At 39.2% G+C, this 51,363-nt stretch overlaps 1 protein-coding gene across 5 annotated transcripts; it reads right to left on the bottom strand.

Moving 5' to 3' along the window:
* Positions 1 to 7,391: 7,391 nt before the first annotated feature.
* Positions 7,392 to 43,853, bottom strand: LOC309858108 (sex comb on midleg-like protein 2). 5 transcript variants are annotated; one of them, XM_082750792.1, is made up of 9 exons: positions 43,707 to 43,853; positions 28,876 to 29,084; positions 24,152 to 24,275; positions 21,775 to 21,978; positions 20,878 to 21,057; positions 14,607 to 14,717; positions 13,697 to 13,948; positions 10,215 to 10,366; positions 7,392 to 9,123 (listed from the first exon to the last, which is right to left on the bottom strand). In XM_082750792.1, the coding sequence occupies exons 2-9, from the start codon at positions 29,020 to 29,022 to the stop codon at positions 8,995 to 8,997; spliced, it is 1,299 nt and encodes a 432-aa protein (XP_082606918.1). In that variant the 5' UTR covers positions 29,023 to 29,084; positions 43,707 to 43,853; the 3' UTR covers positions 7,392 to 8,994. The 5 variants fall into 5 exon arrangements, with proteins under 5 accessions (XP_082606918.1, XP_082606921.1, XP_082606919.1 ...); XM_082750795.1 differs by lacking the exon at positions 43,707 to 43,853 and adding an exon at positions 34,445 to 34,466; XM_082750793.1 differs by lacking the exon at positions 43,707 to 43,853 and adding an exon at positions 32,946 to 32,988.
* Positions 43,854 to 51,363: the final 7,510 nt, after the last annotated feature.

Here is a 51,363-nt window from a genome sequence, read left to right as displayed (position 1 = left end):
GTATTATTGTCCCATTTTAAAGATACAGGAACAGATGCTTAGAGAGTTTAACTTGCTCAAAACCACAAGGCTAGTAACCGAGTTATGATTTGAACACACTGCCCGCCCCCCCAAGCACATGCTCACATCCCCGTACGTTATTCTCCCTCTTACTCGGTTGCTTCTGGAAATTTTCCACACCCTTAAAAGCTTGTTCAGACATCTATTCTTTTTTCTTTTTTAAGATTTTTAAAATTTATTTCAGAGGGAGTATGAATGGGGGGAGGGGCAGAGAGAAAAGCAGGGTCCCAGCAAGCAGGGTGCGGGACTCCGACCGTTGGTGGGGGCGGGGGCGGGGGAACTCTAGGATCACAACCTGAGCCAAAGACAGAGGCTTAACTGACTGAGCCACCCAGGCGCTCCCTCCACCCCACCCCACCCCCGCAGACATCTATTCTAATATCTGCACCAAGACACTTTCCTAGAGTGCGCTGGTAAGAATGCGGAGCTCCACCATGCACTGTTTCTATTAAATAGCATTTCCATCACAAGGTTCTAAGAATTAAGTGTTACAAAATATAAAGCGCCCAGCACAGAGCCTGGAATTCTGGTTCCATTTCACTGGATCAGTTACACAATGACTCCTGGCACCATGCATCTCCTCATCCTGGGGAAGGGTAAGTTTCTTCACTTGGGAGAAGAAAAGGTGCATCTTGTTAGGTGGAAATACACAGTTGTTTCAGTGTTGCAAGGGGGCGGGTAATCATGCACAGGAGGGTGTGTAAGGAAGCTGACCAGAAGAATGGACGCACTGTACAGTTTATTGATACATTACCTCTCAGTGTCGAATCCTTTGCCCTGCTCTGAGAAACTAGGCATGAGCCCTGTAAGTGTTTTCCCTTCGCTGGTAGCACCGTGGAACACTTTTCAGTGGGAAACACAGGAGAGCAAGTGTAGAGGAAACAAGTTGTGCTTCCTTGTCCCGTTTGCCTATAGTCAGGCTCCTGCCTATAGAGTGCAGTGTGCAGCCTTCTACCCCAAACACACCCCTGGCAGGGCAGGTCTCTAGCAAGTTCTCGAGGGTGGCTCTGCGACAACTTCCACCAATGCTGCCCCGAGGATGCATCTCCCTTGGGGAGTCAGAGTGGAGCCTTCCTGGGTGTAATGTCTGCTCCTACAGGTGGTAGCTGTTTATAGTTCGTATTCCTATACACTCTTTTGGGTTTCCTTTATTTCTAACCAGCGGTCCCTCATTACTCCAATCCTGATATACTAAGTACTTCTTTATATTAAACTTTCTCTGTTCAAATTACTCTATGGTCTTTCTCTTCATCTTGGACCCAGGCTGATCCACGTGCCCTTTTGAGTTTCCATCCATCACCTAGCACTTGAAAGGAACACACTGTCTGTTACTACACTGTAACTAAGCATCCAGCAGATGGTCGACAACCACTTCCATTTCGTATCTAGTCAGTCCTCTATCCATGCCTGTGACCCCATTTCTCCATAAAGAGACACAGAATGCTAAAAAAGCTGGATAAACTGTTCTTAAAATAAGCTCAAGAACATCAAAAAGTTAATAAAACAATAAGGAATTACTGAGCCAGGAGCTGTGAAACACCAGAAACCTAAAAAAATGTGAAAACGTGGCAAGACTGCTTTTGCTTAAAGACACTGATGCAGAAAAGTCTGAAAGAGGCAAAGGTATACTTCTGGTGACGTTGGATGACTAGTGACAAAAGTCAGAATCTGGGACCCTCTAATGATAGAGGGCTGGTAAACCACCCTTGCTTGAACAAGGACCATAGTGGCCCCTTCAGAGTAAAAGTGATCCAGGGACGCCTGGGTGGCTCAGTTGGTTTAGCATCTGCTTTCGGCTCCGGTCACGATCCCAGGGATTATATTCCGCATTGGGGTCCCTGCTCAGCAGAGAGCTGGCTTCTACTTCTGCCTGCCTCTCCCCCTGCTTGTGCTCTCTCTCTGTGTCGAATAAATAAATAAATAAATAAATAAATAAATCTTTAATAAGAAAAAACAGAATTAAACAAGTTAACCACACAGACTATAGTTCAGTCTCATATCATCTGGGGATTTAACACCCCGGGGTGCCTGGCATAGCAAACAAAAATTCTTTCCCATGAATATAAGATCAACATATTTCTACAAACAGTATTTAAATAGAATATCCAGGGGCGCCTGGGTGGCTCAGTGGGTTAAAGTCTCTGCCTTCGGCTCAGGTCATGATCCCAGTGTCCTGGGATCCAGCTCTTCGCCGGGCTCTCTGCTCCGCAGGGAGCCTGCTTCCTCCCCTCTCTCTCTCTTTCAAATAAATAAAATCTTTTTTAAAAATTAAAAAAAATTTAAATAGAATATCCAGCACAAAGTAGAATATAACAAAGTTTAAGAGAAGAAAACACGGAAGAAATAAGCAATGAAAACAACCGAGTGACAGCGCCGCCTGCTGGCAGCCACCACCACCACACCGCACTGACACCCGCTCGTGGCTAGTGACATTGTTCTGGAAGCAGCTACTCTATGAGCATCCTAGGACATCCGGGAGAAGGATCCACATGGAAAATCCCCAGGACCCCAAGTTCTCAGGAAGGCGCCACCTCACCCTTTGGATGGAAAACGTCATTTCGGCAAAGCGGGGGAGAGAGGCTGAACTGGTGGGGCTCTCAGAAAGCAACAGGGAAGGGCAGAAGGTGAGGTCTCCAAGAGAGCACAGGCCCCAACCTCGAGCCACTGCGCTCGAGGGAAGGGGACAAGAAAGCCACCCATGTCACAGCTGTCACAGGTCACTCCTCTGAGTGCCCCTTCATCACGCTGCCCCCACGCGGATCCACCAGGGGAGCTGTGCAAACCACTGGGGCCCAGGCCCGGGCTCTGGATGTTCCCCCTGGCACTGGTCAGGGGAAGTGGGGTGCTGAGTGGGGCTGGGGCGTCTCACAGGCATCAGGCCGAGGGGCGCTGCTCTGTACGCTTTGTGGAACCAGTCCCAGGATTGTGGCACTTGACCCTTGCGTCTCTCAGGCAGGCTCACATCCCAGGCCTGGTTTCTAGGCAACAGGAGAGGGCAGGCCATGGCCACGGCAAGGAAGAGGGTGTGAAGTGACCGTAAACGTGACCTAAGGGACCATAACCCACTCTGCCCGCGAGACAGAAGGGGTGCGACACTCACAGAGCAGCACGGCCCCGCGTGCTACGCAGGACATTCTGCCGGTTTCATTGAGCTCCGTGAAAAGTGCTGCCACGGGCTGGACTCACAAGGCGCGACAGATGACGGGTTGCCACTCCAAGGGGGGGTGCACAGGGACGGGTCTGTGCGTGCGAGTGAGAGAGAGTGGGGGTGAGGTACAGAATGTGTGAGAGACACAGGGAGACACGCAGAGATGGGGGGGGAAGTGGGGCTTTGGTGGCGGCAGAGACTAGGAAAGAGACTCACCAGAGGTCCGTAAATACAAGGGGACACGTCCCCATTGCTGTGGGAGTCTGACCACGGCCTGGAAGGCAGAGTCTGGCCTCAGAGCCCTGGGAGGCTCCCACCAGGGAGCACTGGGGACAGCAGGCTGGTCCCGCTCTGGGGAACACCATGGCACAACCTCCCCACACCACCCTGCTCCGGGCTGACACCTTGTCCTAACCAGAGGCCACACGGTGGCCACCCGCTGCAGAAGTCAGAACCTCTCCTCCCTTGCCTTTTCTCCGGTGCTGACGCCAGCCCCACATTGTCGCCTGGCTGTGGTCCCAGACCTCGAACAACCTGAAACGTGATTCCATCTCCCATTCTAAAGACAGAGGTGGTTGTGCCTGACCGTTCGTGGCTATCACGAGCCCAACGACTTGGGCCATCCTCAGAGGGACACCTCCTCCTCTGACAACAGCCCAGAAAAAGGTTACCGTGAAATTGTTGGAGTCGCCGCCCAAAAGCATAACAGAATGGGATTCCGTCAAGGACGCTGTGCACGCTGGAGGATGGATTCTGTTCACTGAGAGCTCGCCCCTGACCCCCAACAGCTGCCAGAACGATCTGTCCAGAATGCCCACAATGCTGGTCTGCTGTGTGACACCCACCCCCGTTCAGAACTCCTTAACTGCTTCCCTTGGACCTTAAGACGCCATCCGGAAATGACCCAAGGGCCTTCCTGTCCAGGCTTCGTTCAGCTCTCCAAGTTCGTAATGACTCCTCAGTGTTCAGCCCATGCTGTGGTCTCTCTCAACACTCGTGGTTTACCAGATGCCTCGGGATCACACAGCCTGGCAATGACCTGGGCGGAACAAGGGACTCTGTCCTCCTTCACGTGTGGCCCCAAGTGCCCCTGTGGCCGGCTGAGCAGGGATTGTGGTCAACACGGAGGACGTGAACGGGAACCAAGGTGGACAGAGAGAATGAATGCTCACAGGCAGAGCCAAGATTCTTCTTGGAAATGTGGGGTCAGCTTTACCTCCCAGAGGAGTAGAGGGCTGGCCGCTCGAGATCCCAAGCTCTGAGACCAAAGGGCTAACAAACTACACTGACAACACAGAGGTCACATTAGGCCCGCGTCATACACATTTTATCTGGCCTGGGTTTTCGTATACTTGGGCGTCCGTCTTACAGTTGGGAGATTTCCCATGAAAACCTGTATTTCTGCTTGCTTTGGAAAAACTGGAAGGTCTGGGGCGTAAGACTCAAAAGTTTGCATGTCCACAACTGCCGGGACGACTACTCTCCTTGGGGGCAACAGGCGGGCTCCAGCCAGACTCAGTCCCCCGCCCCCCCCCCCGCTCACCTGTGCACACGTCGGCACTGCACCCCTAGCTTCTCAGTGAGGCCGCCAACCCGGCCCAGCTCCAACGCCATCTGCCATCACCCTCACCTGGAAACACAGGAGGCACAGCCTCGTGGAAGAAACGATGCTACATGTTGTCCAAGCCTTCCGTTTCCCTCTTCTTTTTTTTTTTAATGACTCAAAATATTTATTGATAGATTATGATGTAAGTTTTTGAATATTAAAGAAAACCCTAGAAATAATTTGGGCAGGAATGATCCCTCTTCTTGAGAAAACCACTCTCTCCCTTGAGTGGGGACACATGCTTGTCTTACCAGTGAGCCCTGAGAACTACCAAGGGTCACCTCCGGGCTGAGGCGATGAAAAGATCCTTGCAGGGGCGCCTGGGTGGCTCAGTGGGTTAAGCCTCTGCCTTCAAGCTCAGGTCATGATATCAGGGTCCTGGGATCGAGCCCCACGTCAGGCTCTCTGCTCAGCAGGGAGCCTGCTTTCCCCTCCCTCTCTGCCTGCCTCTCTGCCTACTTGTAATCTCTCGCTCTCAAATAAATAAATAAAAATCTTTAAAAAAAAAAAAAAAAAGAAGAAGAAGAAAAGATCCTTGCAGGCCCCGCATTCCACGAGCGGTGCCAAAGGAAAGACGCGGCAGCAAGGGAGCATCAGACTTTGCCTGGGAGAAGGGGAGGAAAAGCAAAGGCACGGAGCTGTCGGGGTCTGTTTGTTACTGCAGCAGAGCCTGGGGTACTCGGACCAATCCGAGCACGGTGACCAAAACCACATCTGCCTCAGGCAGTTTGCTTAGTATGACGTAATAACACAGCTGAAGATTCTCAGCACTGTTGTCATCAGTATGTCCAGTTAGCAGGCAGTCCAGGCACTGAGCCCTCGCAGTCGCCAGGAACTGGCTCACGTGCGCTATCATGAGCTTCCCGAGGCTCCTTTCCACGAACGCTGGGTCACCAACGTATGGTGGCAGCAGCTTGCAGCAAGGAGTAGGTCTCTTACTCCTTATGCCCCCACCCCCCGGGTTGCCAGAGCCCCTGGAGCCGAAGCAGGTGGTCCCGCGTGTCCGGAGTTGCCTCTAGAAGAGCAAGGAGAGTGGGGGCGCTCGGGCTGAGGACTCTCTGTGGAGAGCTGCTTTCAAGGTTGAGTTTCATCAACCTTCAGGACAAAATGGGAAACGTCGGGGGGTCGAGGACGGAACCCCGTCTGCCATGCCCTCTGAACGTAGGCCCCGGGCCGCACGTCCCCCGTGCCCGAGAGCCCTCCCTGGTTCGCTCCCTCGTTCCCTGGATCAGCCTCAGAGGACTGCGAAATACAAGCGAGTCCCAGCATCCCAGCGAACCAGCAGCCCCGGAAGTTCAAACGTACTTCACTCACTCAGCCGACTGTGAATGCGACCCCTTCGTGGCTCGGAAAGCGGGGCTTTTCCTCCCAACTACATCGTTCCTCGTCATGCGGTTCAGTTCTTTTCTAGTCGTATCACAGAAGGGCATGTCTTTTTCATGCCTACAGAGGGGGCCTGGGTTTCAGTCTGGGAAGTCCCACCCTGGACACACACTCCGGAGCCGCCGCAACGATCAGAAATCACGCAAAGACGAAAGCAAACGCTCCATGCGCCCAGAGGCTGCCATGGTCAGCTTGCAGAATTCCGCCCGCTGGTGTTGGAAGGATGGCCTGAGAGGCAGAACCAGAGGAACAATCATTTTAAAAGCCCAGAGTTCCCGAGAGCCTAACGCGTCAGACCGTGTCTGGACTACAAGTTGACAAACCGGAGCTGAGAGCAAGCGGGTCTGAATCACCCAAGTCCCAGATAAGCACAGTTGACACCCCGTTCCCACCACTAGAGCAGCCCTGGAGGCTCGGTGGGGACCGTGTCAACCGGCAGACGTGCTGCTGCAGCGGGAGGAGTTTGTGGGCCTGAAGGCGTGGAGCAGAAGCTCCTGGCGTAGCCGAGAGGGGCAAGGGGTCAGGTGCCAAAGGCGACGCAGCCCCCATCCTGAGCCTCTAAGGCTTTTGCACCCCGTAAGCTGGGAGAGCTGAAGGCAGAAAGGCAGTGTGGCTCCTGGCCCCCGGTGACAGAAGAGCAGCCAGACCACCAGGCAGACGTAGGAGCTCGGGGACGGGGACAAGATATGCGGGGGCCCTGGCCTCTTCTAGTGCACTCGCATCCTCGGTACCACTGCGAGCGGCAAGTGCTGAGCACAGACACAGCTCGTGGATGGAACTTCGTGCTGCTCCCCTGGGGGCTCGTTTAAGGTCCTACAGGAGATCAGCCCTTCGCTGCTAGCGACCTGCTTACCTGTAGAATGAGGGCAAGTGTTAACACTCAACTATCTGGACGTGCATGTAGACAACCACAAGCTTAGTAGTGCTTTTTTAAAAGATTTTATTTATTTGTGAGAGAGGAAGAAAGAGAGAACGTGAGCACTCAAGCAGAGGGAGAAATGGGCTTCCCGCCGAGTGGGGGGCCCAACTTGGGGCTCCGTCCCAGGACCCTAGGATCATGACCTGAGCCCAAGGCTGACACTTAACCAACTGAGCCACCCAGGTGCTCCAGTAGCATTTATCAACTCTAATAAATTTGCATATTAATGTCATGCAGTGAAAGCAAACAAAATAAAATCTGAGGCGTTGACATTATTGTGGTTTTAAAACTTTATTATATTTTAAAATCTGAAAACTGTAAAACATAGTATTCATACAAACACCTGAGGACTGTTCAACTGGGCACAGCATCTTTATACAAACAATTTGAAAAAAGATTATGTTTAAATTACGATTTTGTCTCCTAACACAAAAGGAATAACATAGATAAAACCATCCTTTAAATAGTTTCATTCTTATATAAAGTACATTTGGTTTTCTGAAAAAGAAAATGTACATTCATGCCCCTGGTGTATATTTTATTGGCATTTACAACAAATGGCTAAGACTTTTAGCACAGATTCTCATAGCTTATCAACATTACCAAACTTAGACAAAGCAATTACTATAAACATATAGCACCATTTCCCCTTGAAAGTTCTAACTTTAAAAATAAAGCCCCAAATGATAAGTCAGATTTAATGCATCTTCCAAAATTTAGCAGAATAAATGGCTCAGAGCTAAGCAAAGTAAGTAGAAACATTGCATAGGACAGAGAGCTTCCCTGTATGGAAACCAACCTACGGATTGTTTCTTATCCCCTGAAGACAAAGCTGAGAGGTAATAATAATAGCAAATGATGCACATATTTTTTTTACAGAATAAAGACCTCTAACTATATAAATAGTTCACCATTACCTCTGTGGCAGTACAAAGTGCCATATTAAATTCAAAAAAGAACAGATTTACTTGTTTATATACCTACAGGTATGGAATAATATATAAATAGGGTATAGTATCCATATGAGGAATAAGCACAGACAATAAAATATTTATCTTTAAAAAATTTGGGCACAGGTGTCTTCATATAGAGATGTGAGAAATGACTGCCCAGTTATTTAGTTTACACTTAGCGAAAATATGTAATGTTTTAAAATAATAGGTATATTATTGAAAAAATTTAATCGGACTCTATCCAAACCACCCTTGTAGTATAATATCTCCTGCATAAACAACCATTCTATTTATCGTACAATTGTTCAAAAGTTATTAAAAACTGATTAAGAACACTTTATGAAAGTTTATAAGCTTGCTTTTTTTCTTTAAATATGAACAAATATAACATACAGAGAAATAATAACAAAAGGATAATAATTTATATGGCTTTCCCTTTCTAGAAACTGGCAGAACAGAAACAGAACTTGCAGTAACAGACACAAAATATTTGGAGAAAGAGATCGTATCTACAGTTGCATCTTTAAATTTTCTTCTAAGGAAAACTTCTCACAGATTTCATTAGAGAACTTGTCAGTCCCTGATACTTCCCCCTTTGGGATTTAGCTGTTTTGGTTCTATATATAAACATTAACTGAAATCAAAGGTGTTTCTCTGTTTCCAGCATGAAAATACATTTGTAAAGTGTATAAGAAAATGATGGAAAGACATAAAGAACTCCCAATTTGAATATGCTAATACTAACATGTAAATGGTTTTTAAAGAAGTAGATTGGACTATCATGTTGTTCTGCAATTCTGGATATCACAGATTTTAGAGGAACTGTCTACCAAATGAAAGCTTCTAAGAGAGTTAAAATATTTTTTAAATTAGAAGTTACCAGGACAATAAAGAATTCTGTCCAATCTAAACTTACACATTTTTTTCAATTGTATTTTCCTTCTTTAAGTTTTTCAATGTAGTAACACAACTTTAATGCTGGCCCCAGCTTCAGCCCCATGTACTTCATCATCACATCACTTTTGAGTAGTAGCAGAGCCTTCCCATCAATTTCCTACAGAGAGAAAGAAATTACAATGAGTAATGCATTCATATTTTATCAAATTGTATATAAAAACATGTAAAATCGAGAGCAGTTGTACATTCTCGATATATAGTCTCTGAATATGTATTTATTTCCTGAAAACTATTAAAAGTATAATTCATACAGTAAGATATCATTTGATAGTTTTTAAGTTCACTTCAAATTTTAAGAAAAAGGAAATTTAATCCAGTATCTTTCAAAATTGGCCTAAGCACCAAACTATCTGGTTTTAAATACTGTGTGTTGAATAAAATACTACATTATCTATGACAAAGTTTAGAAAGTTATGAATTGTAGAAACAAATTTCAGACGGTCACTAACTTTATTTAAAAAGGCTGGGGATATGAGGATGTCAGCATCAATGCAAACTGTAAATGTGTTACACAGTGTTGTCTTTATGTTGAAAGCTAATCGGTTAGTTGTCTGAAGCTAAACTAATTAAATGCTAAAACTAATTACTGACTTTCTTTAGAATACTGAAAAGGACAGAAGACATTTGGTCACCGATTTCTTAGAAAAGACTATAAACATTACTTAATAGACACAAGGCATCCTCCTAAAATTTTTTATTTCCTTAATTAACCAATTTATGTCAGAGAAGCCATAGTAATTGGTATTCATGAGCTCCTATTTAAAATAAAACTACACTTAATCTTACACAGTTGCTGGATTCATTGGGCATCATTAACAGGGAGGACACCCTGTCACAGCTTGTGGTTACCCCCTCCTACTCACGGTCCTGGGGCCGAGCAGGGAGCAGGTGGGGAGGAGGATCCTTGTGGGAGAAGACATCTGAGAGTGGCCATGCTGAATCATCTTCTCTTGAGAACTTGAAGACTTGTAGTATTTTAGGTACTCGGGTACCAATTTAAAGCACAGATCCAGCCTCTACCATTTAAGAATCTAACTTTGGGTCAAGTAACCTTTCTCACATATGAAAAAATCAGTTGATAGGGTTCCCCCACCATCCACACCAATCAGCATCCATCCAACTGAAGGGCCTGCACAGAGGTCATTGAAAGGCATTACGGCAGGAAAACCGGATCAAAAGATACATTACATGTTGCCTGAAGAGGTCGGCGAGGGGGCCTGATATCTGAGGATCTTTATGTTTCATAAACTGTATCACTTCATCCACAGACCAGGTTGAAGGGTCCTTAGAGAAGCCTTGTTTCAGGACACTGGGGTCAGGTACAGCTATATAACTTGGAGCTTCAATGGGGGGAAAAAAGACAAATCATACTTGACCTGATCATTATCCTGAAAGAAGAGATGTTAGGTAGGGAGAATTGGTCCCATTCCAGGAACCTTCTGTTAAGCACCCCGGCAAGGACTCAGGTCTCCGAGCGAAGAATCCAGTGGAAGCGTAGATTAGGATGACCTGAGGATGGCTACCCGAGAGCACCCCATCTGACCTCCCCCAAACAACAAAAGTAGCTTCAGAGTTTACATTAAAGCGTCAAAAATCATAAAGCAGACTGATCAAATCTGAGGCCTTGTTGGCCACAGGCAAAGACAGCAAAAGATCTGTTGCTTGGGTTAAATTAGGTTAATCTAAACTAACCTATTACTCTTTAAGTATTTCAGTGAATTTCTCTCTCTCTCTCTTATCTTGGTCTGTCTGGATTAGGTTTCTTTTACTAGCTAAATACAATGGAAAGTCTCCAGATTTAGTTTTATAGTTGCTTAAATTTACTCACTTTAATCAAGGAATTTCAATAACCCCATTATCTTTGAGAACCAAATTAGTTCTACTGAATCTCTCCCATGTATTCAATATGGTTATTGTTAGCACCACTTTACTCTTTAAATTCCTGTCTCTTAAGGCTTAAATGCCTATCTGAATTTTGAAGAAAAAAGGATTATTTTCTGCTTGGCTAGGTCAGAAGTAATTTTAACATTATACTGAATACCTCTCTCGAGTTTAATTGCATAGTAATATTCTGGTTGAATGTTTATAGGTAAAAAAATAATAATAATTTGAGACATAGAATAAAGTAAGTACTGATACCTCAAAAAGTTTTAGCTGGGCTATTCACCAAGTTGTGCTGTAATTTCTTTGTGTCCAGACAAGTATTCATTTTACTCAACCAGAGTGCTTGTCTCACAAAAGTAAGTGTGTAATAAGAGAAGTGAGTTTTGTAATTGCCAGGAAGATCTGTTTCTTTAAACCAGGACCGTCAACACAAATTTGGTCTTTTCTGGTGTGAATTAACCAAAGATATACCCTATCTTTCCTATCATCTGGGCTCTAGCCATTTTAAGGCCATTTTGAGTATTTACCCAGGTAAAGGGCAAAGAAAAACAAGATAAAGGAACTCAGAATGGTAAGTTTTTTTGTGTGAAGCTCAAAAGTGTACTTATTTTCTCGTTCAATGTCACAACTTTGATGTAAAACAAAAACTCTTTACTAAAACATATTCTCCCTTTCTCTTGTCAGAGATAAAAATGTTGGTCGTATCTACTAAGAAATGTTACTGTAGTGTTTCAACCCAAATGAAAATGATGATGTTAGAGATCATGCCATGCTGAAGGCAGTCTAATAATTTAGACAGAAAGTCTTCTCCTTTAGTTCTAAGGAAGACTTAATTTAAGATGAAAAAATTATTGGCAAAGCTAATCAAGCTAATCATACCTCTAATTAACTTTTTTATGGGGTTCCTGGTTTATGTCATCAGAACCTGGTATAGTTACGTCTTAAATAACATGTAACCAGTTTTATAGATTACTACAGAAAAACTATATGCAAAAATATACTTTATGGTATAAAATTACAATTTTATCTTAAAAATAAAAACTGTAAGATCATCTATTTTTAATTCATTATGGAAAAATCATTTAATTGGGCCCATATCTTCAGAACAATCAGAGAAGTTGCAAACATTAGTGTTATTCAAATAATTGTATGTGAAAAACAATCAAAGTCCAGTCGTGCTTTTCTCCTGAATGGCTCTGTTTTACATACACTAGAATATCAGTTAAGTGTTTCTGAAATAAAGAAACGTGATTTGATTTTATCCACAACATTACTGGATTTCTTTCCTATAATAAAAACGAACAGTTTATTTCATTAAAATAATGGGGCAGGACAGGAGGTTGTAAGAGCATCACCAGCAATCAGGGGCGGACTCAGCTTTAAGTAACAGTTCCAATACCTTGAATGACACCTCGAGACAGTTTCCAAGTGAAATGCTTACCTATTCTCTGGAGATGGAAGCATCCCAGCAGTTAAGCATACAGCCTGGAATCAGAGTGCCTGGATTCAAGGACTGACCCAGCCACTTTCTAGCTGGGGACCTTAGTCAAGTGACTTCTTAGATTTCTCACATGAAAGTGTTTACCGGCATCTACATCTTAAGGAATTATTGTAAAGATGTACCATATAAGGCCATATAAAATATTACATGCCTGGCACATGTCAGATAGCGATGAGGATGATGCTGATTTCCATTACTAGTAAGTAAATTACCAGTAAGTAATATTATTACTATTAGTCTTTCCACTCCTGGAAATACCAAAATATTGGCTTCTCAAGCCCAAGTACAGGCTACTTTGGCATAGCAGTGTTAGTCATACATTTGAAAGTGAGACATTCAGTATCAGGGATAACCTTTTATAGCCTTTTACTGAGAAGACCTGTCTTCAGAGCTTATTTTGTGAAAATACCTAAAAATTCTGGACACACTACCCCTTCATGAGATACGCATCTACCACCAGACTCCTCGCACACATCACTCTGAAAGCGGAGACGATCTACATGTGGGAGATGGGGGGATGACATTCAATATGTCAGCATGTATGCAGCGCAGTTGCCCATAGAAAACATCCATGAAGAAAAGCAATCAAGTTGGATGGTTCCTACTGCCTTCAATACTCACCTTGCCTAGATGCCTACCAGGAAAAAAGGGACAAAACACATTCCCACCCTTACCCCACCTTGCCCCACCCCCTTCATCCTTGAAAGGGTACAGGGTAGCTATCTTTGCACATGGAAAACTAATCTGGCTTTTTCCAGATGGCAACAGGACGCTGCCCTGTGTACACATACTGTGTACTCCTGGTGGGTCCGAGGGAATAACTGAAGGTATGGAGAATGGGGAAACAGCTATAGCAACAGAGTACCAGAGCCAGAGCTGGGAGCCACACGCAAGCTGGAGTCAGGAAAAGTCTCAAGAGAGACAAGGAAGAGAGTACATCAGAGAGGAGAGGAAGTGCATCTTTCCAGGCCTCAGAGTCACAGGAGGTTTCTGAGTCCAGACGGTATCCAGTGAAATGATCGATTACAATGGAACCATTAATCAGAACAACTGATCTACGAAGTCTCTGTGAGAGACATGGCTGGTGACCCAGATCCCCAGGGACAGTTCTATGCTGCCATGAGGATCAGAGCGTCTACTGACAGCAACGAAAACAGGGAGGACGCAAAACTCCTCAATGTTGGCACTTTCTCCAATGTGATACACTCTCAGAGGATGCTGTTAGGCAAAGAAACCTTAAGGAGAAAGAAACACATTGTTTGAAAATCACTGTTTTTAAATATACCTTCACTTTTCCTCTGCATTTGGAATTTAACTTCATGGTGACTGCTCTTGGTAGATTTGGTCCCCACTAGTGCTGAACTTGAGGTGCTTGGAGCACTCGGAGAAAAACTCCGGGAGACTGCAGCGTGAGTGCTTACAGGATTTCTGCTGGTAGGGCTTAAAGAATTTGCTGGATTTGGAGGTGAGTTTTCGGAATCTTCAGGAAGCTTTTCCTCTTTGAGCATGCCACTTCCCTCACAAGACAGTTGTTCTTCTACAAGAAAAAAAGACAAAGACAATGATCTTCAGTAGACTTATAGCTTAAATACTATTAAAAGTTCAAAACATCTCCAAAGCTTCAAGAGTTCACTTAAGCCAAGCTATACTGAACCACAAACCTCTCACATAAATTACATGGCCACCTCCATTTCTTGGCATTTACAGTAATGGACACTGTCTTAAAATCCAAATTGATTCCACTATGTCTCCTGTATTTCTCATGGCAATTGTCCCTTCCCCATCTTGCTACCTAAGGCTGTAAACACTTCACTAAAGCATTCATTTTTAGGAATGCAGTTCTTCACAACTATTATAATATGATCATACAGTTGGCTTCTAACATTTGCTTACTACTTGGACACTCAAAAATTCCAGTGGGGAAAGGCACTAGTTTTTCTATTCACTGTTTATCAGCTTTTAGCAATACAGAGCTGAATGGAAAATGTTACTGTAATTGTTTCATTTTTATCTAAGGAGAAATGACCATTGTGTACTTCTGAAGGGAATGAAATGCTCAAGAAAACTGATGAAGTAGTAGTAGCCTAAATGCTCAACTGATTTGGGCAAATACACACCCCCACCCAAAAGCATATAGTTAAATGGTAGTAGAGTGACTTTTCTTCCCAATCCAGGAACATGTAAATACTATTTACCTTTAGAGGCATACACCTTTGTTTTGGGGAGTTTAGGTGACACAGGAACAACATAAGGTGGAGGTTCCTGAGAAGGCCGTTTGGGGCTTTTTTGTGTTATATCTTCTTTAACTGTTTAAAAAAAAGGTGTTTGTTATAACTAACATTTTTTGAGCATTTTCAGATCATCAGCATATAACACTTCTGTTTCTAACGCATTTGCCTACTGTAACTTCATCAACAATTTATCAATTATTTGATTATTTATGAATAATATTTGTTGATTTCATCCCATTAAATATTCCAGTGACATCCCATTCAGGAGCTAAAAGCATTATATCCAGGCATCATTTATTCTAGGGTCATCACATATCTCTAAATATCTCAGGAAGCAGTGAGGCGATCAATTATAATGTGTCTAAAAAGGCCTGGGAAAACTGTTCCCATGAAAAAAATAAAGTTAAGAATTCAGAGAAGGAGGAGGCAGTGTACAGTGGACATCTCGCTTTATAGGCAATAGTCCTGGCCCAGAGCTACCCTTACTATAGCTCTACAGCTTACTTATTATTAAAGCAAATGCATTTTTACCTAAAGGACCACTCTTTAAGGTATGATCCTGAAAGTAATCACATCTCAAATTATTAATTAGACTCTAAATATCAGTCAGTATCTTGATTTAACCTCCAACTAAAAGGAAAAATTAAATGTAACAGAAATCTAAAAAATCTGATAACAGAACCTGAGTGAGAAGAAAGATTGCAATGAGAAAGTACCAAAGTCAAACTTCAACTGGTTCAAAATAGCTGGGGGCCAGGTGTAGGTGTGCTTATTCTTAAGATCATCTGCCATCTGGTTACTGGCTGATTACTAAACAGTCTAAGAGAGTTCTTACCACTTGGTTTTATTTTTAATCACGGACTACAAAAACCAATAGGCAAAACATATTTCAGTGAATGGCAAATATTTCTACAATTAGGACATTTAAATTCCTATAAAGAAAAAAATTGACTTTTTTCATACTCATTTAATGCTACAGAAAATTCAAATCCTAATGTATAGTTTTCTATAGATACACGTTACCTCAGAACCTTAGCAAGATCAGAAAATGTCTTCTTTTACTTATAATATTCTAATGCTTTCTTACAAAGTTAATGAAGCTGGTGTATGGTCTACTATCTGAGACTGATAAAACATAAAAATGACTCTCGACTTCTGCTTCTGGGTATTGTAGGAAGCTCAGGCACAAAACTTTTCCTGCAGAGATAACTAGAGAAAGCCAAATAATTTACAAAATACTTTAAAAGTCCTCATAGAGAGACACTTCCAGGATGACTGACTAAAGACCTCCAAAAATCCACTTCTTTATAAAAATAACAAAGAGATCAGCAAAATCAATTTTTTCAAAAACTCTGGACATTATGTAAAGGCTTACAACAATCAAAAAGGCATTTGTTCCAGAAAATAGTGGCAGAATCTCCAAAAGAACAGCAAACTCTGTGGCATTTTATCTTCCCTACCATCATCCCCTTCACTGTTTTTGCAGCAGCTTTGCAAACCAACAGGTTCATAACTACTGTGGTTGTGAAAACCCCCACATCGTAGCAGTCACTGGAGGGAACACAATGGGTTTGGAGCTCTCAAAAGGCCCTATCCCCAAAGAACCATCACAATTTGACCAACCTTGAAGCTCAATAGAAAGCTCTGCTCTCAGGGCTTGTTTTATTGGACCTAAATCAGAGCGTCCTCCGTGTGAACAGTCCTATTTCTAAGGCATTGCTCGAACAAGCAAACAAACTAAATAAAATCCATAGTAGTAATTGTTTAACACTATAGTTGCCCAGTCGGCGCTGACAGGAAACTGACCCAAAAGCTTTAAAAACAAACCTGGAGAATAAAATGTCCATTGGGAGACTTTGAAAACCACAGATATACTCCTGGGAATCTAGAAGGCATACATATGCATGCATACGGCTGTATCCATGCCCAGGAAAGACCTAAGACCTTAACTTAGGTCTTTCATTTCTTGCTGACCTTGAGGCTCTGCACAAAGCAGACTCATAAACTGCCTCCTGGAATGTTCAAGGTAAAGTCCAATACATACATAAACTCTGTGGCAAAGGATGGGAGACATACTGGTTGCACACATTTATGAAAATCCCTATCCAATCATTTGCTGAACACTAAGCTAAATGAGCAGAATTCAGTGGCCCCATACAATAAATGAGCCTAGGAAGTCATTAGGATTGTCCAGGAAAGTCACTATACCAAAGCACCAGCAAGGGAAGGGGTAAAATCTGATCTTCAGAGTTACTGCTTTACACTCTTATGTCCAGTTTTCAATTAAAAATTAGGAGACATGCAAGAAACATCAAAGTATGGCCCAAAAAAGGGGGGAAACAATCAATAGAAACTGCCTCTGAGAAAGTACAGATACTAGAGTTAGCAGACAGGACTTTAAATCAGCTGTTTATGTTCAGAGATCTAGAAAAATAATAATCATGTCTAAGGAACTAAAGGAAAGTATGCAAACAAAGTCTGACCAAATAGAGACTATCGATAAAATGATAAAAATAACAAAAAAGAACAAAATCAAAATTTAGGAGTTGAAAAGTAATATAAATGAAATGAAGCATTCACTAGAAGGGCTCCAGAGGGGCGCCTGGGTGGCTCAGTGGGTTAAGCCGCTGCCTTCGGCTCAGGTCTTGATCTCAGGGTCCTGGGATCGAGTCCCGCATCGGGCTCTCTGCTCAGCAGGGAGCCTGCTTCCTCCTCTCTCTCTCTGCCTACTTGTAATCTCTCTGTCAAATAAATAAATAAAATCTTTAAAAAAAAAAAAAAAAAAAAAGAAGGGCTCCAGAGCAGATTTGAACTAGCAGAAGAAAAAAATCAGCAAATTTAAAAGAAAGGTCAACTGAGATGATAAAGTCTAAGGAACAGAAAGAAAAAAGAATGAGGGCAAATGAACAGGCCCCAGAGACCTGTGGGGTGCCATCAAGGACACCAAAATACACATAATGTTAGATTTCCAGAAGGAGAGGTGACAGAGAGAAAGGGACAGAAAGACTATTTGAAAAAGTAATGGCTAAATGTTTCCCAGATTTGATGAAAAGCATTAATCCAAACATCCAAAAAATTCAACTACCTACAATGAGGATAAATTAAAAGATATCCACACCTAGAGAAAACACAAACTATCAAAAGCAAAAGACAAAGAGAATCTTGAAATTAGCAAGAGAAAAGCAAATCATCATACAGGGGATCTTCAATAAGATTAACAACTGACTTCTCATCAGAAACTATAGAGGCTTGGGCGCCTGGGTGGCTAAGTGGGTTGAGCCGCTGCCTTTGGCTCGGGTCATGATCTCATGGTCCTGGGATCGAGTCCCACATCAGGCTCTCTGCTCAGCAGGGAGCCTGCTTCCCTCTCTCTCTCTCTCTTTCTGCCTACCTCTCTGCCTACTTGTGATTTCTCTCTGTCAAATAAATAAATAAATAAATAAATATTTAAAAACAAAAAAGAAACTATAGAGGCTAATAGGAAGTAGTATGATATATTCAAATTGCTAAAAAAAAAAAAAAAAGACAGTCAAATAAGAATTCTACATCCAACAAAACTAGAGTTTAAAAAATGAAGGAGAGGATGCCTGGGTGGCTCAGTGGGTTAAAGCCTCTGCCTTCGGCTCAGATCATCCCAGGGTCCTGCGATCGAGCCTCACATCAGGTTCTCTGCTCAGCAAGGAGCCTCTGCTGCCCCCTCTCTGCCTACCTATGATCTCTGTCAAATAAATAAATAAAAATCTATTTTTAAAAAATGAAGGAGAAATAAGAAATTCTTCACAAATAAAAAGTGAGGGGCCCCTGGATGGCTCAACTGGATAAGCATCTGACTCTTGATTTTGGCTCACATCATGACCTCAGGGTGGTGGGATCAAGCCCCGTGTCAGGCTCTGGCCTGAGGGGAGTCTGCTTGAGATTCTCTCTCTCCTTATGCCCCTCCCCCTGTTCTCTCTCTCCCTAAAATACTTTTTTTTAAAGTGAGAAAATTTGGGGCGCCTGGGTGGCTCAGTCAGTTGATCATCTCCCTTTGGCACAGGTCATGATACTGGGGTACTGGGATTGAGTCCCAAGTAGGGCTCTCTGCTCTGCAGGGAGCCTGCTTGTCCCTCTCCCTCTGCCTGCTGCTCCTCCTGCTTGTCCTTGCTCTCTGTCAAATAAATAAACTCTTCAAAACAATATTTTTTTTAAAAAGTGGGAAAATTCCTCACTTGAACAGCTTACCTACAAAAAATGAAATAACATTCAACAGTGACTCAAATCCACATAAAAAGTTAAAGAATACTGGGGCATCTGGGTGGCTCAGTCATTAAGCATCTTCCTTTGGCTCAGGTCATGATCTCTAGGTCCTGAGATAGAGCCCCATGTTGGGCTCCCAGTTCAGTGGGGAGTCTGCTTCTCCCTCTTCCTCTGCCTCTCCCCCTGCTTGCGCTCTCTCTGTCTCTCAAATGAATAAATAAAATCTTTAAAGAATAATAAAATGTTTAGAGATGAATTTAGCAAAAGAAGTACCAGATGTGCTTTTTTTTTTTTTAAAGATTTTATTTATTCATTTGAGAGAGAGACAGTGAGAGAGAGAGCATGAGCGAGGAGAAGGTCAGAGGAAGAAGCAGACTCCCCATGGAGCTGGGAGCCCGATGCGGGACTCGATCCCGGGACTCCGGGATCATGACCTGAGCTGAAGGCAGTCGTCCAACCAACTGAGCCACCCAGGCGTCCCCCAGATGTGCTTTTTGAAAACTACAAAATACTACTGAAATAAAGGAAGACCTAAATACATTTACATCCCATATTCATAAACTAGAAGATGTGATATTAATTTTTAAGAGATCTTATTTACTTACTTACTTATTTGAGTTGGGAGGGAGACTGAACATGCAAGCAAGGGAGGAGTAGAGGGAGAGGGACAAGCAGACTCCATGCTGAGCATGGAAGTGGATGCAAGGCTCAATTCCAAGACCCTGAGATCATAACCTAAGCTGAAATCAAGAGCCACCCAGGCACCCCGAAGACCCAATATTATTAGATGGCAACAATCCCCAAATTGATCCACAGATGGAACATAATTTCTACTACAATCCCAGCAGAAATTGACAAGTTGAACTTAAAAATCATATGGAAACCCAGAATTGCCAGAACAGTCTTGAAAAAAGGAGAACGAAGTTGGAAAACTCACACTTCCCAATTTCAAAACTTACTACAAAAAGCTACAGTGATCAAGATCATGGGGTACTGGGGTGCCTTTGGCTCAGGTCATGATCTCAGGGTCCCACTCCCTTTCTTGCGTGCTCTCTGTCAAATAAATAAAATCTTTAAAAAAAAGGGTAGTATGATACTGCCATGAGGATTGACATACAGATCAATGAAAAATAAAATCCAGGAATAAATCCACATATTTACAGCCAACTGATTTTTCACAAGGGTGCCAAGACAAGTCAATAGGGAAAAGAGTAGTCTTTGCAACAAATGGTGCTGGGACAATTAGATATTCACATGTCAAAGAATGAAATTAGACCCTATCTCACTGTATATAGAAAAATTAATTCAAAATAGATCAATAACTATACATATATCAGCTAAAACTATAAAATCTTAGGAGTAAACATAGGAGTAAATCTTTGTAAAATTGTACTAAGGAATATTTTCTTAGGTATGACACCGAAAGTACAAGAAATAAAAGAAAAAAATAGATAAGTTGGACTTCATGAAATTAAAAACTTTTGTGCTTCAAAGGACACCATCAAGAAAGTGAACAGACAACCTATGGAACGAAGAAAATATATGCAAAGGATATTTCTGATATGGAACTTTATCCAGAATATATAAAGAATATAACTATAACAGAAAAAACAATATATAAGAAGCACAAATATATTTTATTTCTATGTAGTAAAAAGACAAAGAACCCAAATAAAAATAGAGAAAGGGTTTAAATAGACATTTCTGCAAAGAAGATCTACAAATAGCCAATAAGCACATGAAAAGATCCTTAACCTCAGCCATTAGGGAAATGCAAGTCAAACCACAGGATACTTTTCATGTTTTGAGACTCAACTTCATTATGAATATAAGAAACTACTTGTCCACTTTGAATGAACAAAAACAACTATATATTATACATGTCTAATTAGTTCATGGTGGCTAAAACTTTTACTTTGAGGAGGGCACTAAAGTATACAAGATTCTCGTATTAATTATAAAATAGAAGCACAGTATAAAATTTTACATTTTCTCTCACCTGATTTTTTATCATGCTCTGCAGGACTAGAAGTATTACCTCTGTAAGAGCTAAAAGGCTGGCTACTCAAAAGGTTATCACACTGTAAGCTGTGGCATAAAGTCTCAAGAAAGCGTAGAGCAAATGATGCACTATTCACCGGAGGGAGCTGGATAGAGTGGGTTTCCCCATCAAAGGAAGCTATTGGGGGGAAAAGAGATGTCAGAGTTACCTCGTAGAAAGATAAAACTACAACATCAAAACAAGCATCAATTTTGGAAATATATGATTAATCTAACTTGCGGTTTTTGTAATTTGTAAAGGAATATTCTTAAATTACAAAGGCCCTTCTCATTCAAACACAATAGCCTATATTGGTAAAAGCATTCTCATTTAACAAATATTCATAAGGCAAACAACATCAAGGACAGCAGCAGCAACCCAGTGATCTATAGCACTTCTGGCTACTCTAAGCATTCTGTGGGCATAAATGTAGTATCTGATCAGTCAGGAAAGGCAGTTGTATCTTATCTCATAAGCACTTCTTGAGTCACATTTTCACTTACAGCTTCTTACAGATCAGTCTTTTTTCTAAAAACATTAAAATATATTACCAACCAAGGTATTTTGCCTATAGTGAACTTAATAAAGCATGTAAAAAAAATATTTTACCTCCATTTACAGTATGACTCTGACCATTGTCTACTTTGAATGTAAAGTTAAACTTTCCCAGAGTTAAGTCTATCAACAGGCACTTATTATAAATATTCAATTATATCAATGTAAGTATGCCAATATTATAAGTAGTTAATAAACTCTAAGTATAATAAGATCATCTATATATTATAAAATCCTTGCCTTTTTCAAACCTAAAATCAATTCATAAGTAAAGCTGAATAAAGGATTAGCTGAGCATACCAGTTATCACTTCTCCTCCACGATGATCTGGCTTAAGAAATCCAAAAACAGTCTTACTTTCAATGGCACAGTCGACACAAGCCTGCACGGTCCGCCGGAGCACCACATTCACGGGGCCCGGGCCAAAGTGGTCAGGAAGCTGCTGGATTTTCTTCTGATCCAGGTGAGGACCAGAGTTTCCATGTTTGTTTATATAGACACAGACTTCAGGAAACATGTGTATATAAATACAACAAAGATTGGTTAAAAGCAACATAAACACTACGTGATTATTCACTATATCCCACTAGCCACACTTCACTCAAAGAGAACCCAAATATAAACTATCAACAATCATCTCTGCTACCTAAAAGTATATATGTAATTAATTTTTACATTTGTATAAAGATATTAAATCTAGAAATAATCCAAATGCCTATTCAGTTTTCTAGAATTCTGCCTAAAATAATTATAATAAGACCTATCCAACTTTTAGTAACATCATAAAATAATTTAAGATTTTTTTAAATTTATTTGAGAGAGAGAAAGAGAGATAGAGAGGGAACACGAGCAGGGAAGTGGGAGAGGGAACACAAGCAAGGAGAGTGGGGGAGGGTTGAGCGGGGAGCCGGATGCAGGACTCAATCCCAGGACCCTGGGATCATGACCTGAGCCTAAGGTAGATGCTTACCAACTGAGCCACCCAGGAGCCCCTCACAAAACAATTCTTCACAGATTCCCACACCATGTAAAATGGTATAAAGATAAATACTTTCACCTTTTAACTGTATACACAGTACAAGAATTTTGTCAAAACTGGTCATATTAATATACTCTTTGGACTGAATTTATTTTAAACCACCAACATTGCACCTTCAGTGTATTTTCTAAAGTAACCAAATAATTTAAGATACATGTCACACAGTAAGTTCTAATGACCTAGAATAATTTTTTTCATTAACCTAAGGAAAATAAAAATGGCCTTTATATACCTGCCAAGGTTCACTAAATTTAAAAATAACACTTTCCTACATATAATAATAGCATATGACTTAGAAGCAATCATCTGTAATCACACAAATGTCACATTTCTATAATATTTCTTTACTGAGAATCAATAAATATAAATCAACATACAATGTAACAATATGAGTACATTATTACCAAACATAAAATATACTGTCCCCCCAAATCAAGAAGCATGTGATTTTTATCCATTACCTAATTTATATTGCCAAATTTTACATTTACATGGTCGATATTCAGTACAATAATCTCACTTTCACTATGTTGAAATACACGATAATTTAACCTTGGGGCAATAGCCAAAGAAAGGATGGACTCCGTCACAGAAATGAAAGGGCTGTTAAAAACTTAACCAGGGGGTGCCTGGGTGGCATAGTTGGTTGGGCGTCCGACTCTTGGTTTTGGCTCAGGTTGTAGTCTTGGGACTGTGGGATCAAGCCTGGAGTTGGGATCCACACTAAGTGCAGAGTCTGCTTGAGAATCTCTTTTACCCCTCCAGCTCATGTTCTCTCTCTCTCTCCCTCTCTCTCTAAAATAAGTAATAAATCTTTTTTCAAAAAATAAAAACCCATGGTGCTGATGGGATGGACAAAATCCTACTGAACACAAGTGACGCTAAACAAAGATTTCAATGTTTTATCTCCTTTGTGTCATACTTATTTAGCTAGTCTCTCCTGCCAACAGACAAAAAATCAGGAATAATAAACTGATAATCTGTAAGTGATTTCGATTTCAAAAAATAATTTCTTTTTAATCAGGAAAAAAAAATTGGGGAGAAGGGTCCAAGGAACAGAAGAGTGTAAGAAAGACAAAGAACTAGGAGAAAAAGCAGTGTTACATGCTTTAAAAAAATAGGAAGGGAACAAGAAAACATAGAAGAGATGACAAATAAAAGGGGGATCTGTTCAGTCTAGGTTAGTGTCATTTCATACTCTTCACATAACTGAGAATAATTTAAAGTCATCATGCCCCTTGACAGGTAAAGCTATGTCAAGATTTTAAAAGACATTTTAAAAACATTGGAAGTAGCTTTAAAAGTACATACAAGACAAAAAGACACTGTGAAATAAGACAAAGAGAAAAGAAAAATAGATTTGACAATGTTGTAAATTTTGCAAATCTTACCAAGTTAAATAAAATACTTTAAGAATAGTGAAATTTCAAGTGACTTGTGTATTTAAACAGTTTTTCTTTAACATCAAAATGAACTAGAATTTCAAAATACTTTAATACGAAAAATGCTAAGAAAAAACCCAAAAACGTGTCTTATCATCTTTTTTCCTCTTATTTTATTCCTCAAATTCAAAGACACTAAAATAACACAGAGTGAAAGATTAGTAATTTTACACCTTTTAAAAAAATACTAATTTACCTGTTGACATCACTATTTTAGATGTACCAGGAGTGGCATCCTTATCATATGAAACACGACGGTCTCTTGCCAGGGATTTTATAGAAGCTGAAGATGTAGAACACAAAACAGGAAAATATTTTTCCTGTTTAAAAAAAAAGCACAGGCATATATTATACATTTTTTAAAGATTCTTAGATAAGGAGGTTAGAAAATTGTCAGCATCACTGGTCACAAATGATCAGCTGTCAGAAGTCCTTACGGTTGGAAACCCCTGTGTGTGTCACAAATTACAGTACTTTCCGAACTCTGCTCCTCAGAGAGGCCTATGAGCCGGTCAGGCAGGAGAAGAGACCAGGAGTATGGGATTCCCAGCATTACCCCTCCTCCAATAGGTCACACCTTAGCCAAATAGCTCACTCTACAAAACTTGTTTTTATTTTCTGAGGCTCCCTGTTGGGCAAGTTTTTTCACACTGCTAAAGTAAAGTCTGCAAATCCAATTCAGCAACACATCAAGTGAGGGTGGGGAACTTTAACAAGGCAGCGGATGGACTTTGTCTTTACAAAGCAGTCACTCATCTGGTTTTTACTGCATCTGGCCTGCATTTCTCCATATTATGTATGATAATTTTGACAAAATTACAAGTGGTTTCCTAAAGTCCATATAAAATTATGCCTATTGTATATAAGAAACAGATGTCTTCTGGACATTCTTAAATATCACTAGTGTTTTTATTTATTTTATATCAACTTTGAGGTTTTCTTGGAGCTACCTTCAAACACGGCTCTCCAATGTCAGAGAAGGGGGTCTTGTACCTAGAAAAGGTAATAATAGAGGATATTTTAAAAGCAGGGACAAAGGAGGATAAAATAGGATAACATTCAATGTTGTATCTTCCTTGTTTAAATTAATGACTGTCATTTGGGTTCACTGTATTCTAGTAAATCATGGTTTTTTAAAAAGATTTTTATTTATTTGTCAGAGAGAAAGAGAGCACAAGCAGGGGGCGTGGAAGGGGGAGAATCAGACTCCCTGCTGAGCAGGAAGTCTGCCGCAGGACTCAATCCCAGGACCCTGGGATCATGACCTGAGCTAAAGGTAGATGCCTAACCAACTGAGCCACCCCGGCATCCCAAAATCATGTTATTTTTTAAGAACTGAATTATAATTATAGTGTTGATACATTCTCATCCTTTCAGATGTTAAAAATCTGAATCTTTTGACTTAAGACATACCAAGACAGTATGCTTCTATTAACACTGTAAATTGAATAAAGGGACATTTATTTGAAAAATGTGCTTCTGTACCTCTAAATCCTTAAAGAGGGGGTGTACATGGACAGTTGACAAAGAGTCTACTGCAAGAATTATTTGTACTCTAGTTCAAAGACTTCCTAAATAATTAAATTATGGGGGCACCTGGGTGGCTCAGTCAGGTAAGTATCTACCTTCAGCTCAGGTCATGACCCCGGGGACCTGGGATCCAGCCCCATGTCAGGCTCCCTGCTTCTCCCTCTCCCTCTTCCTTTCCCCACTCCATGCCTCCTCTGCTCCTGCTCACTCTCTCACCCTCTCTTCCATATAAATAAATAAAAGTTTTTTAAAAAATCATTAAACTATGGTGCGACAGTACTGAGAAAGGGATATCGATAAATCCATGAGACTCTTCATCCTTTCATGATGAAATAATAAAGTTAAGAAGATGGTGAACTAAAATTCTTCCTTCGAAACAAAAAACAATTATCCAAAAAATATATAGAGAAAAAAAAAAACAAAAAAAAATTACAGACTTTGTCTCGTGCCCCACCCTACCACCTTATAAACAATATTTTTTTAAAAAGACTTTATTTATTCATTTGACAGAGAGAGATAACTCAAGCAGGGGGAGTGAGAGAGGGAGAAGCAGGCTCCCTGCAGAGCAAGGAGCCCAATGTCAGGCTCAATCCCAGGATGCTGAGATCATGACCTGAGTCAAAGTCAGACACTTAATGACTGAGCCACCCAGGCACCTCTAAACAATATTTTCAAAAACACCTTTTTAAAAATTGTCAAATTAGCACTGGAATTATTTAAAAATAAAGGAGTGAAGAGAAACTTTATGGACTTAAATCTTCATCATTCTACCAAATAATCACAAAGACTTTTTTCAGTAGCTGGAAAATAAACATTAAAAGTATGCATCAAGGGCACCTGGGTGGCAGAGTCAGTTGAGCCTCTGACTCTTGGCTTCAGCTCAGGTTGTGAGCTCAGGGTCATAAGATCAAGCCCCAAGTCCTGCTCCATGCTCAGCGCAGTCTGCTTGGGACTCTCTCTCCCTCTGCCCCTCCCCACTGTGCTCTCTCTCCCTCTCAAATAAACAAACCTTAAAAAAATGCATCAATGACATCCTCAATACATTCCAGTTTTCAAAATGCATTTAAAATAAAGCATTATTTCCGTTTAAGTATCACAACCTTCGTTAATTTTATGCAATTTATTTTGAATTTGAACTTTAATCTGCTAATGATTTACATTAGAATAACCTGCTTATTTGATTTTTTAATGCTTATGATTTTATATTTGTAATATATCCACTGTTACTTTTAATTTTTATTTAAAAAATTTTAATGCTTTTTGAAATAAAAATACCAGTATTAATTTAAGCATTTTAAAATCAGGGGTGCCTGGGTGACTCAGTCGGTGAGTGTCTGCCTTCGGCTCGGGTTGTGATCCCGGGGTCCTGGGATTGAGCCCAGCATCAGGCTCCCAGGGAGCCTGCTTCTCCTTCTCCCTCTGCCGCTCCCTTTGCCGTGCCCTCTGCCACTTCCCCTGCTTGTGCTTTCTCGCTCTCTTTCTTAAAGAAAAGAATAAATAGAATAAAATAAAATAAAAATGGAATTGTCATTTTGCTCCATACTATAAACATTAGTTGAAACAAAACAGAAATGTCATATATATGATACCTGATGGCTGAACTCAGAAATGTTTATTACTGCTTAAATTTAATTTAGTTCTAATAAGATCTAGGAAGATTCTATGTCCTTCTATTAAGAATATATCTCTTGGGGCGCCTGGGTGGCTCAGTGGGTTAAAGCCTCTGCCTTCGGCTCGGGTCATGGTCCCGGGGCCCTGGGATCGAGCCCCGCATCGGGCTCTCTGCTCAGCGGGGAGCCTGCTTCCTCCTCTCTCTCTCTCTCTCTCTCTCTCTCTGCCTGCCTCTCTGCCTACTTGTGATCTCTGTCTGTCAAATATATAAATAAAATCTTTAAAAATATATATATATCTCTTGTGGGGCCCCTGGGTGGTACAGCTGGTTAAGCATCTGATACTTGGTTTCAGCTCAGGTCCTGATGTCAGGGTTGGGCTCCAAGTTCAGTGAGGAGTCTGCTGAAGTTTCTCTCTCTTCCTCTCCCTCTGCCCCTCCCCCTGCTTGCTCATTCATTCTCTGTTTCTTTCTCTGTCTCTAAATAAATAAATCTTAAAATATATATATCATGTAAAAAAAGGAAAAAAATACATCTCTTGTAGAACACATATATTTGGGTATTTTTTAAATCTATTTTTATAATCTCTGTCTTTTAATTGGAAAATTTAGTCCACTAACTTTTAAAGTAATTATTAATATTTTGGGGTCTGGGTATACCCTCATTATTTTCTTTTCTCCCTCCCTGACCCTCCTTTATTATTTCCTTTCTATTTGTCTCCTCTGTGTTTTATTTCTCCATTCAGTCTTTCCTTTTTTTTTAAGTACTTGTTGAATATTCCTTAGAATTCCATTTTAGTTTTCCTACTGGCTTTTTTAGCTAGACTTCTTTGCATTTGTGTTTTTACAATATGCCCTGGGGATTACACTGTATAACCCACGTAGTTAATATTCTACTACTTAACATAAAATGTTGAAACCTTCCAATGACAAAAATCCATATCCCCACTCAAAGCCTTTATACTGTTATATGCATTACATCATATTATGTATTGATGTTATGTAATGATGTATTATATCATGCCATTTATATTACATTACCCCACAAGACCATATTATAATTATTGCTTTAGTCACATTAGTATAAAGAAATTAAGAGGAAAAAAAGCAAAAAACAAATCATTTACATTTACCCAGACATAAACTTCCTTCATGATTTCTTAAAGTGCTTATCTGCCAGTGTGGAATTCTCTAAGTATGCTTTTATCGAAAATATCTTTAGTTTACCTCACTCTTGAAGAGTATTTTTGCCAGATACAGAAATCTGTATAACACCCCTACCTTCTGTGCGTACTCCCCCCAACGACAGTATGTCTGCTTCCATTCACTCTCCAGTATCTTCAAATAGCTGTTTTTTTCTATTATTTCTAGATTTTAAAGTTGTTTTCTTTGGAGAAGTCAGTTAGGTGGCCAGCACCATTGAATTTATCGCTTTGATTCCCCTTTCTAACCTGCTTTATTGAGGTATAATTTATGTACAGTAAAACTCACTTCAAAGTATACTGACTTTTAAATAAATTGGCCTAAACACAAATATACCCACATAGTATTTCCAATGTGGTTTTGAGAAAGTTGAACACTATTCAAAATTTAAAGATTACCCAAGAAAAGAAATACCAATCTTGATAGCCAGCTATGTGAGCTTTAAAAAGCATTATATATGCTCTTCGTACAGTACATTGCTCAAGGACTTCATCATACTCTTAGTAAAACCTAAACCCTATGTTATAAAAAAGGCACTGCAGAGACTTATAATACAAATTAGAAGGAGATTAACTCACCTTTTTTGGGCCTTTTTTCCTTGGTGTGATATTTTTAACAGCACTTCCCTTCTTAGGGACTGAAGTCTGCCCCGGTGGTTTAATGCGACCTGATTTCCTGATCTGCTGTGTTGGTAGTATTACAGCAGTTTTCTGTGGAGACTGCATTGAATGCTGGGTTGCTTTGGAAAGAGAAGACTGTGTTTTTGCTATATTCTTTGTAACGGGCACTGAGAAAAACAAAAAACACAACATAAAAATAAAACTAAAGTAAATGACACAGGTATTGCCTTCTTAGGACTCTAAAGAAATTTAACTCAACCTTTAAAAATATTCCAAAGGTTATTCATTAAAAACCACTTAAAAGTACCATTTAAAGTGAAGTTTCAGGGGGCGCCTGAGTGGGTCAGTCAGTTAAGTGTCTGACTCTTGATCTCAGCTCAGGTCGTGATCTGAGGGGTCATGAGATCAAGCCCCACAGGGAGTTCACTCTCAGCAAGAGTCTGCTTGAGATTCTCTCTCTGCCCCTCCTCCCACTCACACATGTGTGCCTTCTCTCTCTCCCATTAAAGAAATAAAATCTAAATAAATACATACATACATACATAAAATGAAATTTTAGGTATTTAAGATTTCAGATTATCAGCAAGTAGTCAAATTCTCCAGAAAAAAAAAAAATGAAGAGGCTTTTATAAGACAAACCAGTAACTTCAAACTTAGCATAGTGATAATTTCTAGCAATTTACATTGTCTGCTTCTCCTATTTTTAGTTCTTAGCCAGAAAAGAGTTTTCCCTTCAGAAAATACCAGGCCAAAATATCTAACCACAATGTATGCAGGAATCACTCTTCTCATCAATATAGAAAAACACAGCAAAACCACTATCAACTCGTAGTTCGTCTTTCAGAGGCCAGAGGAATTCCCTACACTTGATTTTTAATGGTTCAAGCTCATTATGTTCCTATATGTATGTCTAGTACTGAAGCTTCATATACCACAATGTAGACTCTACATTAACACTGTCATGGAAGGACCACTATCATATGCGAGTAAGTCCTATCCAGACAGTCTGAGTATGTCAAATTAACGTTATCTGCCAGGTTACTTTTCTCGATGTTCACAGTCAAATAAAAAGAGATGTTATTAGTATTAATCTCCTAATAATTTTATTATTATAAAAAACATGAATTTTATATAGTAAGAAGTACTAATGTCAAAAATTCTTTACAGGAAGAATGTGTAAGAACAACATTTATACATTTATGCAAAATTCAACTACTTTTATGTTGAGGGCTCCATTTTACAACTTGAAACTAATCCACAGCTTTGCTCTTCCCACACTCCAAGACTGTGTATGAATCTGACCTTCAATGGAGAATACCACATCTTCCCCGTAGCCTTTTTAATCAAGGTTTTTACTTGCCAAACCAAGAGGAGAAACAGTCTTCTCCCAGCTGCCAGGGCAAAGGGAAGAAAACTTAACTGCCACCACCGCTTTCTCCCCTTATTTACAGTAATTCCTGTACCTACCCCAGTCTTCTAACCTCTTTACCATCATCTACCTCATACTCCACCCTCACTTCTGCTTTCTTCAGTAATCTCAGTGACCTAATTCACACTATTTCTTCTTACACAGTCTCCTTGTCATCATCTTCAGAAATTTAAACATCATAATTCAATGCTTCATCATTCTGACATCACCAACAGTTCAACCCCTCCCTAAAATGGTTATACTTAGCTATTCTGGAACTCTTCTATCTCCAAGACAACCACTGCGATACCTTTCTTTACCTCCAATTTTCTTACCTGTCATCTTACCAACTGACCAGGCTTTTTTGCTCGTTATGAGATCTAGCCACAAACCCTCTCTATTTTCATTCAATCTATTAACTTTCTTCTGGCTTTACTTTACTCCTTATCGACCTCCTATCCACTTCTAGCAATATCCCCCTAACTAGTATCCCTTACTTTATCACTCCTTGATCTTTGATCATGTCTAGCATGCTGGCTTCCACCTTTGAGGCACACTATCATTCGCTTTCCCTGGCCTTGAGCTGTAGAACATGGGTCAGCAATCTTTTTCTATAAGGAGCTAGATAGTAAATGTTTCAGGCTTTCAAGGCCACATACAGTCTCCACCACACATTCTTCTTTGTTTCTTTGTTTTCTTAAATCCTTTAGGAATATAAAAACCATTCTTAGCTCACAGGCTACATGGGCTGGATGTGGCTTAGCCCTTGGGTTGCAGTTTGCCAACACTTGCTTCGGAACATAGGAATATTATTGCTATAAAATCCACACTGACTTCAATTTGGGTGTCACTGCTGCAACTCACTAATTTCCAAGGATGCTCCACAACAGAATGCATTTCCCTGTTAAAGGTTCCATCTCCTTCTCACTCTATTCCATTCAGCAAATGACCCTACCTTCTACTTTATGGGAAGATTAAAGGGTATCTTTGGGAGTGATCATAACCATCTCACTTCTCCATTTTAAAATGCTTTTATTTTCATTCATTCTCACCTCTTCTTCTTGCACCAAATGAAAAGTCTTGCCTCTACTCTTCTAAGTCCAGTCAATCCCCTTTACTTATCACCTAATAATTATCTTATTTGGTTCCCATGAGACATTATGGTTTCTATGTCCTCCTCTTTCTTCACAGTATTTAATCACTTGATCCCCAACTATTCTTACAACACTCATAAATCCTTTATTTTGAAGTTAGTTCTCCTAGTTTCTGGTATACTTTCAAGCCCTTGCATGAATCACCTTCTAGTCCTTACCAAAATACCAAGAAGCAGCACCTATACTTAATACTCCAATTTCCTTATTATTCTGAGTCTCCTTAGCCTCCTGTAATTAGCTTTCCTTCTTACAAACATATTTTAAGGAAATTCTTTCCCAGGTCAGTAATGACACTTCCCTAGTTACTAATTTCAAATAAATCCTCACTGTCTTGACTAATCTGTTTATCTCCACAGTTCTGGTCTCCACCTCTGAATACATGGCATGAAGAAAAGGAAACAGATTGGGCTTTGGACCTGAGTTCAAATTCTTGCACCAGGCTGCTTTAAGACAGAACCTAAGATAATATAAGGTCCTCAAAAAATGCTGAATGAACAAAAACTATTTTCAACCTGCAAGCCAATGTTATTCCTTTAAAACCAGTATATTCTATATAAAATATGTAATTAAGTTGTAATGAATAAAACAGTAACTTGTTGGAACATGGCAACTATAATGAAATCATTATTTGATCTAAGAATTTTGGTGTTTTAAAATTTGAAATTTGGCATTTGAAATTAATAAATGTTAGGACACAAATACTTTAGCTACAGCTTCAAATATTCCCCTAAAATGTAATATTCTATATGAGCTCCTTAATTCATAGTATATACACATGTATGAGCAAAATAAGAAAAAGCATTATAAAAAATTTTGTGTATAAATAGAAATTTTCACTTTGTTGATTTTTTAAGATTTTATTTATTTATTTGACAGAGATAGAGACAGCGAGAGAAGGAACACAAGCAAGCAGAGTGAGAGAGAAAGAAGCAGGCTTCCCGCTGAGCAGGGAGCCCAACGTGGGGCTCAATCCCAGGACCCTGTGAACAGGACCCGAGCTGAAGGCAGATGCCCAATGACTGACCTACCCAGGTACCCCAAGAAATTTTCACTTTAGAAAGCAAGCTTTTCAAAGGCAAATACTCAGTTTCATTTACTGTCATGTCCTCAGCACCTAGAACAAAATACTTTTTCAAATATTTTAACTAAAGAGGAAAGAGTAATCATCCAATATATTAGACATCAAAATTAAACTATACATTATACATGTATTTATCTCCAAAAAGCAATCATATAACATATACACTATGCTGAAACTCTATTAAGTATTAATTAAATTATTTCCAATACAAAATAAATTTGTTTAAATGATAAGGTTCAAATTATATCTAGCACTATAACCGTGTGTTCATAGTGGCCACAAAGTGAGTAGAAACCTTTTTTGACAAAAGTATGTGAAATATATAGAAGGATATACTAACCATCTTTAATAAAATTTTTATGTGAATACCTAACACAAAACCTACCTGGTTCTTCAGCTTATCTTCAGATAGAACAGAGAATGTTCAGCTAAGAAAAATATCCAGGAGATGAGAAGTTAGTGAATTGTGGAAATGCAAAAGAAATTAATAAATCTTGGGAAATGATCAGAAGGCAGTCAAGAGGAGGCCTGGAAGCCTGGAACAGGGGAACTCCAGAAAGGAAACAGATGCCAGTATTTTCTGGCTACCCATTACATGCTAGGCATTTCTATATCTGCTATCCCACATCATCCACCCAAACATCCTATGAGGTAGGTATCATTTCCCCACTTTCTACATGTCAGGAGACTTGGGCTCTGTAGGGTTAGATAATGTAGCCAAGATCACCCATTTGGCTAAGAGAGTTTGGTCTCCTAAGTGCATACTTTTTCTTATATGCTGCCTTGCTTTCAGCAAAACAGGCTATTAAATTCACTCCCCTGAGTCACAGTGCACATGTTTACAAAAAGCAGGAGGAGGGACAAAAGACAACCTTGTGAATTCCTACGTGTCCATAGGTGCTCTCTGACAGAGGGAGTCTTCGGTTTTTAAAAAAACAGATGTAGAGGCATACAAAGAGAAAACATTAACAAGTACAGAAAAAAACATGCTGGTAAAACTTTTCATGTCTGGCGATTTAACCTTATTTAGTGTTTATTTCCAAATAACACTCATTAAATATACATTTCTGCTAACATATGAAGATGTTTTATTATTGAAAGACAGTGCTTGCCTTCTCTGAATTGTGAAAAGACACCTGCACATACAATTATCACAGAAAAGGAAATACACTTAGAAATGAACAGCAACTTCCTATTTTCAGCTACTGTTACATATGTGCTGGTTTAGCTTAAACAAAGCTGAGTTGAACCTAAACAAAAATGGATCGAAGATATAAATTAATATGTATCTTGCTTTTGATCTATAAAGACTTAAGAGGAATGGTTGCTTAGTGTTCTCCAGATTTTTCATCTACTATTTACTCAATACTTAGTGTGTACTTTTTACCAGCTGAGGCAATCTAGGAAATCCGGAAGAAATAAATATGGTCCCAGTCATATAACTCATGTCTCCCATGAATATATTTGTGGATCCATAAAATTCCCATTTCCTTAAGTAGATAGATGATATATGATTTCCTTCTCCTCAAATAGACTGAATGCTACATATGTAGCCATATGACAAGAGCAGAAATTACTATAAAAATATATTCCTTGAATTTGAGGCAAGAAATAAACAAAATCAAATTCTGAATAGCCAAAACAGAAAAGTAAGATATGGTCTGGAGAAACCAAAACTCTTTAAAAAAAAAATCTGTCATTATAAACATTTGATTTTGGAACTTTTTTCATGTTTAGAAATATTTTGCAAGTCATCTTCCTTGTTCTTAAAACTGTATGTACAATTTACACTAAAATCTTTCGTGCTAACTGCAAACCCAAAGAAAGAATATAAACCTCAACAGTGAAAAATACAGAGATACCAACAGAGATGGTTACACTTACATGATCATTATCCAACATTGAGGCCTGGTATTCACAAAAGCTTGGCTGAAGTGCCCAATACCTTTATCTGGAAACTTGGCCCCCTGACTCACTGAGCTCATAATGCCACAAACTGACTAGTCTTGGGTCACAGTAAGAGCAAAGGGGATGTAAGTCAGGTGTAAACCCCTGATCTTCCTTCATTCACTCCTACTGCCAGCCCATGCCATCACACTGGCTTCCTTGACAGGTGTTTTCAAATTCTGTCCCATTTGTTCTCGCTTCTCTCCCAACCTGTATCAGAGGAGCCACCATCCTATCCCAGAAGCCTAACCTTGCTTCAGAAATTAAATGTTCATAATAGCCAGAGTCTGCTTTTCCTCTGAAATTAGCCTTTTAGAATCCCCAAGGACTCTTCTTGTCACATAAGAGTTATTTTCCCTTTCCATAATAAACGAGCTGATAGTCTTCTGTTTTTTTAAACATTTAACATCAAATGGGTCTTTTGTTGTTTGTTTTTGAAAGATTTTGCTCATTTATTTCGGAGAGAGGGAGAGAACATGAGTAGGGACAGGGGAGAGGGGCAGAGGCAGAGGGAGAGGGACAGGGAGGGAGACCCAAGTAGACTCCATGCCAAATGCAGAGCCCGACACAGGGCTTGATCCCACAACCTGGAGATCATGACCTGAGCAGAAACCGAGTCTGATGCTTAATCAACTGAGCCACCCAGGCATCCCTGAGAGTCTTTTGAAAGCATGTTTATAAAACAAAGAGGCAACCCACGGAATGGAAGAAGATATTTGCAAATGACAGTACAGGCAAAAGGTTGATATCCAGGATCTATAAAGAACTTCTCAAACTCAACACACACAAAACTGATAATCATATGAAAAAAATGGGCAGAGGATATGAACAGACACTTCTCCAATGAAGACATACAAATGGCTATCAGACACATGAAAAAACGTTCACCATCACTAGCCATTAGGGAGATTCAAATTAAAACCACATTGAGATACCACCTTATACCAGTTAGAATGGCCAAAATTAGCAAGACAGGAAACAATGTGTGTTGGAGAGGATGTAGAGAAAGGGGAACCCTCTTACACTGTTGGTGGGAATGCAAGTTGGTGCAGCCTCTTTGGAGAACAGTGTGGAGATTCCTCAAGAAATTAAAAATAGAGCTTCCCTATGACCCTGCAATTGCATTACTGGGTATTTACTCCAAAGATACAGATGTAGTGAAAAGAAGGGCCATCTGTACCCTAATGTTTATAGCAGCAATGGCCACGGTCGCCAAACTGTGGAAAGAACCAAGATGCCCTTCAACAGACGAATGGATAAGGAAGATGTGGTCCACATACACTATGGAGTATTATGCCTCCATCAGAAAGGATGAATACCCAACTTTTGTAGCAACATGGACAGGACTGGAAGAGATTATGCTGAGTGAAATAAGTCAAGCAGAGAGAGTCAATTATCATATGGTTTCACTTATTTGTGGAGCATAACAAATCGCATGGAGGACAAGGGGAGTTAGAGAGGAGAAGGGAGTTGGGGGAGATTGGAAGGGGAGCTGAACCATGAGAGACTATGGACTCTGAAAAACATTCTGAGAGGTTTGAAGCGGCGGGGGGTGGGAGGTTGGGGGAACCAGGTGGTGGGTATTGGGGAGGGCACGTATTGCATGGAGCACTGGGTGTGGTGCAAAAACAATGAATACTGTTACACTGAAAAGAAATTAAAATAAATAAATAAATAAATGCATGTTTATTTCCTGATTTTTAGCGATAAAAAAATCATTTTAGAAAACCTCAATTAAGCTAAGAAAAACTCTTAAAGGAAACCACAGGGGGGTAGTTACTAGTAGAAAGGCACCACAGCAGGCATGTAGAAGCCAGAAGCCAGCTGAGGACTATGAATTCTCAGAAGAAGCAGGGTAAATATCAGATGGACATGGGACTCTGGTACCAACCACTTGTTATACCTATTCCTTTCTCTGCTTCTCATTATCTAGAGCAGGGACACTGCTTTTAGATTAATTAGGTTGAAATCCAGATTTACCACATAATAACCATGAGACCTTGGACAAATTATTTAAATTCAGCATGTGGTACATGGTAGATATATTCAGTAAATGTTAACTGTTAAGTCACAGCAGCAGCATCGCCACCACCATCAGCCCTGTCGCTATTCTCACTCACCCTTCCCAGGCCATTACCGTGCTCCTGGCCCTCTTCTATCAATGGATAGGGTATCAGGGAAATCTTGTTGTCAACGCCTATCGAATGCAAGAAAAAAGCTTTCTCCAAAAGAGGAATTCCTATTTACCTACTTCTCTCCAGCTAATACCTTTACTCCTTCCTTTCACAGCCAAGCTTCTTGAAAGACTAGCCCACATTCACTATTACTGCCATTTTCTTATTTTCAACCGTCTGCAATTACACTTCCAGACAACTGTTTTTAGGGAACCTCTGGGTGCTAAGGTCACCCACAAACCCCTAACAGCACTAAGCACTTTTGATAGTGTTTTCTTTTTTAAACTCTTTATTGGATCTCACACAGCCAGCCACGCTCTCCTGATCTTCCTTCTACCTGTCACTTTTCCTGTGGTGTTCCCCAGGATTAGCCACCTTCTCCCTACCCCCACTTCAGTTTCGAGTGCTTTAAGCTTAGTATCTTGACTTCAGCTACTGCCTACATATAATAATGACTGCCAAACCACTTGCTCTCATATTTTCCTGCCCACCCCCCATCCATCATAAGCCTCTCTCAAGTTCCAGAGCTGTGTTTTCAAGACCCAACTAGATAATCTGAATAGGCATCTCTTGGGGAGCCTGGGTTGTTTGGGCATCTGACTCTTGGTTCTGGCTCAGGTCATGATCTCATGGGTTGGGGGACCGAGCCCTGTGTTGAACTCTGTTTGCACTCATGGGGAGTCTGCTTCAAGATTCTTTCCCTCTGCCCCTCTCCCAACTCATGGGCACATGTTCTACTTCTCTCAAATACATAAATAAATCTTTAAATAGGCATCTCTCACTCAACATGTCCAAAACCAGAACATACCATGCTTATCCGATATGCTCTATCTTGAACGACATTACCGTTTATACCCAACTATCAAAAGTCAGGAATCTTGAAGACATCTTAGTACTCTTCCTCCATCCACATGTTTAACCAAGCCTACCTAAGTATTTCCTAACTGTATTCTTCTTTATGCCCATGAAATGACTTGGTTCAGATTCTCGTGACTTCTCCCGTAAGCTATGACATTAGCCTCTAAATTGGCATTCCTGGCTGCCCTTTCCAATCCATACTCAATAGCACATTATCATGATCTTTCTGAAATATAAACCATGTGAGGCACCTGGCAGGCTCAGTTTGAAAAGCACGTGACTCTTGATCTCAGGGTTGTGAGTCTGAGCCCCAATGTGGAGTGTAGAGATTACTTAAATAAATTAAAAAACTTTAAAAAAATAAAATGAAGTCCAAACTGTGATATGTCACTTTTCGTCTTAAAAATCTTCAGGGATGCCTAGGTAGCTTAGTCAGTTAAGCATCCAACCCTTCGTTTTGGTTTAGGTCATGATCTCATGAGTTCTGAGACTGAGCCCCACATCAGTCTTCATGCTCAGTGGGGAGTCTGCTTGAAAATTCTCTCACTCTGCCCCTCCTCCCACTTGCACATGGTTTCTCTCTTCTCTCTCAAATAAATAAATCTTCAGTGATGCCACATTATCCATAGGCTAAAATCTAAACTCCTCGGTCTGGTGTCCAAGGCCCTCTATATATCTTCACAGCCTCATCTCCTCTATTCTCCAACTATCATTATATTCAGCCATAATCATCATTTCAGGTCCCTAAATAGGTCCCCCTTACTGCCTTTGAAGAAGTTGATCCAAGAAAGGCCTTCCCTCCCCTGTCAATGGCTTACCTATTACACATTCGAAACTCTGCTCAATTATCAGCCCTGCAAAATTCTAGCACTAAATTCCCAGGCACACCATAGGATCTAATACTCATAAACCACATTTACTGCATGCACCTCTGGCAGCACAGATATTACATCTTATCTTTACTTACATATCTGTCTGTCCCACCACACTGAATTCCTTTAGGGGAAGGAACTATGTAAGTTCAAACCATCATTATACCTCTAACATCTGGTCTGAGACCTGCCACATAATGGGCTTCAATAAATGTTTGTTAAATGAATAAATGTTTAATATCCAAGTTTTGTCTCTGGTCATATATTCCCATAGAAACAATGCAGGTAGTTTACACATCAAATTGACCACTGTGGCTTGATCTCAACATTTTACAATTTTCTTGGAAAAATACACTTCATCTCAACAAAGTAGGTTACAGAGGGAACATACCTCAACTCAATGAAGGCCATACATGAAAAACCCACAGCTAACATACACAATGATGAAAAACTGAGAGCTTTTCCTCTAAGGTCAGAAAGAAGACAAGGATGTCCACTCTCACCACTTTTATTCCACATAGTACTGGTAGTCCCATCCACAGCTTATCAGACAACAAAAAATAAATAAAATGCATCCAAATTGATAATAAAGTAGTAAAACTTTCACTACTTGCATGTGACATGATAGTATATATAAAAACCCTAACAATTCCACCAAAAAACTACTAGAACTGACAAATGAATGCAGTAAGGTCACAGAATATACAATCAGTGTACAGAAATCCATTGCATTTCTACACACTAATAATGAAGTAGTAAAAAGAGAAATTAAGAAAACGATCCCATTTACAATTGCACCAAAAATAATAAATTCCTAGGAATAAACTTAACCAAGGAGGTGAAAAACCTGTACTCTGGAAACTATAAAATACTGATGGAAGGAACAGAAGATGACACAAACAAATGGAAAGGTAGTCCATGCTCAGGGACTCGGAGAACCAATATTGTTAAAATATCCATACTACCCAAAGCAATCCACAGGTTTAATACAACCCGAATGAAAATACTAACAGCATTTTTCATAAAACTAAACAAAATAATCCTAAAATTTGTATGGAACCACAAAAGACCCCGAACAGTCAAAACAATTTTTAAAAAGAAGAACAGAACTAACTGGAGGTATGATTTCAAGATATACTACTAAGCTGTAGCAATCAAAATAGTATGGTACTGGCAAAAAAAATAAACACATAAATCAATGGAACAGAATAGGGTGCCCAGAAATAAACCCACAATTAATGTGGTCAATTAATCTTCAGCAAAGGAGGCAAGAATATGCAATGGGAGAAAGACAAATGGTGCTGGGAAAACTGGACAGCTATACGCAAAGTAATGAAACAAACAAAAAAGAATGAAACTAGACCACTTTCTTATACAATACACAAAAATTAACTCAAAATGGCTTGAAGATCTAAATCTGACATCTAAAACCATAAAAATCCCAGAGGAGAACACAGGCAGTAATTTTACCAATACTGGCCATAGCAAATTTTTCTAGATTTGTCTCCTGGGGCAAGGAAAACTAAAGCAAAAATAAACTATTGGGACTACATCAAAATAAAAAGCTCTACACAGCAGAGGAAAGAATCAGCAAAACAAAAGGCAACATACGGAATGGGAGAAGATATTTGCAAATGACATATCTGACTCCACCCCAGAACCCTGGGATTATGACCTGAGCAGAAAGCAGACGCTTAACCGACAGAGCCACCCAGGCACTCTAAATAAATAAAATCTTTAAAAAATAAAGAAACGGGATTCAAATTCAGGACTGTCTGACCCAAAAGCCCATGCTCTTTGCTGAAACTGAATACTATTTTTAATTAGTGAGGGGAAATAATGAAAAAATGTCTTCCAATTAAAATATTTTCTTCTCTAAACTTAGCAAAACAAGATACAGAATTAAACAGTTGGTTTAACATTTCTTCAAGTTCAAATTTGAAGGAACTTATGTGTAAATCACAAATAAAAATTTCTGAAGTAGGGGCACCTGGTTGGCTCAGTGGGTTAAAGCCTCTGCCTTTGGCTCAGGTCATGATCTCAGGGTCCTGGGATGGAGCCCCGTGTTGGGCTCTCTGCTCAGCAGGGAGCCTGCTTCTCTGTCTCTGCCTGCTGCTCTGCCTACTTGTGATCTCTTTCTCTGTGTCAAATAAATAAATAAAATCTTTAAAAAAATTTCTTAAGTAGTACTACAAACAAAGTATCAACATGCCTTTAATAATCCAATGTTTAGGGGCTTTTCTTTTTTTCAATTCTCTTGGCTAAATAAACCCTTCAGAAAAAATTGCATCAAATAATGGAGGAACACCTTCTTTACTCTAAATTTTCTTGTGAGGGGCGCCTGGATAGCTCAGTGGGTTAAATTTTCTTGTGAATTTTCTCAAAATCAAACATCTAATAACCTGAACACGTTTCATGTCTATTAATTACTAGAATAACACAGTAAGAATACTTAAGTAGCTGGGACCAAAGCAATATAATTCTGTATACACAGAACAGAATACAACATATGCATCTGAAGACATCATCAGTTGGTCTCAATGACAACTGGCAATTAACATTTGATTTTTTAATTAAAATATTGTGAGGTTTATATACCAAAATATTAGCAGATGGCAAGAATACAAGCAATTTTTAGATTTTACTCTTACCACTTATCTTTGTTTTCTACAATACCAATTTTGTCATTAAAAATATAAAAATGCCCCAACAAAGATAAACCTAGCCACTTTTTTGAATAACAGAACAAGTCATGTCCCTAAAGAAAGCAATTATTCAACATAAGCATTATAATATTTTATTTTGATAAAAAGCCATACAACTTGTACAAGCATACATGAATCCACTAAAAATAACAGTAGGGATACCCATGCAGCCTCCCTGCATACTGGCAGTGATCTTTAGAATCTGCACCTGTCTCCAGCAGTTTCAGAATTAAAGAGTAAATCCCCTCAGTAGCACAGGCTGACACAGCAGAATATAACTGTAAAAGCATCTCTATTGCCCAAGCAGTTGACCAGCAGAGACACGTGGTCTGTATTTCATTTCACAGTAGCAGGGGTGCTCTTGGTCTTGGTCAGACACCTCCCACAGGTGTTGGTTTATCACTCTTCCTTTTATCATTACTTAAAGACCTCTAAGATACTTTTCACTTTTCTCACTTTCTATTATGCCTAAAACAAGTGTAAAAGTTCTACCTACCTACCACTTCATTTTCAGAGTTTGTTTTACAACGAATCATTACATGGAAAAAGGATGGCAAACACTGGAAAAGTTATAAAGGAAAAAAAAAAAGGTCTCTAATTTTTAGTGGTAGCTGTCCCCAGTTTTAATGACAATGGCACTGTCTTTTCATATTTTAACCACTGTTGGACCTATTCTAACTTGAATGTTCTGCCCAGTTCCTTGCTCATTTACCAAAAAGAGATGGTTTAGTTGGCATGGCAGGCATCCAATAGTGTGAACAAGCCCAATCCTGTTGCCTTGGCTCCTCCATTGTCCTTTCTGAGTTTTATTGGTGACCCAAGTAGGTTTCCCTCTCAAAATCAAGAGCCACAGTTTTACAGTATTAAAAATGCTTTAGGGGCGCCTTGATGGCTTAGCTGGTTAAGCGTCTGCCTTTGCCTCGGGTCATAATCTCAGGGTCCTAGGATGGAGCCCCACATCCGGCTCCCTGCTCATCAGGGAGTCTGCTTCTCCCTCTCCCTCTGCTCCTACCCTGCTGCTCATGCTCACACACTCTCTCTCTCTTTCTCGCTCTCTCTCTCTAATAAATAAATCTTTTTAAAAAATAAAAATTCTTTAAACATACAATAAAAGGTAATTCCCACATATAAAAAACAAATAAACCACTCACTCACAAAAGTAGAGATCTCATTTAAAAGAGTTTGTTTGGGGGGTCTGACAGAGCATACCCCATTTTGGAAATGCTGCTATGTCTTTTCTAGGAGCTTTTAAAAATTACATCTGGATAACTGAACCAAAACCAGTATACTGAGAGGCTTTGTAGCTTTGATTTGCTCTTGTCTCCCCCGTTTCAATACAGGGCTTGGAGATCAAAGACAAACAGATTCAAGAAGAGAGAAGAAACACTTCGTACACCTTACAAAATATATCTTAATCTGCATAGAATACTCAATCTTAAGGTTATTGAAAACTTATAAAAATGCTATTGGGAAAAATACCCCAAATGCAATTAAAAGGTCAAAGTATAGCTTGCTACCTTAAACAAAATACAAAAGTCCAGTCGAAGTTACTTATCTCCATACCTAAATGACACTGCCTTTTTTCTTGGCATACATGCTAAATTAAAATAAAATCTAATTTACTGGCATTTATAAGGTTCTCCTAACCTGTTATATAATTATGTAAGTATTCAGCCTAGAAAGGAAATTTTAAAAAGCCAAGAAGCAGCTAGAAATCACAGTTAAATTTTAGAAGGGTTTTAAGAGTGTTCTTTTAACAATACTTGCTGATCACAGATGCTTTGTGAACTACTCCCTTCAGCTTCATGGGGGGTGCTTCCCATGAAGACCATTATATTTCACAATCTCTACTCCTATCTGTTAACTTCAAAAGAAACCAAGATTTTGGTCACAATGACATTAAAGAAGATGACAATTTCCAAAACCTTTAATAGTTTCAGAAGAAAGTTCACATAAAAAGAAGCAACTTCAGTTGTCTGGGGCCAATTCACAACTCATCTAACAATTCTGAGCTTTTAAAAGCCACTCAATTTTTAAATCATAGCATCTTTTTTCTTACCAAACTACTTCTCTAGAGTGACTTCCATTATGCTGTTAAAAAAAAAATCATAGCAGTCACTGCTATAATTTCCACAAAACATATTAAATGTATTGACACAATATTTAATTGGCGTAATGTTATCTACATTTCTGTATCATAAAAATACTTCTAATAAGTCTCATATAACACTAGTGAAAAATCATGTCACATTCCTCAACGCTATAGAAAAATACTTGACAATGCTCATCACAAACTGGAGATTTAAGTCATGAAGTTTGACTTACAATAGGGTTGTTCCTTTTTATTTTAAACCATTTTTATGCTAGAAATAACCAAAGACTAACTTTTCTCTTGTCCTATATAACAGTTTTTAGAAATGACTGATCAAATAATAGTACTAATAATTTCAATAATTAATATTTGGAACAAAAAAGAATTTTTTGAGATAATTTTGGAATATTTAGTATACAAAAGCTAACAAAGCAGACAATGAATTTCCTTAACCATACTTTAACTACAATATAAAGAAACTTTAGGGGTAATTCCTACCTTTAGAAATATTCCAGAGGAACAAGCTGTTGCTAGATTTACCATTAAGGTGTCTTGGGTTCCGCTTGATAGCCTTTCTCCTTTACCAGAAATAAAACTGCCTTTCTGCAGAAAGCGAGTTAACAACAAAGCCCATGCTGCCAGAGCAAGCCTGGATTTCTAGCAAATGGGGATGAAGCTATTTGCATTTGTTGGTTTAAGGGGAGGAGGTGTGGGAGGAGGGCCTAAGAAGACTGTTAAAGTAATTCCCATATTGTCTGTGGGCTGTATGGACAGTGATCATCAGTCACCTACTCAAACTCCCTTCACTCCTGCCTTCAGAGAAGAACCAAAGGTTACCCTGGGTCAGAGAATCTGGAAAGAAATGAGAAGACATGCAAAATCTAACTGCTAACCCATTGCGTCTGTAGACAAAGTTATCCCCGTTGGACCACACGTCCTAAAAATCAAGACATTTCAAAAGTCTCAAGAGAATTTGTTAAAATATATCATAGAACAGAAACAAGAAAGAAGCTCCAGGCTCTGCTTGCAATTATTGCAATATAATTTAGCTGAAATACTCAAAACAGAGAAAGGACAATTGCTGGGTTTCTTTTTTCTCCAAGATACTTTTTTGCATCACAATAGCCATCTCATTTGCACAAGCAAAACATTTGTTCCAAGCTGTTAGTACCAAAAAGAAAATATCAGCTGTTTTAAATTTCATGGCTTTTGAGTAAGTAATTTGGGTTGATAGCATTTCTATTTCATTTATACTAAACAAGAAGAATACTAAATAAACTAAGTATATTAGTCTATATTTTACCATAAGCTACTTTAAGGGCAAAAATCTAAACAAATGCTTAAGTGTTCATTCAGAAGCCAGTGGGACTGACATCTCTTGAACTTTTTACAGCCTTAATTATTTGTATCTCTTGTTACTTTTGACCCACTATAACATAAAGGAAAAATGCAGTTTTATGTGGTTTTTACTAAATATAACAATCCTATAAAAAGAGAAGAAAAGTTGGTAAAGATACGTTTTAAAAATTATAAAATCTTAATTTTAAAACTTAGAGAAAGGTGAAGCCCAAGTTACAGGAACCACATACAACTCTATGCACATCTGCACAAAAAGCAAAAGCAGCCATAATTTCTTTTGTTTCTTAAAAAAAATGAGAATGAGGTGGGGGTGGGGAATACAGCACTTGTTTATTCAACGGAAGCTTTGAAATGCTTCTCAAAAGACTAACTTTGAAACAGTTCGATACGAAAATGCTCCATAGGAAGGACTTTACGAAATACGGCCACCATATAAAATGACTAGTTTCAATTTTTAAAAAGATTTAAAGTTTAGATTTTAAAATCCACACCCCTAAAATTTTAATTAAAAAAACCCCTAAGCCATAGATATACACCACACACACACACACACACACACCCCACAAAATAAGCCCGCATTCAAAGCAGCAGCTGACAGTGCCCAAGACTTAAAAATCTGTTCGAAACATTTCACTTGAATCTTCAGAAGGAAGTTCCTATTCACACAAATTTTGTCTGAATTACCAACAAAGAAAATCTAATATGCCAGTTTCATCAAACATCATCTAAAGTGTTTTACAAAGTTGTGCAAGAAATGCCATGTTACCTCTGAGTTCCACCTAGAAATTAAAGCTTTTTCGTGAGAGATGGGGGCAGGAAACCCAGTAATTGAAGGATTTTAACAAGAAATGAGTTAAGATAGTCACTGATGGCCTCTAGTACCACTAGACAGGAATGCTTCTTGATTCTAGGTTTTCCCCTCCTCCACAGTTCCCTTTGGAGCAGAGGAATTCCTCTAAACCCTTGGGATCCTGCAACTTTATACTCAAAGCATCTGGAAGTTTGCTGCCCTCCTTCCTGGTCTGTGTGGTCACAATTGCTTAAAAAATTAGGCTACAAGATGACACTTCGCACCAATGTAGGTCATTAATTTATAATCAGTGATGCATGAAGCTAAGTTAAATAAAACTAATTCATTAATGTTTTAGGAATTATGTAACTTCAATTTACATAGTTAACTTTAAAAGTATTTAAGTACCTCTAAAGCCAGGTAGAATGGTTTCCAACGTAGCAATTTATAAACAAAACTTTTTTTTAAGATTTTATTTATTTATTTGACACAGAGAGATCACAAATAGTCAGAGAAGCAGAAACAGAGGGGGAAGCTGACTCCCAGCCAAGCAGAGAGCCCCATGCAGGTCTCGATCCCAGGACCCTGAAATCATGACCTGAGCCAAAGGCAGAGGCTTAACTCACTGAGTCACCCAGACGCCTAAACAACTTTGAATATCCCACAATATGAGAATAAAGTTAGTATTAGGGCAAATTTTTCTAAGAATCCTCTTCTTCTGGGAGCACCTCTGTGGCTCAGTCAGTTAAGCATCTGCCTTTGGCTCAGGCCATGATCTCAGAGCTCCAAAGGGGGTTTGAGCTCCACAGGGGTTTGTAGGGAGCAGGCTTCTCCTTCTCCCTCTGGTTCCCCACCCCCACCCCCAAGCTCTCTCATAAATAAATAAAATCTAAAAAAAAAAAAAAAAAAAATCCTCTGCTTCTGAGTATTTCTAATTTCTCAAGACTAGAAACCTACATTTCTTGTGTTTATAAATAAAATTAAAGAAACAAAATAGTAATCTATTTGTCTAGAAGCTTTCCCAAATAAAGGGAAAATTTAAATATTAAATTTTTTAAAAACCCACACATTGCCTTTAAAATCGTGGTAATTCCAGTTCTGATTCTAAGTTGCTGGATTCCAGGTACTGCTCTTTCATGTATTTAATATGTGGACTTTAATGAGATGACTGGCTATAAATCCTGTAACTATATGTGCCAGAGACAAAACAAGGGCAATGTGAGAAAAAATCAAGAGCTTACAGAGCATTCTTAAATTTCTATCATTTTTTCAGAGAGAACAAAGATATAAAATACAAAGGAGGTAGGGAACAAGTTGAAACAGAAAACAGCAAGATCAGATAAATTCTTCAAGAAGAAAAAAATCTACAATGGGCCTTGTTTTAGTTTACTTGACTCAGCCTTCTTTAAGTTGTCAAGGACATAGTAGCACACATAGTTCTTTCCTTTTTCTCACCAGATACCCTGTACAGGTCTCCAGAATAAATCTGATGAGCAGTGACAGCACCAACCAGAAGTGAGGGACTTTGAAAGATTGTAGGGTCATAACAAGGGCCAAGAAAGGAAAACCTAAATAAACAAGAGGAAAAAAAGACCCGTAGCTTGCTGAATTTTCTACCCAAGGTAAGTTTCCCAGTGAATTTTTCTACCAATAATAAGCATAAAAAGAACTTGGCTGTTTCTGATTATAGAAGTGTTAACACAGGGAGAAAAAAAAATAAACTTCACTATTCTTGAAAAAAAAAAAGCCAGTCAAGCTTTAATAAGTAGTTTTTTTAATGTAAAGTAAAATCAAGTGGCATTCATGGATACCTCATTACATTTCTTTAAGAAGCTATGCAAGTGAATTATCTTTAGTCATTAAGTATTTGAAAAAGCTTTAAGTGTAATATCCTAAAAAATGCTGGAAAAGCAGTTATATAAACATTGAACACCAAACATTTCCAGTGTGTTTAAGAAATATTCAAATGAAAAAAAAAAGAAATATTCAAAATGGACAAAAACAATACAGATTTTTTAAAATTTATGAAATTCAATTCATTAAACATTATTTGTGTGCCTTTTGAAATTATTTAGCTAAGAACCTTATTTTAGACCCTTATATTATATAATATTCAAGCCAATAAAATTAATATTTCTGCACATTGTTAAAGACCATAAATAACATTAAAAAGCAAATGACTGAGAAAATATTACTTTATGACACTACACACCATACACAAAATTAAAACCAAAATGGACTAAAGACCTAAATGTGAGACCTGACACCATAAAAATTCCAGAGGAGAGCACGGGCATAATTTCTCTGACATGAACTTTAGCAATATCTTTCTAGATATTTCTCATGAGACAAGGGAGATAAAAGTAAAAAAAAAAAAAAAAATACTGGGATTACATCAAAATAAAAAGCTTCTACATAGCAAAGGAAACAATCAATAAAACTAAAAGACAACCTACAGAATGAAAGAAGGTGTTTGCAAATGGCATATCCAATATAGGGTTAGTATCCAAAATAAATAAAGAATTGATACAACTCAACACCTACAAAAACAAATAACCCAATTAAAAAATGGGCAGAAGATATGAACAGGCATTTCTCCAAAGAAGACCTCCAGATGCCAACAGACACATGAAAAGATGCTCAGCATCACTCATCATCAAGGAAATGCAAATAAAAACCACAATAAGATACTACCACACACCCGTCAGAATGGCTAAGATCAAAAACATAAGAGACAACAAGTGTTGGTAAGGGTGGAGAAAAAGGAACCACTGTGTACTTTTGGTGGGAATGCAAGCTGGTGTAGCCAGACACTCTGAAAGACAGCAGGGAGGCTCCTCAAAGAGTTAAAAATTGGACTACCCTATGATCTAGTAACCTGTACTACTGAGTACCTGCCCCCAAAATACAAAAACACTAACTCAAAAGGATATATGCACCTTGGGTTTATTGCAGCATTATTTATTCAATAGCCAGATACGGAAGCAGCCCAGGTATCCACTAATAGATAAAAGGATAAAGATGTGGTGTGTATACACACACACACACACACACACACACACACAGCAGAGAGATATTATTCAGCCATAAAAAAGAATGAAATCCTGCCATTTGCAACAATATGGATGGAGCTAGAGAGTATAATGCTAAGTGAAATAAGTCAGAGAAAGACAAATACCATATGATTCACTCATACGTGGATTTAAGGAATAAAACAAATGAGCAAAGGAGAGACAAACCAAGAAACAGACTCTTAACTATAGAAAACAAACTGATGGTTACCAGAGGGGATGTGTGAAATAGGTGAAGGGGATTAAGAGTACATTTATCATAGGGATGCCTGGGTAGCTCAGGCAGTTAAGCATCTAATTTTGGCTCAGATCATGACCTCAGGGTCCTGGGATCAAGTCCTGCATCAGGATCCTCACTCAGTAGAAGGCAGTTTGTCCCTCTCCCTCTGCTCCTCCCCCCTCATGCTTTGTTTCTCTCAAACAAATAAAATCTTTAAAATAAAAAAATAAATTAGAAAAGAGTACACCTATCATGATAAGCACTGAATAATGTACAGATTTATTGGATCACTATATTATGTACCTAAAACCAATATAACACTTTATGTTAACTATACTGTAATTTGAAAAAAAGCAAATGATTAACTTTTTATTTTATTATTTTTTTTTTTTTTACTTTTTGACATTTATTGCTATGTGCAATAAATGAAGCACTCAAAACAAATCAACAAGAGGGGCGCCTGGGTGGCTCAGTGGGTTGAGGCCTCTGCCTTCGGCTAGGGTCATGATCCCAGGGTCCTGGAATCGAGCCCCATGTCGGGCTCTCTGCTCAGCGGGGAGCCTGCTTCCCTTCCTCTCTCTGTCTGCCTCTCTGTCTACTTGTAATCTCTGTCTGTCAAATAAATAAATTCTTTAAAAAAAAATCAACAAGAAAGGAAATGATAAGAAAAAAGGGGGAAATGTAATTCACAGGAATATTATAAAGGGATATTAATGGCCAAGGTACATGGGGAAAAAAAAAAGATCAAATCTAACAATTTAAGAAATGAAAATTTTAAAAACTTTTTTTAAAGATTTTATTCGTCAGAGAGAGAGAAAGAGCACACATAAGCAGGGGGAGCAGCAGGCACAGAGAGAAGCAGGCTCCCCAGAGAGCAAAGAGCCCAGTGCAGACTCTATCCCAGGACCCTGGGATCATGATCTGAGCCAAAGACAGATGCTTAACCAACTGTGCCACCCAGACGTCCCTTAAAAACGTTTTTTTAATTAGCAACAATAATAAGATAATGCCCAAAGATGACCAGAGAAGGAAAAAACCACTTTCACACACCTCTAACAGGAATGGAAATGGGTATTTGTCAACCTAACAAACATATCCCCTAACCCAGCAAACTTATTCTATGGAAACAGAGATATGCAAAGATATATTCATCATATCATCTATGTCAAACAAAATAGAAGTTTGGCTAAATTATGGTATACCCATATGATGTAATACAACACAGAAATATAATTTTGTAGGGATATATTTTACATGGGAACACAATCACCTTGTATCATGAAAAAGTAGGTAAAAAACCAGAATATGCAGAATAATCCATTTTCAAAATAAAAGTAATTATTTTAAAGTACAAATGTAACCTACAGCATGTTCTTGGTTTTTCTTAAAAAAAAGGCCACAGGGATGCCTGGGTGGTTCCCTCATTAAGCATCTGCCTTTGGCTCAAGTCATGATCCCAGAGTCTTGGGATCAAGTCCCACATCAGGCTCCTTGCTCATCGAGGAGCCTGCTTCTCCCTCTGCCAGCCGATCTCCTGCTTGTGCTTGCTTTTGCTCTCTCTCTGGCAAATACATAAATAATACAATCTTTAAAAAATAAATTAACTAAAAATTTAAAAAAATTTTTAAAAAAGCCACAGGTAAAAGCAAAAGTTCCCTTTACCACTCAACACCCCTTTCCAGATATAATTGCTACTACCGATTTGATATATAGCCTTTCAGATCTTGTCTATGTATGAATATACATACATCTACAGGTACATATAGAAATACATATTTGTTTTGACTTAATGGTATTACATCGTATGTATTTTGAGGGGTTGCTTTTTTCACTTAACACATCTTGGAAAGCTTTCTTAGTAAACAGGAATCCTCTCATTCTTCTAAATGGTTCTATATTATTCTAAAGAATAACTATACTGGGGGAACCTGGGTGGCTCAGCGGGTTGAGCCTCTGCCTTCAGCTCGGGTCATGATCCCAGGGTTCTGGGATCAAGCCCCGCATTGGGCTCTCTGCTCGGCAGGGAGCCAGCTTCCCCCTCTCTCTGCCTGCCTCTCTGCCTCTTTGTGATCTCTCTCTCTGTCAAATAAATAAATAAAATCTTTAAAAAAAAAAAAAAAAAGAATAACTATACCACAACTCATTTCAACATTTCTCTATTGACTTGGCCATGTGTGTTCTAAAGCTATATGTATAAGACAAAAAGAAGAAAAAGAAGTATGCAGCCAAATACAAATCAAACTATTGGTCATAGTTATCTCTGCATGCTTTCCTCAGTTTTTCACTTTGAGCATTTATTACTTTTTTACTATTAGAGAAAAACTGTTATACTAAAATAATGAAAAATAATTTTAAAGTAATGTGATTTTAGAATATATCACATTACATCTAAGAAATCATATTTTTATATTATAGCTATCACTTAATGAATGATGAGTGGCCAAAATAAATGTCTTCTCTACTCAGAGAGCATTTCCCCTCTACAGTGAGAACAGCAGTAACCCTATCAATCTATGTGATGAATGTAATGAATAAGCAATGCTTGGAACAAAATAAAAATGAATCATCTATGAAGTATCTTCGGGCGAGTATCAACCAACAATCTTTAACCATACTTTTCCCAGAATCCCAAGATTCTTCTGAGGACTTCTGTGAATCTTTAAAAAACAGAATGTGGCAACAGCAAGCACATCTTTGTTTCTACTCTAACGCTTC

This window comes from Mustela nivalis (genome assembly GCF_964662115.1).
Source record: "Mustela nivalis genome assembly, contig: HAP1_SCAFFOLD_1866, whole genome shotgun sequence".
Taxonomy (NCBI): Eukaryota; Metazoa; Chordata; class Mammalia; order Carnivora; family Mustelidae; genus Mustela; species Mustela nivalis.
This window is presented reverse-complemented; position numbering and strand designations above follow the sequence as displayed.

Excerpts from the sequence above, each read along its gene's own strand:
- LOC309858108 (XM_082750792.1), bottom strand. The coding sequence starts at position 29,022 with ATGCAGTCTCCACAGAAAACTGCTGTAATACTACCAACACAGCAGATC. Across the intron at positions 21,979-24,151 it reads TAAAATAGTGATGTCAACAG|TCTGTGTCTATATAAACAAA; the intron begins GTAAATTAGTAT and ends TGTTTCCTGAAG. Across the intron at positions 9,124-10,214 it reads CCGACCTCTTCAGGCAACAT|GAAATTGATGGGAAGGCTCT; the intron begins GTAATGTATCTT and ends TTCTCTCTGTAG.